This window comes from Engystomops pustulosus, chromosome 8, assembly GCF_040894005.1.
Source record: "Engystomops pustulosus chromosome 8, aEngPut4.maternal, whole genome shotgun sequence".
Taxonomy (NCBI): Eukaryota; Metazoa; Chordata; class Amphibia; order Anura; family Leptodactylidae; genus Engystomops; species Engystomops pustulosus.
In genome coordinates, this window is record NC_092418.1 from 35794567 (window position 1) to 35866655 (window position 72089).

The 72089-nt window shown below is 41.9% G+C and overlaps 2 protein-coding genes across 4 annotated transcripts; both read right to left on the reverse strand.

Annotated features, from left to right (window-relative positions):
- Positions 1 to 3060: 3060 nt before the first annotated feature.
- On the reverse strand, positions 3061 to 34851 carry LOC140075129 (BOS complex subunit NOMO3-like). Its single transcript, XM_072120642.1, has 31 exons — positions 34569 to 34851; positions 29378 to 29467; positions 25013 to 25058; positions 23545 to 23645; positions 23288 to 23394; positions 22632 to 22704; positions 21669 to 21821; positions 20947 to 21084; positions 19815 to 19904; positions 19384 to 19489; positions 18538 to 18688; positions 18278 to 18455; positions 17532 to 17673; positions 16623 to 16754; positions 16384 to 16520; positions 15677 to 15764; positions 14894 to 14957; positions 14614 to 14709; positions 14317 to 14526; positions 14118 to 14200; positions 13866 to 14025; positions 12577 to 12703; positions 12356 to 12469; positions 11536 to 11663; positions 10289 to 10430; positions 10008 to 10091; positions 8965 to 9075; positions 7934 to 8035; positions 7546 to 7665; positions 6064 to 6156; positions 3061 to 3218 (listed from the first exon to the last, which is right to left on the reverse strand). Exons 1-31 carry the CDS (start codon positions 34713 to 34715, stop codon positions 3087 to 3089), a joined length of 3645 nt encoding a protein of 1214 aa, XP_071976743.1. The 5' UTR covers positions 34716 to 34851; the 3' UTR covers positions 3061 to 3086.
- Positions 34852 to 39747: 4896 nt separating this feature from the next.
- Positions 39748 to 64449, reverse strand: LOC140075131 (uromodulin-like). Of its 3 annotated transcripts, none has more exons than XR_011849352.1 (18): positions 64293 to 64449; positions 63129 to 63167; positions 62234 to 62389; positions 61523 to 61761; positions 59702 to 59824; positions 58287 to 58464; positions 56484 to 56621; positions 54477 to 54491; positions 51794 to 52579; positions 51613 to 51717; positions 50015 to 50223; positions 49592 to 49746; positions 47669 to 47914; positions 44967 to 45129; positions 44034 to 44115; positions 43340 to 43397; positions 40721 to 40753; positions 39748 to 40022 (listed from the first exon to the last, which is right to left on the reverse strand). XR_011849352.1 is itself a non-coding variant. In XM_072120645.1 (17 exons), exons 1-17 carry the CDS (start codon positions 64351 to 64353, stop codon positions 39961 to 39963), a joined length of 2790 nt encoding a protein of 929 aa, XP_071976746.1. In that variant the 5' UTR covers positions 64354 to 64449; the 3' UTR covers positions 39748 to 39960. The 3 variants fall into 3 exon arrangements, 1 of the variants encoding a protein (XP_071976746.1); XR_011849351.1 differs by having other exon boundaries at positions 43340 to 43406; XM_072120645.1 differs by lacking the exon at positions 43340 to 43397.
- Between the last annotated feature and the right edge of the window lie 7640 nt (positions 64450 to 72089).

Below are 72089 nucleotides of genomic sequence, written 5' to 3' on the forward strand. Positions count from 1 at the left end.
TTATTTGAGATTTTTATCTGGGGCTTAAACCCCCCATTGCAAAGTGACTTTCAAATTAACTCTTTCATGGCTCCCGGTACCAGGTGGAGAGCAGCAGGTTCAGCAGCAGCTGAAGTGTGTAGCATGAGGTTCAGCAGCAGTTGAGGTGTGTAGCATGAGGTTCAGCAGCAGCTGAGGTGTGTAGTATGAGGTTCTGCAGCAGCTGAGGTGTGTGGCATGAGGTTCAGCAGCAGCTGAAGTTTGCGGCATGAGGTTCAGCAGCAGCTGAAGTTTGCGGCATGAGGTTCAGCAGCAGCTGAAGTGTGTGGCATGAGGTTCAGCAGCAGCTGAAGTGTGTGGCATGAGGTTCAGCAGCAGCTGAAGTGTGTGACATGAGGTTCTCCAGCAGCTGAAGTGTGTGGTATGAGGTCCAGCGGCAGCTGAGGTGTGTGGCATGAGGTCCAGCGGCAGCTGAGGTTTGCGGCATGAGGTCCAGCAGCAGCTGAGGTGTGTGGCATGAGGTCCAGCAGCAGCTGAGGTGTGTGGCATGAGGTTCAGCGGCAGCTGAAGTGTGTGGCATGAGGTTCAGCGGCAGCTGAAGTGTGTGGCATGAGGTTCAGCAGCAGCTGAGGTGTGTGGCATGAGGTTCAGCAGCAGCTGAAGTGTGTGGCATGAGGTCCAGCAGCAGCTGAAGTGTGTGGTATGAGGTCCAGCGGCAGCTGAGGTGTGTGGCATGAGGTTCTGCAGCAGCTGAGGTGTGTGGCATGAGGTTCTGCAGCAGCTGAGGTGTGTGGCATGAGGTTCTGAGGCAGCTGATTTTATGATATCCTGTGTCTGTCCTGCTTCCTGATCTACAATTTGTGGAGGATACACCCCGTTTGTCCTAAATAACTGTAACACCCTCCTGAATATATATATATATACACCGCCAACACGTTCTATTTTTAGACCCCACAGCCTGGCCTGTAAAAAATGCTAATGTGCCGCTTCGCTCCATGAAACTAAATGTTCAGTATGAAATCCTGTTCATGGATGTATTCCGGCTCCCGTCTATTTAACCCTTGACACCATCGGCAGGGGATAAAGACCACGGAACAATCATGGACGCTTGTAGTGCCAAGCCTCCGCCAATCTCCTGCTTATATAAAACAGACTAAAAGCAGTGAATGTGTAATGTAACGGCAGGAGCGCTCGCCCCAGACTCGCTATTAGCAAAGCATGGGCGCCCCACTGCAGCCTGCACAACCATGACCCACTTTATGCCGTCCATTCTAACTGGAAGAGAGACATACACAAACGTACAGTCTGTCCACCAAGACATTATACGACAGAAATATGACAAGTATATGAGGGGAAAGAGAATCACTAATGAGAAATAAAGATAAGAAATCTCCCCCAAATTCTAAGTGTCTGAGGTAAAACTGTTCTAGTTTCCCATGGAAACCAATCAGAGCTCAGTTTTCATTTTATAAACAGCTGTAGGAAAATGAAAGCTGAGCCCTGATTGGTTGCAATGGGCAGTTCTGCTCTCAGACACTTCTGATAAATCTCCCCCTATGCGTTTATGTTGTGACAGATTTTTGAGATTGTGATATGATTATTTAATAAATTGTATACAGAATAGATTCTACAATAGTGACTGCTCTGTCCGACGCAGACTACCGTCGAGAAAGTGATAAATATGGGGGAAAAAATTGAAATTGGCAAACCGCACTGATCAAGTTCTCAATCACTTTCATCTTATTGAACTGACGGATTTAAAGAACCCGTTTTGGTTTATCATGCCCGCTGTTATGTGCCCATGGACTATTCTAGAAAAACGGACGTAGAAAGGTTGTATGGACAGCCTTGTAAGATGTTGGGAGCAGGGCAGGTGTTATAATATGCTCCAGGGACACAACTGGGGTCAGGAAGGAATATCACCCCAACTCTTTGGGGGTTTTCTTCACCTTTATCTGGCTCTTCAATCAGATCAATAGTGAGCGCATAGAGTACTGAGGTCTCCACCTGGTCTGACCCAAGTGGCATTATTGGGCCAGTACTACTTTCATTATAATGTTTCTTACTGCTATTCCAGTTAAAACAGTTCTGAAAAAAATATATTTGAGGGACATTTATCAGCTTTCTGGAGTACAAACCCTAAAATAATTCATCCCTTATGGCGTAATGGGGCTGTGGGCAGTGGCAGAGTGGACCGGCACCACACCCTCCCAGTGACAATCATGAGAGTGATTGCTGTTAGAACTAGACTACAGGCAGTCCCCAACTTAAAGGTATCAAACTCCTAGATGGTTGGATTATTCAATGGCCCGTTGTGCGTCACTGTCTGGAATGAAACTGGCTAAATATATGTGGAGGTGGCGCCAGACAATTCTACGCCGGGTCCGCTAAAGTTCCTGTTGAAGGCTATAATTAGTAGGCAGATGCAGGGTACTTTGCTGTCCACGCCCAATTGTCGTGGAGGTGAGGTGGAGGGGGGAAATGGACACCTGATAAGGCTGGTTCTATGGCTGGTTTACAAACCAGACCTCTTCTATTGAAGGATTATGGTTGGTGCTGCATCGCAAGGAAGAAGGGACTCCATATATCATATCCTGTCCTCGACACCCTGGTCTATCCGTGAAACCGGACAATCCACACGGACCGAACATGTACATCAGAAGCTGCCCTAATATATATAACCATGACCCAGGAATAAAAAACACAAAAATACAGAAATGTAGAAAGGGAAACCATGTTACTCTTTATTTAAGCTTCCTTGGGGAATCAGCTGAGAAGATAAATTATTCTGCATTATTGAGAAGTCTCCGGCCATCAAGTATTACAGTGACAATAAAAAATAAGTTATCTCCAGAGGAAAAAAAAAAATTACAAAAAGTGGTCAAATTACTTTTTTTTTTTTCAAATAAAATCATGCTCCAGGATCTGTTTATATACACCCACAATGTACAAAACAAGTTTTATTAAAAAGGGGGAGGGAATCATGTAGTGCAGAGAAACTGTATCTGTATCTGAATTTCTTTCAAACCAAGGAGAAAGTTTCCAGAACATGTCCCTAGGGTCTGGAGCATGGCATGGATGACACTTCACACCATGATAGCTCTTCTTCACGTCCTCCGCGTCTTTTGTCTTTTTTGAAGTCTTTTTGCATCCTCTGGGTTGGCAGCCTCAGCTCCTGTCTGTCCAAGAGCACGAACTCCTTGCAGACGACTTGTCAGCTGCAGCAGCAGGGGAATCAACTGGCAAAGGGGAGACAAGGGAATCATGAGTGCATAAGACAAGTGACATATATATGCATATACAACAAGAGCACTGACCTCCGCTATACACAAGTCCACAAACATTACTGAGGGCTCTAAATACAGAGTAAAAGGTGAGGACTCATCACTTGTGACAACCTGAAGCCACGCACTGCTTTTCTTAGCGAGATAATGAATGAAAAATCTGCTTTGTGTTTTCCAGGTGCAACAATAAACAGGTCACATGAAGTCAAACTATGGCGTTAAAGGCGAAAATTATTGATGACCTACCCAAGGATAGGCCAACAATCTCATATTGGTGAGGGTCCAACGTCCTGCACCCCCACAGAAACAGACAGCTTCACACTGTTTGTGGTGACAAAGCTTTGCTGCTCTGCACTGCCCCGATATGACCACTACACTGAGGATGGAGCAGTTTGCTTCCTCTTCCTCTGGCCTCATGCATACAACCGTGTATGGTGGCCATGAGCTAGCCGCAAAAACAGCAGCAACTCACGGCCGCCCTTGAAGCCTATTGTGCATGATCACGTCACGGTGAGAAACACAGCAACTGATCCGGCCAGCCGCACAAGACAGATCAGGTCCTATTCCTGCCAAATATAGGACATGGCTCCTATGGAGATGGGAGGTTTGAGGAGCGCTCACTGCTCCCAATTCCACCCGGCCGGAAAGGGCCCGCAAACTTCTCCCTGTTTGAGGCCCATTTCTGCACAGGTCCTGTGTATAAGATACATATCGGATGTATTGTATGGATAAGTAATGTCCAGTTTATCAACCATTCACCTCCGCAGCACTGCTACTGTAGATCACAGTGGGATATCTAAGGGTACTATCTTCTTTCTTCACTTGTCTGGTCCCTTTCTTCCTCTACCTTCCTCTTTCCTAACCTTACATTCACTATAAAATATCTCCCGAATCCGTCAGTCTCCCAATGAGGACCGCAGCTCAGTAATGTATCAAATGACAGTGTCCATACGAGTCCCTGAAGAGGTGGAGTTGACATTGACAACAGCAAGTTTTGAGTTGCACCAATGTGTTTTATTTCCACATTGATCCGACAAGATTCAGATGGAGGTGCAGGATCTCCCCCCTTTCTATGTGCAGTGTATAGGAGACTTCCTAGCGGGTCGTCTCCCTCCATAAGCTTGGAAATAAACGTATAGGACATGCATAGGGTAAAACTGCTAAAAGTGCAGACTGCAAGTGTTACTCTTCATTCACACAAGTAGGACCCCAATTCTGCAAATGAATCTTACAAATGAAATGCCTTTAGAGCTTAGCAGATCCATAGACACGGCGAAGCTCAGTGAAGCAGGACATTGCACTTCTGGCGGCAGGGTGCATGTAGCACATCACTACCACCATCTTCTAGGCTTATACACTAAAGCAGAAACATGTAATAACACTGGAATCAGCGACTACTGTGATTCTAATTGAGCGGCCTAATACGTGTAAGCAAATTATAGCATGACCCATACACAGACGCTGGCATTTGCCTCGGAGTTTCCTAATTATACCCAAGGTTTTACCTAATGCACTTGGCTGTAGAAATGCTTAAACAGGGGGAATGGAAAATGTTCCAATCCAGCCGGCTACAGTAAAGCGGGCGCAGGCACATGGCGCTCATGGAGCTGGATCTCTCCTGTGCAATTAATGACACAGTCTGACCTATTCTCCAGCCAAAAACTATTTACACGTGTCAGCTTAACAAAGTGTGACGGATGGTTCCACACATCTCACCGGCATCTTATGTGATGGGAAACCACAGACACACAGTGGTCATTATTCAGGCTCTTAAGCCATTACTATCAATACACTAAAGGTCATCCTCCTAATGAGACGCTCAGGCTATAGGGTACTGCCTGAGGAGAAGGTGGAGAGTTCTGGAATAGTTAGTAGACGCAAGACAAATTATCCAAATTCAACAGTATTAAAATGCAAAAGGTTTAATTAGAGTCAAAATCCATTTTGTTGCTGGAAACTAAGTCACAATCACATGACTGGTGATAAGTCAACATTGTTGGAGCTGGACGGAACCCGTCAGTTGACATAACCTACACTTACTAAGCTGTTATACAATACAGCAGTACAACTATCCCTATATTGTTCCTCTCCATGCCCATTAAGATCCACAGTGTGTTCCTAAAGTTGACTCACCACTTATGCATATTCATGTTCTTCCAGCTCCCCAACTACCCACCCACCCACCCACCCACTCTGAAGATACATTGGTGGTTATACTTATGTCATTGGGATGTCATCTTTCATATCTAATACTGAAATGAAAAAGGAAAAGGATGTCTTCTCCGTGCTCCAGCCACATATTCCACCCCAATTCTCACTGCTTGGATGCAAGACTAATGGCGCAGCAGGAGCCTCTCTGCTATACACATTATAGTATACTATAAGATCCTATGGAGGACACCAGCACTAGTCACTGCCTCTACAAACCTTATACTCAAGGCCCTTTCGTGAAACCTTCCCTTCAGTAGAACTGGCCCTGAAGTAGTTAATAACAGACTATCAAGCAGTAATGTCACCAGTCCCAGAACAATTTAAGTGTTTTTGTCTACAAATGGATTCAACATTTGTAGTGGAGAATTATCCAGACATTAGTGGGGATTTTATAGGAAGGTTTTCCTAAAGCTGCTCTAATCCTTATAAGCGGAGAGCGGATGGATTCCTGCTACATTGTGACTTGTTACATCAGATGAAAGCCTGGAAGTGATCAATGTATTATGGATGGAAATATTCCAGAGGGTCACCCTGTGGATGGAGTGGGTACCAAAGTGTTTCCCATTTAACCCTTATTGGTGGCTATTACCTTGTCATACCTATACCCGGCCAGCAGCAGCAGTAAGGTGAGCGGCAGGGCCAGGTAGGAGCCCTGCACAACATCCTGCTCCGGTAACTTTCTCTGCAAAATCAAACAAAATTAGGTTATTTGTTCATATTTTTACATTTGTGATGTTATTATGGGGTTTTCCCATATTAGATCAAGGCTCATCTCTCTGCATCTCCCTCCCTATTCCTACAGTCTAATCACAGTCTCTGCTTCTAGAAGACTGACGGTCTCCATGACACTTGCCCGATTTTCCCTGCCGTCAAACCCCTTTAACCTCTTATGTTCCAGACCACTCGATGTATCAGTGCTGATGCTGCAGTAATTCCATTTGTCATTTCTTATTTAACCCCTTAACAACTAGGCCTCTTTTTTTTTTGTTTCCGCGTTTCCATTCTTTACTCCCACTTTCAAAAATCCATAACTTTTTTTTTTTTTCCGTGTACAAAGCAGTGTGAGGGCTTGTTTTTTGTGTGACAGATTGTACTTTGTAGTCACATTGTTTATTATTCCATGCCGTGTACTGGAAGCGGGGGGTTCCAAATCAGGTCTCCTTTATTCTTTGGGTCTGTATGATAATTTTTATTGTGTGCGTTTTAAAAAAAAAAAGTCCACATTTATATAGGTTTTATAATGTTTTCAAACATTTACAAAAATGAAGGCCTTCTGTACAAAAAAAAAAAAAAAAATTTCTTAATTTCGCCATGTTCTTACGCTAATAACTTTTTCATACTTCAGTGTACAGAGCTGTATGAGGACTCTCTTTTTTTGCAAAATGAGCCGACGTGTTCATTGCTACCATTTGAAAAATGTATTAAATTTGTTACATAATGGCGAAAAAGTGTAGTTTTGAACATTTGGGCACCATTTCCCATTATAGGATTCAACATCGGGAATAACCATTTTCATATTTTGATAGACACTTTTGGGACTTGGCGATATTTAACATGTTTACGTTTTTATTTATTCCTGTATCAGATCTAGGGAAAAGGGGATGATTTGAGCTTTCAGGGTTTTTTCTTTAACCCTAGAGAGTCGGATTGCTCTTACCATATACTGCAGTTCTACTGTATTGCAGTATATGGAGGATTTACTATAGATTGTCATACACGTGCCACTGGCACACGGTTACAGATTTTCAGCAATAATAATAATCTTCAGTCATGGAAACTGATCGCCGCTCCCCGTGGAAGTCATCAAAACAAAAGTATATTGACCCCACGTGTGCAATGGGCGTTTTTGCTACAGTATGCAGCAAACACCCTATTTGTAAGGATCTATACTTCCTTTACAGACTTGTTATATATGAATATGTCACAACTCATTAGCATGATACAAGTATTGTTGCTCTCTCCAGCTGTTCTAAAACTATTTTTGGCCGTGTAACTTCAGAGTAGTTTACATACTGCTGCATGTTATAAATTCAACTTAATGCATACAATGTAATAAAAATACTAGACTGACCGTAGGACTGAAGGTGAAAGTGAGATGCTTATGGTATCCATGTGTGCCGAAAGAAAACTGTGGCAGAGTGTAGTCGTACTGAGACTTGGGGAGTGTGGAGTCCAGCTGTACAACATAGGTCTGAAAGAAAAGGCAATGTACACGTATACATTAAACATCTGTATTCTACTTAATGTTAGCAAAACATTTCTAAACTTTTAACAAACTTTGTACTACAGGGGTACAGGGGCATCTTTTGCAAAGATGATACTTCTATAACCCGATTGCAAGTGTTAAAGTTGCAGTAAGGTGCACACGGTAATAAAATGGGTGGATCCAATTTCACTACTGCATTCAGTAATAGTTATCCACGTGTATTCCTAAAAATGAGATAAAATATGTAAATTACCTCTCCGTCTCTGAGTAGAGGTGGGAAGTGGAAGAACAGGGATTGCCCCAGGGATACAGACTGTATTGGGTTGTCCAAATTTTCACTTTTATACAGTTTTACCTAAATTTAAAAAAAAAAAAAAAACACAAATAAGTCGCATAATACCATTTTTTTTCTTATTTTCGTTCTACAACTAATTATTTCCCTCGCTGATTGCCTCGTCCCATGAGGATCAAACAAGGTCTTTGACTTGACCCCACTCTGAACCAGCCATGAAATACATCCATAAGTGTAACTTTATGGTTTGGGCTCTGACATTCGAGCAAAGTACAAATAGCCGAGGCTGTAAGATCTTAGGCTCTTACTGTGCCGTAGAGTAAGTGCAGGGCACGGCTTCAAGGCGCAATATCAAAAGAAATATGGAAAGCAATATTGCAGGGGGTGATGGAATGAGTGAGCAGATAATGGATGCCTATGGAAGGTGAAGCAGGGGGAATCTAGGGAGAGCGCTCATGATGGGCAGCTCACATCTGCTCACACAACAATCACATTATTCCTTCAGTGAATATTACTTTCATGTGCTTTTAGCAATAGCTGACCTTACTTTCTTGCACAGAATAATGACTGAAGGCATCGTTGTGGGTTTTTTAAGGCCCTGGAACCTTTAGCAACCAGCTGTTAATGTGGGAGGGGGTGGGGGGGGGCACATATTTGACCTGCAACACCCTCCAGGGGACAAGTGTATTACTACACCTAAACCATAGATTCTCTTCATAAAGAGGGCAGGAGCTCCCCCTGCTGGTCCCACCTATAATTAAGCATTAGAAAACATAATTCCACTCCAATAATAATAATCTTTATTTATACAGCGCCATCAAATTCTGTAGCGCTTTACAAATCAATCTATGGTCAATACATTCCCAGAATAAATAACATTTTAAAAAAGGCTACTCCTACTACATTATATTAAAAATGGGCTAGATTGCTCTAAATATCAGCAGGATAATTCCCCACATGTATAGACACATATCTATAGATACAAGTCTTACCAACAGGGTAGAGAGGTATTCGGGGGTTGTTATTACATTTCCACTCAAGTCAAACTGGTTGATTTGACGGAATGCGATGATGTTAACTTCTTCTATATCACGATCGCCAACCTTTGGGGGAAAAATGAATTTAGCCATTTTTAACAAAAAAAAATGTGTTACTTTAAATTTTATTTTGATCATTTCTAAATAAATTATAGGCAGAATTGAACACAAGTAGCTCCCTGACCTACCTGCAGGTCAATTTGGGAAGTTAAGTTGAAACAAGATTGTGGTTTTCCTAAAAAGTGTGCTGCGATGGTCTCTAACTTCCAGATGGTCAGAGTTTAGCCACACCTAAAATACTACAATCCCCATAATCTCAGTCTGATCCTACATTACACTCCCATCCCGCCTCCTCCTATTACATTAGCTCTTTACTTGCCTGTAACGTCTTGTTATCAACGCAAGAGGAGAAACAGTCAGAACCGTTTAACCCCGACGCATTGATTCTACACGTAGCTCTCCAAAAAAACCTAAAAAACCCTTGGGTGGCCGGGATGGGGGCAGGTTAAAAAAAAATAAAACATGTACTCTGCAGTCTGTCCTAGGGTCCAGCGCTGCGATCTCTCCGGTCCGTACCCCTGGTGCTTGGAAGTCACGCTGCATTCAGCTCCCGGCCAGCCAAAGCGGCCACACCCACCCATCCCTATTACCAGCGCTATATCATACAGGACGGGTGGGATTGTATTGTTTAAAGGCAAGGGTGCTGCTTACCAATTGCATATGCGACTGGGCTGAGGCCCACCCCCGTGCGCTAGTGTTGCATTAGGAAATGCAATACTAGTGGCACATGTGACCGCACTCTTACAGGGAGTTTGAGGTAGTCTGGGACACGCCTCCTTGTCTTATTACTTATGACAGGCTAAAACTTGCTGCAAACTCTGGCTCTTCGTATTGGCTGTTGTGTCATACACAGACACTCATTGTAAAGTGTAGATTATAAACCACCAGAAAGACACAAATCTCAGATACTGTGCATACACAAAATGTTTAGGACTCGCCTGTATTGCCCGGTATGAAGGCAGAGCACGCTCAATATGGTCATTTCCTTCTGCCTTCAGCTGAACATGGTAGACACATCCAGGCTGCAAAAATAGGAAAATAAATACATAAGAAATGGATATTCATTCCTGGATTTCTACAAAACAGGAATACAAAATAATGCCAAATAAAATACAAATCTACAATATTCCTGAAGTGTTGCATATAATTCCTGTGAGTTGTGGGGGAAAGTGTGATGTATGGAAACTATGTCCCCTACATGTATGAAATCCATACTTACCCTTAGCCCTCGAAGCCTGAATTTGCCTTCTTCATCCGTGATTGTGTCTTCACCATAAATTGAACAATCGTTCTGGCCCATGGCTTCCACCGACACTCCTTGCTCGGGTTCACCATTCAGAGAGGAAATCGTTCCATAACAACTGCAAATAGATGGCAAGTAGAGTTACTAAAAGATTTGTTGCTGTTGACCCCGTTTGGTCTGACAGATTTGCCTACGTATAGTAAATTTTCTGTGCGGCAGGGGGACGTGTCCAGCGACACCCCACCCATTGGCAGACACTACATAAAGTAGTAAAAAGACCTAATATTTACTGCTAAAACTGGTCTGCAAATATATTTCCATATTTCCAAAACAGAAACTTACATTTTTACATACATTTTTCCTACAGGAGGACACACATTCATTATCTACAGCAGTGAATACAAGTGGTGTTATCTATAAAAAGATGGATACAACCAAGCCCTCAGCATCAGAATGGATTCATTATGAAGAAATCTATATTTTTTATTCAATTAGAAAGAACCATGAGCACACAAGACCAGGAGGTAATCACGCACACAGGCCGCCTTCAAGACTCCTCCAGTGAATAGAAACCTGTCCATGGTCTTATAATGGAGATGTAGGTGCACAAACTGTTAGTATCACAGAGAGTAACCAGAGCCTTGTGATATATAACGAGCCGTGCACCTGTGTGACATCACATGACCACGGACAGATTTCTATCCACTGGAAGTAAACAGAATGACAGCAAGCAGAGATCTAGAAAACCCATGAAGAACTGATACAGAAAGTATTTTGGAAATTGTATAACTTTACATAATCCATATCAATTATTTGCTTAAAATGGACAACCCCTTTAAGGTCCTGAGTATTGACAACAATTTACATGATAGATTGGGTTATAAGAAGTTTATTACTCATTACTTTGTAGCTAGTACACTGCCGTACTCTGGGTAGTGTCTATGCTTGGTAGTGAAGCTCAGCTCCAGCTGAATAGGACTGAGCTCCCACCAGATGAATGAATGTGATGTCACTGGTCTGTATAGAAAGAAAGATAGGGGATCAATTTCTAAAACCCAAATACTTTCGGTTTGGCATGAGATCCCAAGTACGTAAGTATCTGATTCAATATTCCTAGAGACAGAAAGTAAAGGGAGTTGCTTAACCTTCAATCTTTAGGAACTGATTGTGGCCAATGAAGCAAAGTGGCAGTGAGACTTGTGTTAGGAGGTAAAGTGACTGACCTGTACGCAGTCCTGTAGCCGGTGATTTTAATCTTCAGGCTCTGTCCTTCCTGTGCCTCTATCATCTGAGAGGAAGGTTCAAAACGAAACTCTTTCATCATGGGCTTAAAATAATACTGACCGGGGCTCTGAAGGAGAGGGGAAAAAAAAACTATTAAAAACACAAAAAACCCACAAAATCACATTTCCTAAATTAAAAAAAAACAAAAAAATTTTCAGTATGGCCGATCATCAGAGTCAACTAAATAACTGGCTTTGGTGATAGGTGATCCTAAAATATCCTTACCACTATATTAAATTTTGCCATTTTCATGTTTAGAATAATAAAGTGACAAGATATCCAAAAGATATAATGTGTAAAAATGTAGATGTAAAAAAAAGAAAAGATTAGCTACTAATCGGGTGCCATCACTTTATGATTGGTACAGGTTGTCCTTTTTATTATTCTTATATCTTATGCATGACATAGGGGATAACAATCTGATTAGTGGGGGCCTGACTGCTGGGATCCCCACTGACCAGGAGAACAGGGTCCCATAGTATTGAAAGGAGAGATAGTATTCAATTGGCGAAAAGTCAGACCCCCACAGATCAGATTGTTAAGGTAATAACAGTAATTGATACAATGCCTTTAAGATCAGAGAGGCCGCATCTCTGGAGGTAACTCCACCTGGCACTATACACAGGGATGTGCTATGGATCCACTCTAAACATGGCCAGAAGGATAGATATCCTTACAAAGACCCAGGTAGAAGTTGGACACGCTAAATGACGAGGATATAACTACATCTAGACTTCAGTAATGGGATCTTTGCATTACCAGGTTGGAGAAGGTTAACATGCCGTTGTCCTGGGTAAGGAGATTGGAGCGGAACGATCCACCACTAAGAGACAAGAGGACGCCGGCAAGGGGCTGGTCATCCTCAGACCGGATCTAAGCCCAAACAAAGAGAAAGTTAGTTTGGAAAACCCTTCATTTTAGTTTATTATGAATTTTGAAGGACCAAAGGAAACTATTGTCAGAGTGATTTATGGCCATACCTCAAATGTAACTCCTGCAAGGGCAAAAGCATTGAAGTCCCCCACGGTTCCATCAATGGCAGTCAACACAAAGCCTTCTTTCTGTGCAGATATTGTGTACTCCAGGTCACTGTGTAAAGGTCCCACACTGTGCACAAAAACAGAACATTCAATAGTCACACATGGGAATAAACAGGCAACACAAAGCCACATAATTCATCAATAAGAAGCCATAAAACCTGCAACCAACATAAAAGGGGAAACTTGTGAGATTACAAAAGCTCATGGCGTTCTATGCTAAGTGTTCATTTTAATCTCAAAAGTCTATTATAGGATTTTAAATTTTCTCCAGGCAGGACTGCTGCTTAAAGGGGTAGACTCATCATAAAGAAAAAGGAAGTTGTATATTGCTAGAACATGCCATTACTTACAATGATCAGGACTCCATCAATAATGGGGGGGGGGGGGGGGGGGGCTGGCACACATTTAGATAATTCTCACTATCAGAGCCCCTGACCTCTAAGGCACATTCACATTGTATTTCCTCCTAAAAATGTTCTCTCCCGTCCGCAGGAACCCCTTCCAGCAGATCCGTGGGGTTATGAACTCATTACCGACTGCATGGTCCCTCCGTGATAAACTATCCCATATCAGTGGTTGGACAGGTGTACCAAAAAAAAACACATCTGCAAACCCCTCAAACCACTAGTAGGGGTAAGAAAACGATGTGTGACCTGCTAGGCCTCTTGCCTACGAGTGAGTGCAGTTGCACCATGTGTTGAAGGTATTTCCAGGCCTGAATCTCTGATGACAGGACAGTTCATACCAATGATCAGAGGTTTGGATGAGAGATCCTTTCAGGGAGCAAGAGACTTTAGGGTCTTGTACTTACACTAGTAAACTTTTTAGTGGCCAACCCCCTTTAAATGAGGTTTTTCAGAATCAGAGAGTTGAATAAGCATTGCATTCTATGTACTCTTTACCAAGAACAGCACTTTACATGCAATAGTGGCTGTACATGGTATTGAATGCTATAAAGAGTTATGTCCTTAGACTATCTGGTTGCTTTATCTTTCAGCGAATACAGGACAGAAATCTGATTTACACAAACACTTTCAATAAGGAAGGAAGGCAGAGGAAAAAAGGACACAGGAACAGATCTCTTACATAAAGTATATTACAAAGTTTACCATTACCAGCTGCACTATTCAATGACCAATTTTGTCCAAAGTTTCGTTACGTTGTAAATTCTCTTACCAATTAAATATATGTATACCGTGTACTTTCAAATAAGAAATACTTGCACCAACCTGTATGACCCTTTATCATCAGTGAAAACAGTAATGAGTGGAGACGCTGCTCCCTTCTCACTGATCACAATTTCCACGCCCTCCAATTCCGGGTTTATCTGTCCCTCCAAGAACAAGCCGGCTCTCCCCTGGATTTCTATCAGCTTTCCCGGGCAGCTTTCTGAAAGAGATGAAACGAGATGAAATGCAGACTGGACTCTGGACAATAATAAGAATAAAGCATAAGCAGCCTGTATTACTAGGGCTTTATACCTCCGCTGACCACAGTCTCCACTGCAGGGGGGTAGAAGAGAAGTTCTTTAGAGGAAGGGGTCACCGTGATCTTCTCACCAGATCTAATCATAGAATGAAATAAATACCATGACACTTTCATTACACACATGATACATTTATAAATAAACGGGCAATGTCATAAAAGCCAACTACAATAATTTCTTCATTTAGACCTCACCTGGCCCAGTAGGAGAATTCATATGTGAATGGCCCCTGCAGCTCCTCTACCACCTCCTGAATTGGTGGTTGTGGCTCTGCCTGTTCCGCACCAGACTTCTCTCTTTCCTGCCTACGTGCGTCAATCTCGGCGAGCTGCTGGTCTCTCCGAGCCTCTTCAACAGATTTTAGAGGTCCTAAGACCAGGGCTGGTTCTGTGTCTATGGAGGATCTGATTGAAGATAAGAAACATTCAGTATACAGTGATCCTGTGGGCTGCGACTGTCATTGTATAACAAATAGAATCAACAGCTCTTACTTAATAGTGACAGTCACATCCTTTAGTTTATCTGCGGATATCGTTCCAAGGACATGATGACGTACTGCAGTCAGAGTGAGGATGCTAGGGGAGGACCTTCAAAACAAAATAGAACAGATCAGGGACTACCTACATATTTCCACTTGTTAGAAGTATCAAGATCATAGCAAGCTCTGAGATCCAAGTATCAGGGTAGGAGATTGTGATAGCATGTGGTTATAATTGCTGACATTGTACATCTAATAAATTAGTACATGTTAAAAAGAAAATTTCTGCTTACGTGTCATAGGTGTAATGTGCATGTTCAAACCGATGGCAGGATCGCGGGGTGACCTTGTAGACGCCTGCAAACAGTTACAGAAATACAGCAGCTGTAATCTGGAGGGAGTCTGGTAAAGCTATAATAGGCATGTCATACGAATCCCAATTGTCTTTAAATTACCATATTGCTTATATCTATAGAACATTAACCATCGGCAGTACTACAGATTGGAAAATACTATACATGGTTGGGGCCACATAGGACATGTTTGTAAGGATATACCCTGCTGGTATAGGGGAAAGCAGTGGACGCGGAAAGCATAGACGCCTCCCTGCCCGCTCTTTTACGACTGAAGAGGAGAAGGAAAAGGAGCACTGGAAGGAGAGTATGTAAATTTATTTTTTGTTTATACAATGAGGGGCTTCTTTAGTCAATTTAATTACAGGGCAGAGGCGCTGCTGATGAAGGGCATTTCATTAATTGGCAGGGGCTACATGTGGCATTTTATTAATGAAGGGGGCTGTGAGCAATGTATTTCCCTTTCATAAGTTTATACTCAATTCAATAAGTATTCCCAGTTATTTGTGGTAAAATTGGGTGCTTCAGATAATACTCTAGTATATACACGGTACTGATAGATAAGTCTTTAATCATTGGACCCCAACTTATGACAAGAACCGGGTCAACAAGTACCCAATGTGAACACGCAGTGGTACACATGCCCAGCCACTGCTGCTTCAAGTTCAGTGGGACTGCTTCAATTCACCATCCCAAAAGAATTGGTAAATCCATTAAAATTACCTGGCTTTGATAGGCAGAACCTATTGACTCCTTTAGTTAGATTATACACGCCGACATGTTCTGGAGCATTTCCATCTTGGTAAAATTCCTGTAAAATTCAACTACACATTTAATTACACAACTTATGAAACTGTAGCTTAAGAATTTTAAACACTTTGAACCACCCAGTTCACATGACCTGTAACATGAAAGCTGTAACTAATCAGTGTTTTCCTCTAGCCTGCCCTTCACCCTTTGCTAAGCGAGTCACAAACCAGGGGAAGTTTGTGGCCTGTTAGAGATGGGAAGAGTGAACGCTACTCATCCCTCCCATTTCCATTGGAGCAGAGAAGCCGCAGCACAGATGGGGACCTGCTCTATAATTTGTGCTCACCCCACTGTGATTGTGCACAATGCAAAGTCAATGGCAGCTCATGGCCAATAAATATGCCATGTACATAAAGCCTTAGTGTTTTTTTTCTCGTCCACCAAGTATAGCTTCACTTCTCCATTACACATCCGCTGTAGCCGTCGCTCCACTGGTAACCGACTAAAGTACCACTGGTATGGAGTCCCAGGGTTAGTAAAGTTGAACCATGGTGCAATGGATGTGAATGTTAACTCAAAGAATACAAAAAAAAATACTGATGTCCTTTCAATCAGGACAACCAATGAGAGGAAGCACAGCAGGTCCCTGTATAATGGGACTGTATGTGTGGTTCACTCACCAGTGTTATGCCATGTGAGAGGGAGCATCTAAGCATGTAGCCAGTCTGTCTGAACTCAATACCAGAAACATCATCGTCCATTACTTCAAACTCCAAGGATTTATTCTTCCAGCACCAATCCTCCTGGATGATACTCGCTTGGAAAACAAACAGAAAAAAAAAATTCATATCAAGTGTTTCAGGGCTATCAAGTATGGAATCCAAAGATCTGCAACATATTGGATCATAGATTTCTCTACCTTTATATTTGCCGGGAAGAACATCTTCAAAAGTAAAAGTTGCTCCTTCTGTTCTGCTGGAGACGTGCACCGAGCGCTTCTCTCTCTGCCGGCTCACGGACTGCAATGTGACAGACAGGTCCCCGCAGGCATCTGGAAAGCATAACATAGCAGGCTTACACATACATATACAGTATACTCATATACATATTATATTACACATATACACAGATGGGCTTTAAAGGGGTTTTCCCACGAAAAAAGTTAGCTAACCTTCTGATCAGGGGGGTGTCAGTGCGGAGACCCCCTCAGATCACGAAAACTATGGGTCCTATGAGGTCCCATGTACCTCCATCACACACCCCTCGTTGCTCAGTCAGACCAATAGAGAAGACAGCCGCACATGACTGTTCTGCTCCATTAATCTCTATGGAGCTGATGGAGATCGGCGAGCGCGGCGCTCGGCAATTTCCATCAGCTCCATAGAGATTAATGGAGCAGAACGGTCATGCGCTGCTGTCTGCTCTATTACTCTGACGGTGGGACGAGGCGTCCGACGGAGGTACATGGGACCCCCCATCGTACCCCTTGTTTTCGTGACCTGTGGGGGTCTCAGCACTGAGAACCCCACTGATCAGCAAGTTAGACCCTATGCCGTGAATAGGGCCTAACTTTTGCCTGTGGGAAAACCCCTTTAAGACTCTAAAGACTACGATACAGTGTATTCATAGAACAGAAATTTAAATTTTTATAAAAAAAGTAAAATACTCAAAAATTTTAAAATAAAATTGATCATGCGCAGGATATCCATGAGATATTATTTGACAATATCACAAATTCCCCCCCACCTGGAGATGAGCAATGTGCAGGACATGTGGCACTGCAGTAGGTGCTGCTTCTTATAGATCTATAAAAAAAAAAAAAACCTACCAAGACAAGAAACTTTCCCAGAAACCGAAGCCATAAATTGGGAGAAGGCTACATCCATAACAGGTGTGTCCGTCACAGTCACCGGGAACATAGATGGTTTTAATGCCAGTCCAGCTTTAGCCTCCACTTCTGGTATGGAGACCTGGAAAAGGGACATCAATATTTTAGACTTCTAGCCTCATTGTAATTTCACTTTTATTTTTTGTTTTGAAAGTTCACCTAAAATTTCAATGACTTTTTAGTTTCAGCGGTCACATGTATAACAACACTTTTTCTGATAATGATATGACTTGTATTCTACATTTTTGCTGGTGAGTGGAGACTGGCAGCAATGAGGTCCCCGTACACTGCACACAAAGTAGAGGGGAATCGGCGCCATAACTTACTCGCCAAAGAGCCGCAGCAGCATCGAGATCAAAGAGAATACAAAGAGTCATACTGAGGGAGAAGTACAAACCCAGGTCTCCCAGAGAGACGAGACTAAGAGCTTCTATCAAATTCTGCAGTTATTGAATGTTACTATAGATTGCCATTCATTTTAGGGAGCTGTATATATAATAGGGGTTATAATCATAATAATACAAAAGGATGAGGATTGGTTTGGGGTTCTTATATATTTCTTCTGTTTATCCCTATATGCATCTTATTGGAAGCTGTTGCCTATTTCTAGTACAGAAGGCAATCACACATAGATACATAGATAAATAGATAGATTGCCACAATTCCTAGCTGATCTATAGCATCACCTGTATATTATAGGATCCTCTTCTAGCCTGGAAGCAGAAGGCTCCGTGAGAGTCTGACTCTGTAGTCAGGACAGATGCCCTCTCCTTGTCTTGTGATGTCAGTGTGACTTTATATTTGCTCATCATCTTAATACTTTCGGGAAAGTGTGTGATGGAAATGTCTCCGCACACACTGAATCTGGAAACAGAGAATAAATCATAATTACAAATTCTCCTTCAACACTGTGCAAACTCTAAGTCTCACCTCTAGGACATCTTACCTAGCGGCTACAATATCCGCAAGCTGCGGAGTGTTTGGAGCAATCTTCACAGTGAGCGTATCAAAGAATATATGTTCCTTCTGTGCATCAATACTGTATGTACCGGCAGTCATGTTCTCCAGGCGGAAGGATCCATCCGCATTTGTCATAACTAAGGAAAGATAGAGACAAGAAAATCGAAGAAGACATTTTTCTTTTCTTCTCTGCACTGCAGCTCTGCCAGTACAGACTAGCTTCTGTATGTAAGCCAAGCCCAGCGCAAAGAGTGGAACAATTTAGATACACTGTATATATTGCACCTACATACCGATATACATGGAGGTACATTAAAAAGGGTTATAAACATTAAAAGGGATTGGCCACTTACAGCAAACTTTAACTGGGTAAGGGTAAACTCACATTGGCATTTATTTTCACATCAGTGATTTTTCACTGAACCCATTTTGGCTTATGGACACATACAGATTGGTTTTATCTTCCTGGCTTCAGCGATTTGAACTGTGAAAAGGCCCATTGGAAAGAATGGGTCAGTAAGGCATCAGTGACAGATAATACTTATAATACTTATCAATGTCTGCAGGTTAGGGAACAAATCAGTGGAGGGGGTGTCTAGAGACTAATGACTGTGCAGCGCCTTCCATCTGTCAGAAGGACACAGGGCGTTACAGAAAGTTGCGAGTCTTGCTGCTCAGAGTTTACATGACTCACAACTCCCACTAACCATAAACAGGGCAAGTATAATATGGAATATTTACTTACCCTGTTAAAAAGTTTGCTGTATGTGGCAAACCCCTTTAAGAGCAATAATTTAGCAACACAAGTCACATTTACAGACTGAAGAACTACCTTTCATCTGATTGTTAAGGGTAACCAAAGCATCAGCAACACCTTCACCATCCGGGCCGTTCAACACACGTCCAGTGACAGAAAATCCCATGACGTGAAAGATCGGCTGCGAGCAAAGGAATGCAAGAGGAATTTATTTAAACACAAAGCTGAAAAGGGGAGTTTTGATAAATCAGAATGCTAGGAAATGAAATGTTTAAACCTTTCTGTACACGAGAAAAAAAAAAAGTTCCTGTCTTGCTCCGTGACCAGGGGACAACAAAGGAAGCAATGTCCCGTTGTCCCAGGGGGGCACTGATTAGACACAACAACCACATTCAATTCTCACAATAGAAGTAAATGAGTGGACGGTTACACTTGCTTTATTACCAGGTTTCAGATTTCACATAAAATAAAATATAACTGAGACACAAATTAAATTACAATCCTACCTCTAATCTCAGACTGTCGTGTTCTACAGTGAAATCCAGTCTGGACGGAGCCACATCAAAGGTTATCCTCTCTCCCCTGTAAAATGGGATCTAGAAACAAGATACATAAAAGTCAATACAGTAACAACACTGATAATTCAGTCTTGTCTGGATCGAAAGATTATAAGCTCCTATTCATTTTACACATCTAAAAAGTGTTAAGAAGATGGCAACATCTTATGTAAGCTTATACGGTCCAACGAGGTGTTAAGAGGGACACAGAGCCCACTATGGCGCATGTCAGTATTTAGGTTATGTTGGTTTCCTATGTAAATGCTTTAGTTTTTCTCCAAATTTCAGATATAAAGTGACCCTCATGTTCATAGGCTCAAATTATTGTGTGCGTATATATATATATATAAAAATCAAGATTATGATGGCGCTATAAAAGAATATTATTATTTATTATTACAGGCGGTCCCCTACATAAGAACACCTGACTTTCAGACGGCCCCTAGTTACAGAAGGAGCCCTAGATTACAATAAACAACTGTAATAGTTATTAAATATGTCTGCAATTAATATTTACTGTTAATCCTGGTTCTTATGACAATCCAACATTTTTTAAAATTCAATTGTCACAGAGACCAAAAAATTCTGGCTGGGTTTACAATTATAAAATATATAGTTCCGACTCATATACAAATTCAACTTAAGAACAAACCTACAGAACCTATCTTGTACGTAACCCGGGGACCGCCTGTATATGAATTGCAGACAAATCCAGGGCCTTACATTTTCTACAGCTGCAGATTTTTTCAGCCACCACTAGAGGGAGGCAGATATATAATAGTATGAAATATGAACTCCCATACTGCCTCTAGTGGTAGCTGCAGGAATCACACTTATCATATTTGCATATTTTTCTCAGAAGAAAAATAATTAACACATTGCACCTTTATATGAATGCAGTGATAGAGCTTATAGATGAGCACCGCACAGATGTGATTGATCTATAAGGTGCATAACTGTATCTGCACTAAATGAGAAGAGATTCTTTTAACAAGCGCAGGCCTTTGTTGGGAGGCTTAGCTAATAAAGCTTCCCTGGATTCCACCACTAAGAGGAGATTAAGTGTCTGCTCCGCACTTACCACATTGTAATCCCCACTTGGCAGTGACTGGAAAGTAAAGGATCCGTCTTCCTGAGACGTGGCATGGCACAGGTATGAAACAGATTCCTCTTTTCCCTGGAAGCCCTCCACTGGTGACAGATCACAGCCCAAAATATCCTGCAATGAGAAGTAAAACATGTCAAGGAATTACAGTTACTTCTATCACTGGATAAAGAAGAGACCTGCCAAACGCCATGTGCGGAGGAGGATCACCGACAGGACAATCCCAGGAAATCCAGCTACAAACAGGGCACATCCGCTGTCCTGACATCCCGGCTTACTGAATTATTTATACACTTTGAAATATTAATGCTTCATAATCATTTCTTAAAAACCCTCATCCAGCTTCTCTGTTATTCATCCTGGAAACCTATACATAATTGGGGATTCTTGTACTGACAGCGCTATACTGTGTAGCATCACATCCAGTGACTTGTCCATTTCTAAAGGGATAACAGTGATTACCCACATTCCTTACATTATTAGGAGTACAGCCATTTACTAAAGCTGACATATAAGGAGGGGTCTGAGGTGTACATTCCTCTCCCACAAACAGAGGACTGTGCACCACGAACAACTGTGTTTTAGAGGACAGAGGGGTTGGTTTTTTTTTTAAACCCCCTTATTTATATGCGAATATAAAAAAATTCTTGAAATACCTTTTTGTTTTTAATATAATGCATTTAAAATCCTGACTTTACCTCACGGCTGGTGGAGGAGGAGAACAATAGGAACATGACGCCTTTCATCGGCTCGCCATCACTGCGCACATAACCCGTCACGTCATAGCCGGCCACAAGAAGGGGGCTGGATATCTGGGCGTTAGAGTTTTTCACTTGCACCACTGCTGTAGCCTGCAATATGGAAATAAATGACAAAGTGTATAAGGTAAAGCAAAGATTAGATGTTCACTCATGAACACGGCAGCAATGTGGAAACATAGGACCAGATGTATGAGAACTGGTGCATCTGAAATCTGGGGTACAAGTCCAGAAAAGCCTCTTCCCCCTAACGCCAACTTGAGGACAAGCAGGTGTGTAGGGGGCGCTGCTGGCATGTAGTGGGCCGACACGGGGCATCCTGCCTCATACCTACACACAAGTTATACCCGGCTCCCAGGGTCGGTTCAAGGTTGCAGTAGAACCCTGGGTGACAGAGCCTCAGTGGACCCCTTTGCACGCCTTTAAAATTCAGAAACTAAAACAGTCTCCTGTTCCCTAAAATATTATCATATCAAACAGCCCCCTCACGGTTATTTTATATAAAGCCCCCCTTACTCCATATGGATTATTAGATACAGCCTCCCTCAGCCCCATGGATTCCTTATGTACAGACTTATGTGGGCCCCCCTCAGCAGCCTTGGGCTCCAGCACTTGCCCAGGAACCCAGCACTTGCCCAGGAATGCCCAGTGCTGGCACCAGCCCTGCCAGAGCCCGTTTAGGCACAGGCGATGGCACAATTCTGGCATAAAACTGCCCCATTTGCAGCATCACACTAAGCACCAGTGTATGATGTGGTCCATGGTGTTCATATACATATATAATGCAAAGACATACAGGTCCACACGAGAAGGAGCTGCTTTTAGGCAAGTTGGGAACACAGATGGGAGTGGTCCCGGGATAAGACCCCTTTATTACTTGTTGGTAATCATGGAAGAACTTACCTCTTTTAGGGTCCAAGAGGGATGAGATGCAACGATTTCATATTCTCCAGGAAGAACTTTATTGAACGAAAACCTTAGAAAATAAGAAGAGATGGCTTGTAAGACCGACATTTGCTAAACTGAAATACAACTAGACATAATAGAGAAAGAAAGCTCAGAACTATCACATTAGAAGATTAGTATCTGACCTGTATGAATATGTCTACATAGAAGACTGGCAATCGCTGCATGTATGTGGCGGGAGGGAGTGGAGATAAAGGGACTTCATTGGGGAATGACAATAGATGCCAAAATGGCGCTTTGCCAGCGACTGCAATGAACACCCACCTTGTATGGAGAGGGCTCAGCCCGTGAGCCCCATCCATACACCGGCAGCCGGCGGGTGACGTACTAATACGTACATCACATGTCGGTAAGGGGTTAATAGTCATAGAAACCCCCTTGTAGAAATCCAATAGCGTAACATTGAGCCCCCTCCATTAGCGTTCCGTTACTTGAGACATAATAATTGGCATTGTAGGTCCTGTCAGAAGAGTCCATTGACATCAATGGAAATGTTAACATATGTTATTATTTTTATAATGTAATTGTTTTAACGATGGAAGATAATAACTGAGTTCTGAACAAAAGGTGTGAACTGGGCCTTCACCACTTACTTCCCACCAGGTTGAGTCGCAGTTGTCTGTAAGTTGGTTCCACTTCCGCCTCTTTTCAATGCAATTTGAACTCCGGCTGGACCCAAATTCTGGTTCCTGCTGAGCACCTGGAAACAATTTGATTACATTTTAATGTATTATCCATCTATTAGTAAATACACTCAAGAATTATTATAATGCCAAAGCTAAGACCCAACATCACACGTACATTCACTGTTAAAACGAGAAATTTGACCACACCCAATAATATTCTGTACCTTTCCACTGACGGAAAACCCAGTAAAAACAAAATTGACGTCTTCCCCTTTTGTACAGATGTCGTTCACTCCATCCACATGAAGGGGAACACTTGTTGGCTCTGCATTTAGAGGGGGGAAAAAAAAAACACAACATATTTTTTAAAAAATGAATTAAATTCTTCTTCCACAGTCACAAAAGGCACATAATGGACTGAAAGTCTTATTTAGGCCCAGTTCACACTTGTGACTGGAATTTTCGTAGCTGTACATTCTGTAGTTCTGTACATTCAAATCTTCGATAAGAAACATAGCAGAAAAAAGCAGAATGTTGCACCACGTTCTCCACTGTTCAATACGGAAATCTTTACAGAGGTGTGAACGAAGCCTTAGACCGATATCAATTTGTCAAACACAATTCACTCTAATCTGACAATAATCTGCGGTTGCCTTATGGTAATCTTCACTTTGTGGATTTCGTTTTGAATTTTATGGTGGAAAATCCACCTAGAAACTGCATTGGAGGTGGGCCTCATATATACCCAGACAGCCAGAGGCGTGCCAGTTTTCACCAAAATCATTGCTCAATTCCAGACATTACAGCTGCATATGAGCTCCGCCCACTGGGCACCAGCAATGCTTCATTGTCACAAAGGTATGTTCCTGCTTCTATGATTTATTCTGGCAGCATTTTGGATCTTCAAGAGATTAAGGGATCCCTATCAATGATATTATAACAAGACTCCAAAGTTGTGGATGATTACTAAGTTTAATAAATTAAAGAAAATCTGCCATCAAAATTCAGCATGATAAAGCAGGGACCCTACCTCATAGAGCCAAGTATCATAGCGGTGTTAATCTTCTAAAATAAATTTTAAAAAGCATGCTAATAAGCGAAATTGGCTCGGGGGGGGGGGGGGGGGCTTTCCAGAGCTCCTCTGTGCAGCAGCTTTACAGGCTGTTACACTGTCTCACCCTCCCCCTGCCTATTGTAATCTCACACAGGAGGGGAAAGGGGATGCTCCTGCATTCTGCCTGTGAAGTAGCACCATGGAGGGGCTCTGGTAATGCCCCCAGAACCCTCCTGGCTCATTAGCATAACCGTAAAAGTTGATTTTAGAAGTAAGGAGGCCATGGATAACAAATATAAGAAGATACCACAGTCACAGTGCCTGCATTTATGAGGAAGTTCCCCTGGTTTATCATGATGGATTTTGATGGTAGATTTTCTTTAAGGAAATGCAGGAGTAACAGGATTTTCACTACATTTCACACATATGAGAATATACAGTCATCCCATAAAGTACTAACACTGGATCTGCATCAGGTGACACATGCAGAGATTTCTGGAGGATTATGTGCAGCTTTTCTGGTGTCGGGGGATTTACTGATTACATCTAACTAATGCAAATAGCTGAAACCAGGGAACACAAACTACAAACACACACAATACCACAGGGACATGAACATGGTTATTAGCGCAACTTACCAAAACTCCACCCTAGGGGAGGCTCAATCTTCAGAACAAAATCCCCCTGCAAGATCATAAGAAGACGGTGATAATCAGCACTACATGGCGGGTGTACAAATAACACAGACCCCCATAGATTATGGGATGTGGTTCTTATTAGTACATACACAATACAGGAAGAACATGAGGGCGGCAGAACCAGTTTTTCCAGATCAATACATCTCGTATGGTAATGTACGATTAAACGTTATAGTTAGACACATGATCACACACAGCTACTAACCACAATCCCAAAATACTTCAATCCAAAACGGAAACCCATTTCATTACACAATAGATATGCTGAAAATCCATATGAAGGAGCAGCTGCCACTCGCCAGGTGGATTGTGTAATGTGAGGTTACACAACGAGGGAAGTGAGCGCAGGGAGAGTGTCGTCAGCTAATATGGCAGATAATACACCACATCCCTTGTACTCCAGAAACTCCTTATATTTATATCTGGATGTATCTGACTACCCCAGCAAGTAACGGGTGTGACTTTAATGCCATGTCTGTAACGTGGCCGCCATCTTGGATCAAGGGTAGGTTTCATCCAATGGCGAGGTGGTCAGGGAGCAAATCAAAGGACAGCAGAATTATCCCAAAAATCAATCATATTTACAATAACCGTTGTGGTTCCTTAGTTATCAGCACAGAGATAATGATTGGATCAGTTCTGTGTCCAGCAGGATACACACGTCCCACAGCCGTGCTTCACAGGAAACGTTCCCGGTTGTTGTTGCAACTTTCTGTGGTGATCTTTTTGAACTTGGTTCTTTCCATCCTGCAAGTTGCTTTGTGACATGTCACCAATGGTCGCTGTGCACTTCCTGCTTATGTATTGTGGTATAATGCCGCTGCCAACACTTCTTTTAGGATTTGAATGATTCCAATTTATTATATTGATATAGTTCCTCATAGATCGTGATATTTGTACATTACTTTACCCGATACTATTTTATGATTTACTTTTTGGCATTGTAGAAGAATCCAGGACGTGCGGTGCACAGTCGTGGTCTGTCACCGCACTGTGCCCGAGCCAAGTGGCAGCGTCACAAGATATAGATCAGGCGCTATTCCTCAATTTGAAGCACGGACGCTCATTTCCTATGGACATGGGCGGGGAAAGCGGTTATCACCCACCAATGTCCACCCAGCAACAAACTGGGGATCTGTTTTGCATAGACGGTCATGTGCATGTAGCCAAAGATTATGTATAAGAGATCGTCTTGGATGTTATTAACTGTAATGGCATTGTATACATCCTAATATATACTATTGTTGTGTATACACCATTTAGTATTCTTATATAAATGGAAGCTACAATGCCCCTTTTCCCCCTTCAACCTCCTACAAACAGATCTGTGGGAGCACTAAGAGTTTCACCATCACCGATAGGCCCATATGATCACACAGACCCCCTCATTATTCAGTTTGTGCTTCTCTCCCCACATGTCTGTTTTAGTAAATTTGTTCCTAATATATAATACTCTAAATATATTACATATAATTCCAGATCATCACTGATAACAGTGTTCTACATCTCAGGTCATTTCATTTAGTAATTTGTGAATAAATCCACAACCGGGTAGAGAAGTGGTAAACTCATACACAGTCCGATCCGGTCCAGACTGTGTAGACAAGACCCAAGAGGTCAGTTCTGGGAGGAATAACTGTACTGTGTAGAGTCCATAGTTATTCGATTGAAAATACTATTGATAATGTATTTACTAGGATACATTATGATGTAGTATATATTTTGGGCATTGGTTCTTTATAATTTGACAGCAATGTAAACAAAAACATTTCACAACATGTGACAGATACACACAGTCTTGCTGTATTTATTTTTTTTAATAACAGGAAATAATGGAAGGAAAATCTTCCAGCTATTGTCCAGCAATTTCCCCTATGGTAGGAGAGAGGACAGCAGAGATGGTGAATGGGTCAAACTATGCATGTTCACAGTCCTGCTGCTACTAACAGCACACACATGGTTACACAGACCTCTGCAGCTTTACTGCCTGGATGTGTTGCTCCATACACAGGTACTGACCCCACCAAGTAGCCAATAGCTATATACTGCACTGACCCTCCCTGTAGCCTATATCTATATACAGCACTGGCCCTCCATGTAGCCTATAGCTATATACAGCACTGAGCCTCCTTGTAGCCTATAGCTATATACAGCACTGAGCCTCCTTGTAGCCTATAGCTATATACAGCACTGAGCCTCCTTGTAGCCTATAGCTATATACAGCACTGAGCCTCCTTGTAGCCTATAGCTATATACAGCACTGAGCCTCCTTGTAGCCTATAGCTATATACAGCACTGAGCCTCCTTGTAGCCTATAGCTATATACAGCACTGGCCCTCCATGTAGCCTATAGCTATATACAGCACTGGCCCTCCATGTAGCCTATAGCTATATACAGCACTGGCCCTCCATGTAGCCTATAGTTGTATACAGCACTGGCCCTCCATGTAGCCTATAGCTATATACAGCACTGGCCCTCCATGTAGCCTATAGCTATATACAGCACTGAGCCTCCTTGTAGCCTATAGCTATATACAGCACTGAGCCTCCTTGTAGCCTATAGCTATATACAGCACTGGCCCTCCATGTAGCCTATAGCTATATACAGCACTGGCCCTCCATGTAGCCTATAGCTATATACAGCACTGGCCCTCCATGTAGCCTATAGCTATATACAGCACTGGCCCTCCATGTAGCCTATAGCTATATACAGCACTGGCCCTCCATGTAGCCTATAGCTATATACAGCACTGGCCCTCCATGTAGCCTATAGCTATACACAGCACTGGCCCTGCATGTAGCCTATAGCTGTATACAGCACTGATCTTCCATGTAGCCTATAGCTATATACAGCACTGGCCCTGCATGTAGCCTATAGCTGTATACAGCACTGATCTTCCATGTAGCCTATAGCTATATACAGCACTGGCCCTCCATGTAGCCGATAGCTATATACAGAACTGATCCTCCATGTAGCCTATAGCTATAAACAGCACTGATCCTCCATGTAGCCTATAGCTATATACAGCGCTGGCCCTCCATGTAGTCTATAGCTATATACAGCACTGGCCCTCCATGTAGCCTATAGCTATATACAGCACTGGACCTGCATGTAGCCTATAGCTATATACAGCACTGATCCTCCATGTAGCCTATAGCTATATACAGCACTGACCCTCCTTGTAGCCTATAGCTATATACAGCGCTGGCCCTCCATGTAGTCTATAGCTATATACAGCGCTGGCCCTCCATGTAGCCTATAGCTATATACAGCACTGGACCTGCATGTAGCCTATAGCTATATACAGCACTGACCCTCCATGTAGCCTATAGCTATATACAGCAGTGACCCTCCATGTAGCCTATAGCTATATACAGCACTGGCCCTCCATGTAGCCTATAGCTATATACAGCACTGGCCCTCCATGTAGCCTATAGCTATATACAGCACTGACCCTCCATGTAGCCTATAGCTATATACAACACTGACCCTCCATGTAGCCTATAGCTATATACAGCACTGACCCTCCATGTAGCCTATAGTTGTATACAGCACTGGCCCTCCATGTAGCCTATAGCTATATACAGCACTGATCCTCCATGTAGCCTATAGCTATATACAGCACTGACCCTCCATGTAGCCTATAGTTGTATACAGCACTGGCCCTCCATGTAGCCTATAGCTATATACAGCACTGGCCCTCCATGTAGCCTATAGCTATATACAGCACTAGCCCTCCATGTAGCCTATAGCTATATACAGCACTGACCCTCCATGTAGCCTATAGCTATATACAACACTGACCCTCCATGTAGCCTATAGCTATATACAGCACTGACCCTCCATGTAGCCTATAGCTATATACAGCACTGGCCCTCCATGTAGCCTATAGCTATATACAGCACTGACCCTCCATGTAGCCTATAGCTATATACAGCACTGGCCCTCCATGTAGCCTATAGCTATATACAGCACTGACCTTCCATGTAGCCTATAGCTATATACAACACTGACCCTCCATGTAGCCTATAGCTATATACAGCACTGACCCTCCATGTAGCCTATAGTTGTATACAGCACTGGCCCTCCATGTAGCCTATAGCTATATACAGTACTGACCCTCCATGTAGCCTATAGCTATATACAGCACTGACCCTCCATGTAGCCTATAGTTGTATACAGCACTGGCCCTCCATGTAGCCTATAGCTATATACAGCACTGACCCTCAATGTAGCCTATAGTTGTATACAGCACTGACCCTGCATGTAGCCAATAGCTATATACAGCACTATAGTGTCCTCACCTTGTCGTAAAGAGGAATCATGAAGTATCCATTGTTCGGGGCGCAGTCAGTCTGGTATTTCAGGGTGCCTTGCTTGGTATATAACTTTATCTGTAAGTGAAGGAAGATTATTATATTATTCATATTTGATGTCATTACTGCTATTATTACTTTATAAAAACAGACACTAGACCAATAAAGGCGCCCGTCCATGGCGCGCAGTGCTCAGAAATCACACACAATTACCACTCCTTTCTAGGCTGCACAAGTACTGGGCTTATCACGTAGCACTGCAGATACATGTGACCCATATGAAGTACTGGTGCAGCCCCGCACATAAGACTGGTAAAATATCCTGTATACTGCTTCTCACTGGACATGGAGTCTTGTAGTAAATCTGTTAAGTCCTCCCCACCATAACAGATGTACAGGAATAGGGGGAGGTCACACTGTTGGAATCCAACATGCCCAATCCTATTATTCTCAGCAGAGGCTGTGCACCCCTTTCCCTTCTGGGAACATGCATGCTCAGGGTGTACACAGTCGTGGGCAGAACCCCCAAAGAGAGACCAGATCTACAGCTACTTTATAGCACAGGAGCTCTAAGTTATATGATGCAAACAATACCAAGAGTTCATAAATAATGGTGACCCCTGTACACAGAGAGGGCAACCCTGTACACAGAGAGGGCACCCCTGTACACAGAGAGGGCACCCCTGTACACAGAGAGGGCACCCCTGTACACAGAGAGGGCACCCCTGTACACAGAGAGGGCACCCCTGTACACAGAGAGGGCACCCCTGTACACAGAGAGGGCACCCCTATACACAGAGAGGGCACCCCTATACACAGAGAGGGCACCCCTGTACACAGAGAGGGCACCCCTGTACACAGAGAGGGCACCCCTGTACACAGAGAGGGCACCCCTGTACACAGAGAGGGCACCCCTGTACACAGAGAGGGCACCCCTGTACACAGAGAGGGCACCCCTGTACACGAGGGGATGAGATACTACTGGATATGAGGAAGGTGTTATCTTTAAGAGAAGGGGTCTTACTATATATGATGCAAGTGGGGCATTGCTATAACTGTACTGTCTGGGGTATTACTGTAGAGGAAGGGGGTATTATTATAGGTGGAAGGTATTACGTTAGAGGAAGGGGGTATTATATGAAGGAGGGTATTACAGCATAGAAAGGGGTAGTAGAACAGGGGTATTGTAGCAGAGCGGAAATCTCTGTATCGGGAATTACAGCTTCAGCTATTAGTAGGGGAGTATTACTGTACATCAGGGGGGTATTTTTATATATGGAGGGTATAAATATACAGCAGGGGGTATTATTATTATATGTGAAGGGTATTACTATAATATAATACTATAATATAGTATAATTATATGTGGGAGGTATTACTATACAGCAGGGTGTATTATTATATCTGGGGGGTATTACTGTACAGGAGGGGGTATTATTATATCTGGGGGGTATTACTGTACAGGAGGGGGTATTATTATATCTGGGGGGTATTACTGTACAGGAGGGGGTATTATTATATCTGGGGGGTATAACTGTACAGGAGGGGGTATTATTATATCTGGGAGGTATTACTGTACAGGAGGGGGTATTATTATATCTGGGGGGTATTACTGTACAGGAAGGGGTATTATTATATCTGGGGGGTATAACTGTACAGGAGGGGGCATTATATGTGGGGGTATTATTATATGTGGGGGTATTACTGTACAGGAGGGGGTATTATTATATGTGGGGGTATTATTATATGTGGGGGTATTACTGTACAGGAGGGGGTAGTATTATATGTGGGGGTATTACTGTACAGGAGGGAGTATTATATCTGGGAGGTATTACTGTACAGGAGGGGGTATTATTATATCTGGGAGGTATTACTGTACAGGAGGGAGTATTATTATATCTGGGAGGTATTACTGTACAGGAGGGGGTATTATTATATGTGGGGGGTATTACTGTACAGGAGGGGGTATTATTATATGTGGGGGGTATTACTGTACAGGAGGGGGTATTATTATATGTGGGGGTATTACTGTACAGGAGGGGGTATTATTATATGTGGGGGGTATTACTGTACAGGAGGGGGTATTATTATATGTGGGGGTATTACTGTACAGGAGGGGGTATTATTATATGTGGGGGTATTACTGTACAGGAGGGGGTAGTATTATATGTGGGAGGTATTATTGTACAGGAGGGGGTATTATTATATGTGGGAGGTATTACTGTACAGGAGGGGGTATTATTATATGTGGGGGGTATTACTGTACAGGAGGGGGTATTATTATATGTGGGGGTATTACTGTACAGGAGGGGGTATTATTATATGTGGGGGTATTACTGTACAGGAGGGGGTAGTATTATATGTGGGAGGTATTACTGTACAGGAGGGGGTATTATTATATGTGGGAGGTATTACTGTACAGGAGGGGGTATTATTATATGTGGGAGGTATTACTGTACAGGAGGGGGTATTATTATATGTGGGAGGTATTACTGTACAGGAGGGGGTATTATTATATGTGGGAGGTATTACTGTACAGGAGGGGGTATTATTATATGTGGGAGGTATTACTGTACAGGAGGGGGTATTATTATATGTGGGGGGTATTACTGTACAGGAGGGGTATTATTATATGTGGGGGGTATTACTGTACAGGAGGGGTATTATTATATGTGGGGGGTATTACTGTACAGGAGGGGGTATTACTATATGTGGGGGGTATTACTGTACAGGAGGGGGTATTACTATATGTGGGGGGTATTACTGTACAGGAGGGGGTATTACTATATGTGGGGGGTATTACTGTAAAGGAGGGGGTATTATATGTGGGAGGTATTACTGTACAGGAGGGGGTATTATTATATGTGGGGGGTATTACTGTACAGGAGGGGGTATTATTATATGTGGGGGTATTACTGTACAGGAGGGAGTATTATTATATCTGGGAGGTATTACTGTACAGGAGGGAGTATTATTATATCTGGGAGGTATTACTGTACAGGAGGGGGTATTATTATATGTGGGGGGTATTACTGTACAGGAGGGGGTATTATTATATGTGGGGGGTATTACTGTACAGGAGGGGGTATTATTATATGTGGGGGTATTACTGTACAGGAGGGGGTAGTATTATATGTGGGAGGTATTACTGTACAGGAGGGGGTAGTATTATATGTGGGAGGTATTACTGTACAGGAGGGGGTATTATTATATGTGGGAGGTATTACTGTACAGGAGGGGGTATTATTATATGTGGGGGGTATTACTGTACAGGAGGGGGTATTATTATATGTGGGGGTATTACTGTACAGGAGGGGGTATTATTATATGTGGGGGTATTACTGTACAGGAGGGGGTAGTATTATATGTGGGAGGTATTACTGTACAGGAGGGGTATTATTATATGTGGGAGGTATTACTGTACAGGAGGGGGTATTATTATATGTGGGAGGTATTACTGTACAGGAGGGGGTATTATTATATGTGGGAGGTATTACTGTACAGGAGGGGGTATTATTATATGTGGGAGGTATTACTGTACAGGAGGGGGTATTATTATATGTGGGGGGTATTACTGTACAGGAGGGGTATTATTATATGTGGGGGGTATTACTGTACAGGAGGGGTATTATTATATGTGGGGGGTATTACTGTACAGGAGGGGGTATTACTATATGTGGGGGGTATTACTGTACAGGAGGGGGTATTACTATATGTGGGGGGTATTACTGTAAAGGAGGGGGTATTATTATATGTGGGAGGTATTATTATATGTGTGGGGTATTACTGTAAAGGAGGGGGTATTATTATATGTGTGGGGTATTCCTGTACAGGAGGGGGTATTATTATATGTGTGGGGTATTACTGTACAGGAGGGGGCATTATTATATGTGTGGGATATTACTGTAAAGGAGGGGGTATTATTATATGTGGGAGGTATTACTGTACAGGAGGGGGTATTATTATATGTGTGGGGTATTACTGTACAGGAGGGGGTAGTATTATAAGTGGGAGGTATTACTGTACAGGAGGGGGTATTATTATATGTGTGGGATATTACTGTACAGGAGGGGGTATTATTATATGTGTGGGGTATTACTGTACAGGAGGGGGCATTATTATATGTGTGGGGTATTACTGTACAGGAGGGGGCATTATTATATGTGTGGGGTATTACTGTACATGAGGGGGTAGTATTATATATGGGAGGTATTACTGTACAGGAGGGGGTATTATTATATGTGGGGGTATTACTGTACAGGAGGGGGTATTATTATATGTGGGGGCATTACTGTACAGGAGGGGGTAGTATTATATGTGGGGGTATTACTGTACAGGAGGGGGTATTATTATATGTGTGGGGTATTACTGTACAGGAGGGGGCATTATTATATGTGTGGGGTATTACTGTACAGGAGGGGGTAGTATTATATATGGGAGGTATTACTGTACAGGAGGGGGTATTATTATATGTGGGGGTATTACTGTACAGGAGGGGGTATTATTATATATGGGAGGTATTACTGTACAGGAGGGGGTATTATTATATGTGGGGGTATTACTGTACAGGAGGGGGTATTATTATATGTGGGGGTATTACTGTACAGGAGGGGGTAGTATTATATATGGGAGGTATTACTGTACAGGAGGGGGTAGTATTATATATGGGAGGTATTACTGTACAGGAGGGGGTAGTATTATATATGGGAGGTATTACTGTACAGGAGGGGGTATTATATCTGGGAGGTTATTATTGTACATGAGGGGGTATTATTATATGTGGGGGTATTACTGTACAGGAGGGGGTAGTATTATATGTGTGGGGTATTACTGTACATGAGGGGGTAGTATATCTGGGAGGTATTACTGTACAGGAGGGGGTATTGTTATATCTGGGGGGGTATTACTGTACAGGAGGGTGTATTATTATATCTGGGAGGTTATTATTGTACATGAGGGGGGTTATTTATAACATAAGAGCAATAGTAGTCTGCTGACTGGTGACTAATGGCCACCCCCCTGTGTAGAGATCCGTGTGTGACCCCGGGGCAGGCTCCATGTCCTCAGGGTTCAGAGGTCAGATGACAAGGAGAGGGCAGGGAATGAATGGAGGCCGCTCCTGACATCCGGGCGCCCCGGCACCACAGTGCGGTGTGTCCCCCTCAAGCCTCGCACCCACCTCGATCAGCGAATAGTTGATGTCCACGTCAGACTTGACGAAGCCCCCGCAGCCCACCACGATGTCGTCGGCTCCCCGGCCGCAGTGCAGGCACAGGGCGCACAGCACCGTCCACAGCAGGGCCGCGCCATGCCGCCCCCCGTACATGTCCCCGTCGGTTGGTTCCCCTCTCCCGGCCCGCGCAGCACGTTGTTACGATCCGCCTGCTTTCCGCTGACACAGGCGAGAGGTGTCACCTGCCGGCCACCGGACTCTTCCGCGCATGCGCGCACCAATCCGGCTCAGGCCGAAGGCTGAAGCTTAGGTTGTTACTATAGCCACGATTCTATAGAGAGCAGCGCTGCTGCTATGAAGTGCTGCCATCTATCCGCACGGAGGAATTACTGCATGGAGTTTTTCTTTTTTCCTTTCTTTTTTTCTTTTATTATGCATTAACGCAGGGTTTTTCGGCTCATTTCTCGCTTTCCAACTTCAAAAATCCATAACTTTTTCATTTTTCCGTGTACAGAGCTGTGTGAGGGCTTATTTTGTGCGTAACAAATTTTACTTTCCCGTAATGTTATTTATTTTAACATGCCGTCTACTGCGAAGCTGAAAAAAAATTCCAAATGTGGAAAAAGTGAAAAAAAAACGCACGTGCGTCACGTTCTTGTGGGCTCAGTTTTTACGACTTTCACTCTTCGCTCCAAATAATATATAGGTTTTATTGTGTTTTAATACATTTTCAAAAATTAAACGAATGTGTACAAAAAAAGAAAATTTTTTTTGCCATCTTCTGACGCTAATAACTTTTTCATACTTTGGCGCACGGAGATGTGTGAGGGGTCATTTTTTGCGAAATGAGGCAACGTTTTCATTGCTACCATTTTGAGGTCTGTGCGACATTTTGATCATTTTTAATTTCATTTTTTATGTTATGTAAAAAGGTGTAAAAGTCGGAGATCGGCCATTTTGGGACGCGGCGATACCTAATATGTTTGTGATTTTTACTGTTTCTTTATGTTTTATATCCATTCTAGGGAAAGGGGGGTGATTTGAACTTTTAATATTTTATACATTTTTTTTATTTTTTAAACTTTTTTTTTTATTTTTTTTCACTATTTCTTAGAACATCTAGGGTACATTAACCCTAGATGGTCAGATCGCTCCTACCATATACTGCAATACTACAGTATTGCAATATATGGCATTTTTGCACACTATACATTACAATGAGCCACAGGCTCATTGTAATGCATATGCAGAAGCCATGTATCCTCGGGTCAAACGAAGACCCGAGGCTACCATGGCAACCGATCGCCGCCCCCCGATGACGTTTGGGGGCGCGGCGATCAAAACAAAGATGGCGGCGCCCGCCGTCTTTTAAATGGCGCCGGCGACTTTGCCGGCGGCAGCGGAGGGGTTAATAGCCGCGATCGGTACAAGCACCGACCGCAGTTATTAGCGGTGAGGGTTTTATGCAATATGCAAAAACCCCCACCTTTGTATGAAGAGGACTCAGCCCGTGAGCCCTCTTCATACATCCCTTATACCTCTGTGCCGTAGAGCTACGGCGCAGAGCGTTAAGGGGTGAAATTAATGTTGTTAAAAATACGTATGTTCTTCACAATATTGCTATATGTTCACAATTTCTGCTCCAATGCATGTAAATGGGTTAAAATATGAGGAACATTGAGGAAATGTTCACACTAGTATTCTCTCATAGGTCTACCCAGCTACAAGATAAAGAGACTAGCACCACAGCGGTCATAATAGAGGTCTATCATAAGTATCTGAGAGTAGAATTGTTCTACCAATCACAGCTCAGCTTTCAGTTTCCTGCAGCAGTTTATAAAATTAAAGCTGAGCTCTGATTGGTTACCATGGTCAACTACAACCGTTCTTTTCTCAGACTTTCAGATAAACTCCCCCATTGTGTGTTACCGTGACTTGACGCCGCAATAGATAGGATATGGCCTATCTTTTTTTCGGATTACCATCCCAGCCACCTCCCCTCCCCTCTTCTTGCCCTGGCCAGCACACAGTTGTGTGCATGTCGCCTAAGACAACTAATAAGGCAGACGGGCTGGAGAAAGGGTGGGCACAAATTGGAGGACATTTTAAGTGGGCAGCCAAAATAAAGGGGTTTTCAAATGAAGAGAACCAGAAAAGAATCATTATAGGTGCTGTTGATGGGTGGAGAGCATTAAAGGGGTATTCTCGCCTGGGCATTCACATTCAGTTTGATAAATCTGCCATATATAAACATTTCTTCAATTAGATGTTATTAAAAAAAATGTTCCTGTGTGAAGATAATTTCTCAGAAACATAGTCATTTTGTCCCTTAGAAACGAGATCAGCTTCCTCGGATACGGCCACGTCTGCTGCAGGGATTGCTCAAAGAAACAAATTGTTTTTGTATATGAAATGTCCGGGATTTACTACATGTCCCACAGGCGTCCTGTGGTAATGATTGCTGAATCCAGGAGGTCAGACAAGACTCAATAGCTCATGTCTGGCCACCGCTGCCAGAGTGTGACGTGGTCGTAACCGAGGAAGCTATCTGGTTTCTAAGGGACAGAATGACTACATTTATGAGAAATTATCTTCACACGGGAAATTTTTTTTTAATAACATCCAATTGAAGAAATGTTTATAAATGGAAGATTAGTGAAACTGAATGTGAATGCCCAGGCGAGAATACCCCTTTAACAGTGGGGATTAATGGTTGGGAATCAACATACTGGGGCAGATTTATTAAGCTGTCTGAAAGTCAGAATATTTCTAGTTGCCCATGGCAACCAATCGGAGCTCCCCTTTATAATATTCATGAGCACTGGTAAAATGAAAGCTGACCTGTGATTGGTGGCCATGGGCAACTAGAAATATTCTGACTTTCAGACAGCTTGATAAATCTGCCCCACTATGTGGTGTATGCATCTAAGGCTACATTCACACAACCGTTTTTTTGGGGGGGGGCCATGTGCTGACTGCACAAATTACGGCGGCCAGCTCACTGCACTCATGTCGCCGAGCCAGGTGCCCGTGCAGCAAATTATGGATCAGGTCCATTCCTTTGGAGATGGACCCATTTCCATCACAGAAGTGTGCATAAGAGGGCTAAAAATATTATTATACCCTGTGCAAAAACAAGGTATTGCAATTAGCACATTTAATTAATTCTAATTAAGGAGAAGGTCATCCCAAAAATACAGTACCAGGGGTTGGTTTTAAGAGATCCCAGATACCAAAGGTTACAACATTAGTTCACAGTCAGAGGACTGCAGAAAGTAATTTGTTTCTTCTTGCTTTAGGGTTTCACTCCTTTAATCCACACAGTACAGTCTTTTGTCATCCACAGTTTACAGATTCTGCACATTTGGGCCTGCAAATGTGTAAATGAAAATCTACATTGTGTTCCCATTTATCATATAAATTGTTGCTTTGTGTATTTGCTGCAGATTTTGTCAGCTTTCCATGGTGAAAATCCGCAGATATGAGTGATTTAAAGGAAACCTACCATTTCAAATGGTAGATTTAAGCTGTAAACACCGAGCACCAGCTCAGGGTGAGCTGGTGCCGGTGCTTAGTTTCGTTAGTGTTAAAACCGCGGTACCGCGGTTTTAACACTTTTTAAACTTTATAGCAGAAGCCGCTTCGGCGGTGCGCGCGACCGTGCGCGCGCAACGCCTGCGGCATTTCCTTTGTAGGCGCGCGCACGATCGTGCGCACGCAGCGCCGAAGCAGTTTATGCTATAAAGTTTAAAAAGTGTTAAAACCGCGATACCGCGGTTTTAACACTAACGAAACTAAGCACCGGCACCAGCTCACCCTGAGCTGGTGCTCGGTGTTTACAGCTTAAACCTACCATTTGAAATGGTAGGTTTCCTTTAAAATCCATGCTGTACAGATACTGTGCAGATTTTTACTGTGGGGACACAGCATTTTTTTAATTCTCCTCTACTTTGTTGCTAAAATACTGCAGGTTTTCTGCCCAGAAATACTGCAGCATTGGGAACAAATTGTTCTTCGGCCCCTCATTGGAAATATATTCCAAAATACAGGCGGTCCCCTACTTAAGAACACTCGACTTACATACAACCCCTAGTTACAAATGGACCGCTGGATATTGGTAATTTATTGTACTTTAGTCCTGGGCTACAAGAAGCAGCTATAACAGTTATCAAAGGCGTCTGTAATGAAGCTTTAGTGTTAATCCTGATTCTTATGACAACCCAGCATTTTTAAAATCCAATTGTCACAGAGACAAAAAAAGTTCTGGCTGGGGTTACAATGATAAAATATACAGTTCTGACTTACATACAAATTCAACTTAAGAATATATAAGTTCCCCTTAAGAATATATAATATTTCCCAAATGGTCAGCACCATTACATTCACATTCAGTACCGATTCTGGCAACTGTGGATTGGAAAAAAGTTACTTTAAAGCGACAAAGTCTACAAAGGAAATCTACCATTTGATTTCATGCAAACATGCAAACCAAACATATCTTGATAATGCTGTAGCTACACTTATGCAGAAACATGTCTTGTTTAATCCCTGAGATGAGTACTTTTGCTGAAAAAAGAATTATAACATTTAGGAACTTGGGATTGCTGGATTGCATATTGGCTAACACATTAAACGGAGCATCCTAAACTTTCCAAACAGGACTAATCAACCTGAGCTGGATGACTCATACAGCGATTGATTACTTCTGCCTGTCAGGCAGAACACAGTGATAACCTCATTCTCTGAAGTAGTGCAAGAGGAGAAGCCCTGAGCCCCAGCACAGAAGCGACAGAGCTTCATTATCATAATTTTAGAATTGTTTTTCAGCAAAACCACCAAGCCCAGACATTAAAGAAGATTTCTGCATCAGTGTAGCTACAGTATTCTCAAGATTTTTTTAGTTCATAATGCATGAAATCAAATGGTTCCTAAAAAAAATTGTGCATTTTCACTGTTAAAGGGGTTGTACTGACCACAGTGTAAACATGATCACAGTTTGGCGCTGCTTTTCCATAAAAGGGACTCCAAGTATCATATATCACTATGCTACACAGAGTCCCATCCTCTGCACTTTAACCGTTCCACTTTTCATGGAGCGACCAGTCATGTGCCGCTGGCCTTAGACCAACTGCAGATGAATACACTGTATCATAGCCATGAAAAACTGCACAAATAAACAAATAAATCCATGAAACAATGTTCACAATATTTTATTGATTTTACCTACAGTAGTATAAAAACAAGCAAATAACAGAATGTAGGTTTAGGTTATACAGATGTGACAATTTAATAATCCTATTATCATACAGCGAAATTGAAAACAGCAGAATAGTGGGCCTCGCGGTACATGGGGAGAATTTAGGTTGATGGGCCTTATTATGTGAACATCACACTGTGGTTAGAAGAAGTTTTTGAAACATAGCAGAGACAGAAGGAGTGTGGTCCACGGTGCGTGAATTCCTGTAAAAAAGTTTAAAAAATTTGTGACAATTGTAATGGATTATGCATATTATTCCCTTTAGATTAGATCTTTGTATATAGAGGAGATGGAGAAGGCAGTGAGCTCTAATTCTGTGCACACAACCCCTTCTGAGTCGACAATCCCTCCCTATGCCAAAGTGCAAAGTAGGCAGTCAAAGACAAATCAATAGAAACAGATAAGAATAGTAACCAGGCGCAGGTCACAACATGGCAAACGCAGTACTGAACCACAAAAAATGGAAGAGTAGTGTGAACTAAGGCCAAGGTCAGGATACCAGGAACATAATGATCAGAGTAAGAAGAAAGACATGGAGCTAGGTAAATATAACTATAACCAGCAGCCTGGGAATGGGTGGGCATGACTCTTATGTGATCTCAGAGCCCGGCCTCAATAGTGACTATGCCAGAACTCATAGATCCAAACAACACAGGGAGCAGGTAAGGAATGAGGAGCGGTCAATCACAATGGGTTCTGTGTCTTTATATTTATTGAAAGGCAGGAGTTGCAGGAAGCAAAAAAAAAACCACCAAAAACATTATATTATGGGGGTTATCCCGCCAAACTAACCAGTTCCAGTGACTTATTAAAAAGCTAGAGCTATTATCCAAGACATATGCCCTCTACCAGTCCCCCATTTACATGTATACAGTATATATAAAGTAGCGTAGGAACCTACCAGTAGCATCTGAGGTTGAGTCATCAGCTGATCCTAAATGATATAAAAATATAATTATGATATATATCATAAAATGCATTTTATGAATATGGTAACGTGAAACCATTATTGCAAGTGAATGTGACAGGCTGCTATACAAAATGTTGCAATGGATTTAAAGGAAATTTACCATCAAAAGCAAGCCTCTTACAGATCCAGGCACCATTACTCTAATAATCTTCTTATATATGTTATGCTAACGAGCCTAAGGGGCTCCTGAAGTGGTTCTCAGAGCCCCTCGTGTTCTTGCTTCCAAGGCTACACTGTCTTAATTTCCTCTCAGCTCCCTCAGCACTCCCCGCTCCATTTTCCTCTCACTGCAGCAGAGGAATTTTCAGCACACGGAGGGGGAAAAATGCTCCAGCACATTGTAACAGCCTTTGACTCTACAGCACGGAGGGGCTCTGGAACTAGTCCAGTAGCTTTTCAGGCTCATTAGTATAATATTCAAAGTTGATATAGAAGATATAGAAGGAGGCCAATGATAACAAATACTAGAAGATTATCACAGTCACAGTGCCTGGATCTATGAGTAAGTGTCCCTGGTTTATCATGATGGATCAGTAACACCATATATTGCCCTTGTCTTTTTTGCAATATTTGTAGTAATTTTTGCTGTGTAGCCTTAGTTGGCCATAAACATTAGATGATGTTTAGACAAATATGCTCTGTTCTGCATTTAATATACAGTGAATTCGCAAAGTATTCAGGCCCCTTTACATTTTTCTGAATGTGTCATTGCAGCCAATTAGTAAGATTAAAAAGGTTCTCTTTTTTGCACTTTTTTTTTGCTCTTTTTTACATTCTGCAAATTCTTGACAGAAAAAAATTGAAATGTAGATTTTTTTTATTCTACAAGAAAAACTGAAATATTGCTGTGACACTCATATTTAATTTGCATGCCGCCCATTTCCTTCTGACCCTTCTTGAGAAGGTTCTAATCCTTCATTGGAGTCCAGGTGTGTTTAATTAAACTGATTGAACTTGATTAGGAAAGGCACACACCTGTCTATATAAGACCTCACAGCGCATGTCAGAGCTTCATGAGGTCTAAAGAACTGCCGAAAGAGCTCAGAGACTCAGAGACAGAATTGTGGCAAGGCACATATCTGGCCAAGGTTACAAAAGAATTTCTGCAGCACTCAAGGTTCTTAAGAGCAGAGTGGCCTTCATAATCCTTCAATGGAAGAAGTATGGACGACCACAACTCTTCCTCAACCTGGCTGTTCAGTCAAACTAAGCAATCTAGGAGACAAGACTTGGGAGATGAGAGAAAGTTCCACAAAGTCAACTATCACTGGAACCCCTTCACCAGTCGGGGCTTTACAGTTTGCAAAAAAAAAAACAAATGAAGGTTCCAAGAGCATGAAAAATAAGATTCTCTGGTCTGATGCGACGAACATTGAACTTTTTGGTATGAATTCCATGTGGTATGTGTAGAGAAAACCAAGCGCTGCTCAGCACCTGCCAAATATAATCCCAACAGTGACACATGGCAGGGACATAATGACTGGTGGCAAGTACAGAGATATCCTGGATGAAAACCTCTTCCAGAGTGTTCTGGACCTCAGATTGGGTCGATGGTTCACATTCCAACAAGACAATGATCCTAAGCACAAAGCTAAGATAACAGCAGAGCCTTCAGAACAACTCTGTGACCATTCCTGACTGGCCCAGCCAGAGGCCGGACCAAAACCCAATTGAGCATCTCTGGAGGAACTTGAACTACTCAATACTGAGCAAAGGGGCTGAATACTTATCCCCATGTGATATTTTATTTTTTTTCTTGTTTAATAAATTACCAAAAATATCTACATTTCATTTTTTTCTGTTGAAATGGGGGCAGAGTGTAGATTTATTTTGATCTTACTAATTGGCTACAATGAAACAAAGAGTGAAACATTTAAAAGGGTCTGAATACTTCCCGTACCGACTGAATATGGGGATGTATTATCGTGGTTGATGCCACATGTGATAAGGATTATGCTGATGGATTTGCAGAAGGTAAAAAATAGTTATTGGGGCACATTTACTTACCCGATGGAAATGCGTCTGACGGACCCTTAGTAAATGTGCCCCATTGTGTCCCCATTCAGAACGTAAGTGGTGAGCGTGCATGTGTATAGAAGGGAGAAAGGAATATCTGTTGGCTAATTTATGAATGTGTATGGCCAACTATACAATCAACAGCATAGACCACTACAACTTACACAGAATTACCCCATCATATTGAAGATGTCCTTTTCTCTACATGGTAGCACACAAAAACAGTTGTAGGTGACATCTTTGATTTAATGCTGTAGTAGCATTTTGTCCCAGTGCTTGGACAATGGTGATAATTTATTTCTAAAGATAATGCATTTTTTTTATTATACCTCTTTTTATTAATATTCATTTTACCAGATTTTAGAATTTTATACATGAAGAATCATTGAGCTCTTTACGGCCAATGCCTTTTATTTTATGGTTCACCATGTGAATTAAAGGAAGCTTAACATGAAATTATTTTTTCATAATTCTTTGCATTTTTTACCCTTGGGTATTTTTTCTATTGACCAACATTGGGCCGCGATGTCTTACCTTGTCCACATGTTCTACTACACTTATGTGGTCCTAAATGAAACCGCACCTTATTCCCCTGCAGCAGCTGGGAGAAGGGAATTTTGGAAGGGATAGAGGTAAGTGAAAAATTAACAAAACAAGCCAAAAACAAAAAATATTTTTAAAAGGTACTGGCTGCATTTTTAAATTAAAAAAATTAAAGAAAATGATAAATTTATTGACTTGTTTATTTATATTTAGCAGAAAATTAGGATGTCATTAGCCCAAACTTGTGAATTTTGATGAAACGTATTATTATGTTTCATAATTAGTTTATAAATACTTTTTATTTGTGTATAGGCATCATTTATATTTTATATGAACACTTCCAGGAATATTAGTTTATCATATGGATAAAGGAAGTAATAGATTCATATATAATGATCTTACAGTAGATGTAAGGTTATTATTGTATGTTGTATTGTATTTCAGTCTATTGATGCTTATCATCTTAGGTCTCACAACAAAATAAATTATTTAAAAAGGAGTTTCACATAAATGACCCAATGTAAAAAATATCTATTTTTTTAATTTTCAAATAATTATTATAATAGCTTTGACGATTAATTTAGCTTTACTTAGATGAAAATTGATTTTCCCTCTATTTTGTTTTACGAGAATATATATATATATTCTGTGGTGAGTGTTCCTTCTCAGTAATTTCAATACTCACTTGACGCCACTATGGGACCATAGCCCAAAACAAATGCATCTTTGTTATTTTGATGGAAACTTGAACGTAAACCGGAACAAGACTGGAAGAGAAAACATGTGGTTTTTTAAAACATATTATTAGTTATATGAGAGAATTGTTAGACAGATATTATGTTATATACTACAGGATTTTATTAAAAGTTGTATTTATTATTCCTATATTCTTACAAAACGACTACCACCTTCCTGGGGTGAACTTTAGGCTACAGGTGCAGTAGAAGAAAACATGGCCTTAACAGTTTAAATGTTGTTCAAGGAAGCTTACAGAGTCAAAATTATACTGTTAAAGATTGTGTAAGAAGATGATTTCATCCACTCTATAGTGGCCGTTCCAGGGTACTGCAGCCAAGATCCTGCTCAGTTTTGCATTCAGTTGTCTCTGCTGTTTAGTTTTGGTTCAGGAGAAAGCCTGGTCAGGGTCTGGGTGTTGCACCTCCCTGGATCTTATAGCGATAGCACTGTGGCTAGGTCACCAGTATCATAAAATTGTACAGTGTCTGCCACCACTAGGGGGAGCCCAGTGCAATACAAATGAATTTATTCTGGTATCTGTATAAATCACTATCTTTCTGGTGGCTGCTGCAGATGGACAAATAAAAAATTATGACTCCATAGGTGCATGAAGTCAACAAAGGAATTGGAGCTCGAATAGGACCAACACTATAAACAGCTGATAACGTGATAATAATCAACTATAATCATTAAATCATCGTTAATCATTTTTAACCATTATCTCAACCTATAACCCATAACTATCCTAGACCACCATGTTTAATGTATATCAACATTAACTCTTTTATTGCCAAAGGTTTACATTTAGATAATAGGATTGTAGGACATAATATAATGGTAGTAAATAAAAAAAAAAGAATAATCATAATAAGTTACTTACAGGTTTACACATTTCCCGTGTGGTATCGCAGATACTGGCTTCACAATGCAAATAAACCGAGTTGTAATCTCCAACGAATTTGAACATCTGAACAGAGAAGCGTCCTTGTTGGGAGACTCCATTTTCCTTGACACTTATAGTCCGATCTCTCCTATTAGGACACCTGTAAAAAAACGATTTATACAGCAATCAAAGAACTCTTAAAACTTGTACTGTTATATCTCAATCTACTTGTCTAGGGACATTGAGCAGGATGGCAGAGGGTCACATGCCCACATGCAAAAAGTCAGTCTCACCATAATAGTCATAGTTAATGTGGTCAATAAATAACCTCATGAGATTGCTAGCCAATAGCGTTACAAAACAATGGCCATTGCAGTGCAGTCGTTGCCTAAGTGGCATATGGTGCCATCCAGGGTCAGCTCCAGGTTTAAGTAGGCCCCTGGGCGACAGTGCCGCAGAAGGCAACTTTGCAGTGAACTCACATGGCGGCATTAAAAATTCATAGTTTATCATCCCAAATGGTTATTTGATATAAAGTCCCTCTTACCCCCTATGGATTCATTAGATACAACCCCTCTCACCCCATGGATTCTTTTTTATGGCCCCCAGCAGCTCTGGACCCCGGCACATGCCCAGGTATGCCCAGTGCTGGCACCGGCCCTGGTGCCATCCACAAATACCACATATAATGCAGATCAAAGAACCTTGATTTAAGCCATTATCAAACCAATAAATAGTCACTGTCATATCATCTCCATATGAGGGCTATAATGGAGTGTAAGCTCTTGCTTATTCTGTTATGTCTTATTTTGTTTGTATCCATCCCCCATGTTCTGTAAAGAGCTATTATTATTATTGTATATAAAAGAGGGAAATCAGATGATCAGCATTTGCCAACGGCAAAGAAAACCTGAGCCACAGCTCTGCCCATAACGAACCCATTTAGTGTCAGTTACAATTAATCTATTCAGTGGAGAGTCCATCTATCTCCAGTCATATAACCCTATACAATGCCAACATAAAAACGGCCCAATCCCACAGGGAGAGTGGTTGTCACCGTGTCAAATAAGGTAGTAATACTGCCAATATGCAAAGCAACGCACTGCTGCCAGATAGGCATTACATGTAATGCTACTGGCCCTTTAATCAGTCCTTTGATTTCTCCACACGGAGCAGACACAGGACAGAAGATGGCCGCTGGTCACATGTCCACATCACATGTCCTGCGCCTGCCTGGACAGGTCATGTCATCACAACTACGTTTGCCTGTAGTGGGTTGGTTGTAGTGCATCCAGTATGGCCAGTGTTGTGGTGAGACGTCATCTCAGTGATGTGCAGTGATGGCAGTTACACATCATTACTATTGTACAGTCTGTTACATCATCACTGGGAGCAGGGCACAAGAGGGAGGAGGGAATACTGAGAAATAAAGGATCATGGGACTTGTAGTTTCCAGTGGCACACATCTTGGTGATAATTCCGCCTACTTTTGAAAGCCCATAACATTTTGTGAATCATAAAATCAAACTGTTTAGGCTTCATTTTATGACATTGAGTTTTGTTATATTCATTTATTTATTGCATTATGGGTTTTTGTATCAGACATTCATATTCCCGGAAAATGCCTTGAAGACCAAGGAACACACCAAGCAGGTCCGTGATACTGTTGTGGAGAAGTTTAAATGGAACCTGGGACCTCATTTTCACAAAAGGCAGGTTACAGAAGCCAATTACAGCTGCATTGCAAATCTGCATTTCTGCTTTCTCTAAGCATTTGCATTACGATATAATTGTGTGTTATAACTTACCTTGCACCCTGACAGAATCCTCTGTGGAGTCCCAGGGGTTGAGCTTTCGTTTGGATGCAAAAAACAACATGTGACTTGTCTGTGCTGCAGACTCCTCAGCTCTCAGCCCCCACCTTTGTGCTCCTATACAGTTCCTCCCTCCTGCTCCTTCACAAAGTTCACAGCCTGGTGACATCAGTGGGAGAGGGAGGAGCTGTACAGGAGCACGGTAGCACGAACAGTAGCACGAATGGTGGCCCCCAAGAGCTGAGCTGTCACGTGTTGTTTTTTTATATGCATCCAAACCAAAGCCCAACCCCTGGGGCTACACAGAGGATTCTGTCAGGGTGCAAGGTAAGTTATAACATCCAATTATATTGTAAAGCAAATGCTTAGAGAAAGAAGAAAGGCAGATTTGCAATGCAAGTGTAATGGGCTTCTGTAACCTGTCTTTAGTGAAAATGAGGTCCCTGATGACAGGTTCCTTTTAAAGACGAATTTGGACACAAGAAGAGGCCTCTGGATGAACTGCAGAGATCTACAGCTGAGGTGGGAGAGTCTGTCCATAAGACAACAAGCAGTCGTACACTGCATAAATCTGGCCTTTATGGAAGAGGGGCACTGTAATTTTGGACCTTACAATTACCTTTACAACCCACATACAATGTCAGTCAAAAAAGTCTTCACCACAAAAAGCTTCCAGACTGTGCCAGTCACAGAGAAACAATTCAGTGCCAGCTATATGGTCTGCATACATGGTGATTCACAGTGAACCCATACAGTGCCCATGTAATCAGTGCACCCATCATCTAAACATATATAGGTATAATGTGCACCCGGGAATTGCAGTGAAGATTTAAGATATATATTCATAATTCATAATCTTTTACATTTATTCATATATAAACTTACTTGTTTTGTATAATATAATATTTCACTGGATCATAAAAATCCTTGCTTGGAGTAGCGAAGCAGTCCTTCATCACCAGAGCATACTGAAAAGAGTTTTCACCTTCCAGGGAGACAGCGACATACAGCGTGGCTTTGGTTGACAGTCCGATTCCACCATCTTCATACTTAGATGTATAACTCTCATCTTTATATAGGACCATTTGTGCCTTGAATTCCCCTTTACCTTCAATTGTCACAATCACTGAACTGTAAATATAAGAAAATAACTGAAAATGATATACTAATCATCAAGTGATACATAGATGGAATCCATGAAAAGCCATCAGTCCAGGACCATGGTAGGTTAAAGGGGTTGTCCACTTTCTGCAAATAATTGATACTGTTTGTGTAATGAACAGTAATACAATTTTCCAATATATTTTCTGTACCAATTCCTTACAGTTTTGTAGATCTCTGCTTGCTGTCATTCTATAGGAAGCTTCTATGTTTACTTCCGGTACATAGAAATCTGACCATGGTCACACAGGTGCACGGCTTGTTATATCGCACAGCTCTGATTACTATCTGTGATATAACGACTTGTGCGTCTGCATGTCTATCACAGACCATGAACAGATTTCTATCCACTGGAAGAAACATGGAAGCTTTCTATAGAAGAACAGCAAGCAGAGATCTAGGAAACTGAGGAACTGATACAGAAAGTATCCTGGAAAATTGTATAATTTTTCCTTACAGAAACAATATAAAATATTTTCTGAAAGTGGACAACCCCTTCAAGCGCCATTTTATTACATACCTCCTCGGGTCCCTGTATATTTCCTTGCCTTACATTGTCTTTGCTTCTGCAGTACATTGGTTAACAGTGGTTCTCTTTGGGCCTGTGCTCTGCTGCCGGGTGAGCCTGGTCTGTTTCAGTCTATTTTTCATATTTCATTTTTCAGTTCTGACCTCATCTCCCTTTGTTAGTTTCCTTTGAAATCTTTGCTTGGTTCTTGTTGTTCTTCTTAACCTCCAAGTTGTTTGTTACTTTGTCTTCTCTCTATGTTGACATTCTGTTGATGACTGCTGAACGGGCTGCATAAATGTTGCTCTTACGCTGCGCTACTGTTTTAAATCCAAAACTAATATTGGCAACATTGTCAAGATCAGAGACTACACCTCTGCACCCCAGTGTGACCAGTGGCAATCCAACTGGGGCTTAGTGGGTCCACTTCAAATGTAAGCATAAAAATAATGTTTACAAATGTTTTTAAAACTTTACAATCATTAAAGTTAGATAATTTAGTCGGTGAAATTTTAGAATAGTAGTTAAGGGGAAGAACATGGATTGAAATTCTGGAGTGTCAGCCTCGTCCATCAGCGTGCCACAGGATCATGTGCTGGGCCTAGCTTCCGATAATAGGCTCCCAAGGTCCTGCAGAAGCCAACTCTGGTTCTGACTCTGGAGCCAGTCACTAGCAGTCACTAACACTAGTTTCAGTGTTGGTGCCTGGATATCAAGTAATTTATTAAAAGGTTTGCACTGCTTTCTTGATATGTAAAGTGAAGCCATACAGAGGACTTTGAAATTGTAAGTAGCCTGTTAGTACAAGTATAGAAACCTACATCTCTATTAGAAGATAGTTTCACAGTCCACCTACTGTTAGCAGTCCCCCTAGAAGCCTATGGTGTCTGGCCATGGAATGTGGAGCACAACGTGCTCTATCTTTTCCCATGTTTACAGCCAGGCACTATGCCTTGCTATGGAGAGGGGAGGGGTGAGCAGCATTCCTCCTTCCTCCTCTCCAGCCAAACTTGTGCTACGCCCGCCATGTAAAAGTTGTTGTAGCTGTAGTTGTTGTCTTTTTTTTCTGGACATACAAAAGTATTGTTACTTTTACATGTTGGGATATAAAAGTACAATAGATTTAAGTATAGTATTACCTTACAATTGGTATTAGAGGATCCAGACTCAGCTGTAAATCCAAGGGATATGAGCAAGAAAATTCCAAGACAACTTCGTAATTTCTTATAATGATCTCATCCGTCTGCATTCTTATATACATTCTATTGCCATAAGTTGCATGTGTTCCATTATTCTAAGTAAAACATAAAATGCTTTGCATTAATATCTTACTTGATAAAGTAATATATACCATATATACCCGAGTATAAGCCGAGATCCCTAATTTTAACACAAAAAAATGGAAACCAATATATTCGGTATTTAATTACAATATATTGGCATCTATATGCACTGTACAGAACTCTACGTACATCCATAGTCCTCAACTTATCTCTATAAGGTTAGGGTGTTCCAAAAAAAGTTAGGGCCACTTTAATTTCCCAATCTGACCCAGTACTCACTACCAGGTAATTGCCACATGCTCCCGCTTGTAGAGAGGTAGTAGCTGAAATGACTCCAGTGTTGTTCATGTCTGGAAAGCCAATGCAGGTGTTGTCTTGGAGGTGGATATTGGAAACATTGAGGTGAAGGTTTCTTAGCTGGCAGGTATGAAAAGAAGCTGTGATTCTCTCTGTTCCACACTGCAGGTCAAGGTTCAAATCTTCAATATCTATCCAAATCATAAATTATTATAAACATTATAATAGGTGGATCACTAATACCTTTACAATTTATTACCGCATCTCACATTTTACTATTTAAAATGTTGTAACATTACCTATGTTATATTTTTATCATTAAGTCCCCACCCATTTAGCTAAATAAAGATCCTCAATAAAGAATTCATAAAAATCTATGAATGTAACGCCCCTGCCACTGCATTGTGTTACAAAATAATGTTCCCAATAGATATATATATGCCACAAAGACTAATCACCTTTGTAAGCCCTCTGGTGTCTATAAATGGTAATGCAGTGTTAATGGTAATGGTTGTTAATTATTGTGACTAATCAGATGTCATGTTTAAACTTATATTGCACAAAGGTGCTGGTGTTTGTACAAAACCTGAGCTGGACACTCCCAAGGGAAGTGTGTAAAAAATCCTTGGGGTGGAAATTTTTGGGTCTTTGGTCTTTCTGCCTTCAGGTCTCTGAGCCCAAACCAGAGCCCATCTTGGAGTACTGCATAGCAGCTCCTCATCTCCAGCCAGAAGCTACCTATACCAGGCTGTGAGCGACCTCTGCCAGCGATCAGCCAGCCACTCAGGTACCAAAGGGAATCCAGCTGTCCCCAAGCCAAAAAGGCAAGGCCCGGTGGGGGATGTTGCATGAACTCATCTGGTACTTCTGTATGCCTTATAAATATAAGAACTGTGGGCAAAAAAATGTTTTATAGACTACTGTGTTGGAAAGGCATTCAGGGAGAATATAATATTTTAGGCTACTACCAAAGGCATAGCTTGAAGCACAAAAAATGTAACATACCCCCTCAATGCCATCTTTCTTTAGTAATACTGTTGTCTTTTATGATGTAGTTGTGACTTTAGGCTCTTCAAATTTCACATATACGGTTGGATTAACACAATCGCGTCTCTGTAGTAAAAATGGGGTTTATGCTAATTAGATTTCATGAACCCACCACACTGCTGAGGATGGGACTTCAAGCATCGTAGTAATACATGATGCAAGGAATCCCTGTTTCCCATAAATAATAATTATGTAGCTATGGTGCTGCTGATTATTCTTTTGTGTTTGTCTGTTTGTCCTATTTTGTGTCCCCACTTTGGCATAGTGGGACCATCTTTGTGGTTGGGCCATTTCGCTTAGGATTCGCAGAGGCAAGCAGGCAGGGCTCAATCTGACTTCCCCTATTACAGGAAGCTAGTTTTTTATTTTATCTTACAGACTCGGACAACACCTATTTTTGCAACCCTTACCTATCAGTGTGCTTGGACGAAGAACATGGAGATCTTTTAGAACTACCAATCCTGTGTATAGGCGTTATCTGTACTAACCAGAATATCCCTTTTTTCAAAAAGTTCTAAAAAATCTGTACATACCATAAATTTCACGTCCGTTTTTACAGACACATTTGTTTTTTCCATCAATTATTCTGCATTCTTCATCTTCTGAGCAGAGACATTCATCTTTTGATATGGCAGGGTCTAAAATATAGTAACTTTATATTAATCAGCTCTACTACAAGAGAAATGATAAAGTATCATAGTAAATGGACTTTACCTGTACAATAGGCTGATTGGCAGAAGGGCACTCCATCTATTTTGTACACGTGGTATCCACCAGGACAGGCCTTGATTTGGACGTTACTTTTCCAATAACAGCAATCTCTATTCCAGTGAGAACAAGCCTTAAGATTGACAATTCCTTCTCCTTCCAGGGGATGTGTTCCATTAATCCATATTGGGGCATCAGTATTGCAATGCATTTCGGGGACGCAGCTTTCTGTCATCCTATTACCGCCTGCGCCTATGAACCTGTACCAACCGGATAACCAGCTATCACAGTTATAGCCATACCCTCTATGAATACTTCTCCAAGGATCATCCAAACTTACATAATTAGAACAAGGCTCAAAACAGTTATAATATCCTTTAGACTTTGCACAGTCCATGTTTTGACCACAAACACCTGTCAAACACTCATTCACTTCACAATTATGGCCGTCACCATAATAGCCGTATGGACAAGTACACAAGTAGCCGCCATGGTTGTTTGTGCAGTTCGCTAGTGGATGACACGAACTAAGGTTTCGATCAGAACATTCATCGATATCGACACAAATATCTGATGGATTTTTGATATATCCAAGTGCACATTCACATCTGTATGACCCGTATGTGTTTACGCAGGTACCAGAGCAGTTGTGGGTCCAAGAATAGGCGCATTCATCAATGTCTTGGCATACAAATCCATCACCGATTAACCCATCGTTGCAATGACATTCCTTTCTGCCGGAGGACTCTACACATGTAGCATTGGGATGACATTTAGAGCAGTCAGTGGTAGCTAGAGGGGAGAAAAGGGTTAAAATAAAAGGATCTGAGTAATTTCAGGGTCTAGTTCTCTAGCTGTGTTGTGGGTCCTCTTAATTTTCTTATGAACCCAGAGCTCTACTAGAAGTTGTAATGGAGGATATTAACACAACCATTGGCACACAGCCAACACTGAACAAGCCTAAAATACTTCACTCCACCCGTTCCAAAATATTAAAGAATGCTTTGATCCAGGATTCTGCTAAATGGCTTAAAGGGAACCTGTCAGTAGAAATTGACCTAATGAAGCACAACCAGTACAAGCATTTCAACACCTTCCAGATCATGTTTCTTTCATGGCTCAGTGCAGTGGTATCACCCAGAAAATCAACTTTAGAGTGAGATGTAATATGGTTGTAAAAAGCTAAGGTGGCGAAGATTTTAACACTGCAGTCAAGCTCTCTCTTCCTCAGAAAGCCCCCTTCACTGTAATTGATGGTCCTGCATCCAGAGACATCACTAATGAGATCTTCTGATGTTAAATGCACAATATCAATCACAGAGGAGGAGGTGTTCAGAGCTCCCAATCTTGACTTTGCTGTTAAACTCTCCTCCTCCTTGACTTTATACAACCAATTTACTTCTCACTTCAAAGTTTATTTTCTGGATGATGCCATCACACTGGGTCATGACAGGATCAAAAACTAGATAGTGTTATGCTGTTTGACAATACACTGGCAGTGGTTTATTAAGCCAATTGCTGATGACAGGTTCCCTTTAAGAGCCATTAAGCTAAAGTACTGGGGGCCAATAGTTGTGCCTTACTGAGATGATACATCTGCTGCTTTACTTTACGAACGGGCACAAATGTTAAATACAACAGGAAATCTACTACATTCTACAATAAAAAAAAAACATAACAATGTAGGCAAAATGTGGAATATAAGCTTTCCTGGCACAGCCACACTCTGTGACTCAGGGAACATCATAGACTAAGTTTTGAGCCAAAATTTTTACTACACGCTTTCCAAAATCCACTTAATAACCCTCCTATACAGGAGCCATTGTCTGTTGCTGCTGCTGTGGCAGTGATTGGTTGCTGTTCTGCCAAAGATCATTATTATGAGCTCTGAGCTTTGATTGGTTTCTAAAGGCAATGAGTATAAGATACTTATGTGTGAGGTAAGATGGATAGAGACAGAGAGAAACAGACTGTGACGGGGACTGACTGACAGAAAGGCTGGGACAGTGACTGACTGACAGACAGGCTGTGACAGGGACTGACTGACAGAAAGGCTGTGACAGGGACTGACTGACAGACAGGCTGTGACAGGGACTGACTGACAGAAAGGCTGTGACAGGGACTGACTGACAGACAGGCTGTGACAAGGACTGACTCTCAGAAAGGCTGTGTCAGGGACTGACTGACAGACAGGCTGTGACAGGGACTGACTGACAGACAGGCTGTGGCAGGGACTGACAGAAAGGCTGTGACAGGGACTGACTGACAGAAAGGCTGTGACAGGGACTGACTGACAGAAAGGCTGTGACAGGGACTCACTCTCAGAAAGGCTGTGACAGGGACTGACAGACAGAAAGGCTGTGACAGGGACTGACTGACAGAAAGGCTGTGACAGGGACTCACTCTCAGAAAGGCAGTGATAGGGACTGACAGAAAGGCTGTGACAGGGACTGACTGACAGACAGGCTGTGACAGGGACTGACTGATGGACAGGCTGTGACAGGGACTGACAGTCAATGACAGATAAAATATTTTTAGTTATTTCTAGTTTGTTATAGCTAAGAGCATTTATTCACTATCCTGGGCAACGCCGGGAGCTACAGCTAGCACTGCATAAATCAGAAAACAGTCAGTGTCCAACATAATAGTTAATCTTAATACATTTACTTTCAGCTTGATGGTTACATACCTGAAGTATTTGTTGCTGAAAGAAAATGGAAACAGAAAAAAATTATAAATCTTGTGTAAATATTACGTGATAACGTGTTAACGTAAAATTGCTAATTGTGTTCATTCTTCTATTTTCTGATTGATTCTGATTATGGGGGCGTCCATCTTACCTGACCTCTGGTTACAGCATTTATTGCTATACTTAAAAACATCCTGGAGTACAATAATGAGTCAGTGATGTTAGCTACATAGTCATTGAGTAGGGAGGAGATAAGCTGTGACATCATCTATTGTCAGTAGTGATGTAATGATTGGTCAGTGTTATCTATATAGAGGTCATTGTACAGGAAGGGGGAGGAGATAAGCTGTGACATCATCTATTGTCAGTAGTGATGTAATGATGGGTCAGTGTTATCTATATAGAGGTTATTGTACAGGGAGAGGGAGGAGATAAGCTGTGACATCATCTATTGTCAGTAGTGATGTAATGATTGGTCAGTGTTATCTTTATAGAGGTCATTGTACAGGAAGGGGGAGGAGATAAGCTGTGACATCATCTATTGTCAGTAGTGGTGTAATGATGGGTCAGTGTTATCTATATAGAGGTCATTGTACAGGGAGGGGGAGGAGATAAGCTGTGACATTGTCTATTGTCAGTAGTGATGTAATAATGTGTATTATATAGAAGAGTTATCTTTTATAGTAATCCTATCTGTCTTGTCTGTAATTTAAATGAGGGGACATTTTTATTGAATACAGGTAATGACATGGAAAATCTTCAGAGAATCAGTCATTAGTTTTGACCATAATAAACTGCAGACAGTGTTAGGTATTGGCCCTAAGGAAAGTTGTATCCATACCTTTAAGTGTGTAGTTAGTAGCAACAGAATTGTGGAAAGTCAGCTTTTAATCCAGGTTTGCAGCTCCTGCAAGTGCTGTGGACAGGTCTTTCAGTCTGAAAAGCTACTTTTTGCAATAAACTGTTCTACAGCCCCTCCCACTGCTTTGAATGTCTGTTGTAAGTATCCAACCCAAATCCTGATACAGCTCCTACACATAGCAGGGGGGTGGGGCTTTGGAGCAGCAGTGCAGAGAGCAGAAAGCACTTCAGACCCACCCAGAGCCCTCTCAAGAGCTGCAGAGCTAAATTATAACTTCACTTTTTACAGTCCTGTTACTACTAACAACAAACACAAAGGTATGATTACACAGATCTCCAGGAACAATACCTACCCTATAGTAACCTTCCAGATAAGCTTTCTTGCTCGTAGCCTCCCTCTGTATTGGGTCCCATACACATGAATGTGTTTTTGGACAGTGCATAAGCTGTGGTTCTTTCCCTGTATTTCACTGGGCCAACCCATATGGCTGCTGTGATTTACACGGCCCAATATGTGAGTCTACTGTTTTTACTCCCCACATTTAAAAATCAATAACTTTTTTATTTTTACAAATAAATAACTCTGTTATTGCACTTCATAGTGATGGTATTTAATTTATTATGCCATGTACTGGGAAGCAGGAAAAAAATTCCAAATGCAGTGAAAATGACGAAAAACCGCATTTGCGCCGTTTTCTTGTGGGCTTGGATTTTACGGCTTTCACTCTGCCCCCAAATTACATGTCTACTTTATTCTTTGGGTCGGCGCGATCACAGGGATAACAAATTTGTATAGGTTTTATAATGTTTTCATACATTTACAGAAAATAAAACCTCACGTACAATTTTTTTTTATTTTGCCATCTTCTGGCGGAAGAGGTCATGGGGAGCAACAATCTTCACCAATCGCGGGTGTTACTGCTAAGTGTTTGCTGCAATATGCAGCAAAGACTTACCGGCTATGGAGAGGGCTCAGCCTGTGCGCCCTCTCAATGCACCCGCACCCGGGTGCCCATACTATTATGGTGTGCGTCGTTAAGGGGTTAATGCTATTTAAAGGTAAAGTTCTATTATTAGACATCCTGTTCAAGCATAAAGCTAAATATCACAAAATATATAAGATAAGAATATCAGCATGCACTATACCATCTAATCCTTGCACAGTCAAAGCATATCTTCCTGCTCCATCACAATTTATTGTCCATGTTCCGTTTGGAGGATTTTTGACCACATGCACAGATCCCCAGTTTTCAGACACAACTGTTTCCGTTGGAATCAAATTATCTGGAAATAAATTAGATACTATTTTAAACCTATAAAATTAGAAGCCTATTAGAAACCTATTAAAAAACAAGCAGTAGAGACATCTGCAACACGAAAATAATGATATACCAAATATGCGTGAGTATAAGCCGACCAGAGTATAAGGCGAGGCCCCTAATTTTAACACCAAAAAAATGGGAAAACCTATTGACTCGAGTATAAGCCGAGGGTGGGAAAATAGTAAATAGCCAGCCCCTGCCCCCTAGCATAAAACCAGTAGCCCCCTGCCCCCATCAACCCCCTTGTATATAGCTAGTGCCTGCCCCTTTTATATAGCCAGTGCCTGCCCCCTTGTATATAGCCAGAAGCCCCCTGCCCCCAGTATGTAGCCAGCAGCCCCTTGTATATAGCTAGCCAGTGCCCAACAGTATATAGCCAGTGCACCCCCCTTGTATATAGCCAGTGCATGCCCCTTGTATATAGCCAGCAGCCTTCTTGTATATAGCCAGTGCCTGCTCCCTTGTATATAGCCAGAAGCCCCCTGCCCCCAGTATGTAGCCAGCAGCCCCTTGTATATGGCCAGCCAGCACCTCCCAGTATATAGCCAGTGCCTGCCCCCCACTACATAGCCAGTGCTGGCCCCCCGGTATATAGCCAGTGCCTGCCCTCCCCAGTATATAGCCAGTGCCTGCCCATCAGTATATAGCCACAGCCTGCCCCCTGTATATAGCCAGTGCCTGCACTCCCTCATGTATAGCCAGTGCCTGCACTCCCCCGTATATAGCCAGTGCTTGCCGCCCTCCGTATATAGCCAGTGAATCCCCCCACCCCATATATAGCCAGCAGCCCCCGGCCCAGCCTAAAAAACCCCCAAAAAACCTCTGTTTGGACTGCAGGTCTTCTGTCTTCAGCTTTGGCTCCGTCTTCGGCTTCCCTCGCAGTCCCGTCGCATTCACCATGATGTCAGCCGCTTGCTGACATCATAGTGTGTGTCCATGGCGGCGCACACAACATGATATTGGCAAGCGGCTGGCGTCATGGTGTATGCAATGGGACCACAAGTTTTTTTTAGTTTGGAGTATAAGCTGAGTTAGAGGTTTTCAGCACATTTTTATTTATATACGGTAGTTGTAATTTTCCAAAAACCTGTATATATTAGAAAAAAAAGAGGACTGACCTGACTTTTCCCTTAGCTATATTAGGCAATTAGTGTTTGCTTAACTGCTTGACAACACAGGACTACATAGATCGTCCAAATTTGTTGTTTGTTGCTGCGTTTGGACGATCTATTGATCACGGCAGCTTAGGAGAGAGACAGAGGGAACAGTGTTCCAAACTGTCATTAAAATACAGAGGGATCAAGGTGTCCCCAGTGTAAGTTCCCTTGTGGAACACCAAAAAGTTCCCTTGTGGATGTTGAGTGTCGCACGCACACTGATCAACTTGTACCAATTTACTGGACCCCACCTGTAATGTATATTTTATAATTTTGCTCTTCTCATTTGGGATATTGATGTCCGATGGGCCCAATAAAGCTCCTGGGCCTAGATGCAAATGTACCTAAAATTATGACCCTGCAGAAGTTGATCTTGAATAATATTTTATTCTTTATAATAAAGGATATGTTAGAATAAAGGATTGTTAATTATTACAATATATGAATCATATGTATAAATAGCCACTTACTGTCCGGTCCAAGTATAAATATTGCAGAGATCAATCCATCCGTCATTACAATGACTTTACTGAATAACTCAGCAACAATAAACTGGCCAGAATTATAGCCACCGCTGTACTCTACAGAGTAGAGTCTTCTGGAGGTATTGACAGGTCTTGAAAGTATAAAATCCAAATAATAAAATACCTGTGAACAACAAAAGTATATGACGGCAAATACAAAAGAGTTTAAGACTTCCCAGTGGTTGGTTATCCTCCCTGATATATGGCCAAAGAGTCTGGCAAATTCTTTGGTGAACAAACCAATCTAGAGGTTTTTAGGGTTTGACGGAAGATGGGCACCAGAACCAAGAGCCTGGAGGTGCATGTATGGGGTATCATTGCGGCAAGAAGTAAGCAAACAATACTACTAAAAATTCAGTGCTGGAGCAAACAGGAATTGACGAATTATAGTGTCCCCCCCCCCCCGATTCCCTGCCCATATCATCCCCTTTGTTGAAAAATAACAATCATTGTTAGTGAAATTCAATGTGAAATGAATCATAGACGCTCTAGATCTTCTTGCTATATATATATTCATACAATGTCATCTATCCATTGTGCGTTACAAATGACTCACCTCAAATGAACACAATGAATGCAGCAATTTGCTAAAATAAATGATCATTTTTCAGAGATTATAAAGCTATAAATATGTCAGTACACTGGCTTATTACGTATCATTTTGTTTAACTTGGGTTGAATTGCTTCCTTTAAATTGACATGAATATCCTGTAAAATATTTATGATATATAAATAACACCAGGGATTTCCATATCTCCCAATTCTTACCACTTACTCTATTTTGCCTTAAAGGGGTTGTCCAGGATTTTTTATTATTATTAACAGGCAGCCGAGAGCAACACAAAGAAAAATCCCAAATGTACAAGTATTTGTTTAAACAGACAGAAGAGGCCACAGCGCTCTCTTCATATACATGGTGCTGCCAATAATAGCTGAGTGCTCACAGACAATAATAGTCTCACAGAAAAAAAAAGAGTGCTAAATTACGAGCTCAACTTGTTCTTTGAACCTTGAGGGGTTTAAGTAACCCTTCTTGTGCCCAAAGGTGTTTTCCAGAATTTTTTTTTTTTTTTTGGGGGTAGACATGGGCCCAGTTTTGGACAATAAGTGGCCACCTCAGAAAACGGGAAGTCATAATATCAAAAATGATCCAAGGGGGCCACTGATTAGTGGACACCTCAGCACTTCTAGCTTGGTTGTGTCCATGATGCCTAGAAGTACTGAAGGGAGATGGGAAACGGGAGAAGAGTAAGAACATTTGCTGCTTATTGACACCCCTGCCCTGGCCCCCAAACATACTATACTAAAACATACTATAAAATTATTAATAAAGGTATAAGAATGTTAAAGGTCATATTTACATTATTCATTTCTGAAAGGTTGATATGAAACACATGACCAAAGCTCCTTGAGGCCACATCTCTGTAGGCCAAATACCGTGGGTCATCTAAGCCGTCACACAGTCCAGTGATCAGGAAAAAAACCTGGAAATGACAAATAACACAATGGAGGGAATTAGACGAGGCTTGTAGAAACCCCTATTTACTTAATTTGTCTTGGTTTTTAAACCCAAGGTTCGAGGACAGAATGCGCCAAATTTGTCAAAACTGGTGCCCGCTCTTGATGAATCTGGTGCCCCCTGCACGGCTATGGAATTGTGCACCATTTTTTTGTGCACTTTGTTCTGCTGAAGAATTGTGGTGCACGTCAGTAATAAATGTGGCACAAGCTCCAACTAGGCACTAACGTTCCCCTTTGATGCTTGACGATCTGGTTAAGTTTAACTCCTTAAGAACGCAGCCCTTTTTTGTTCATTTTTTTGCTCTCCAGCTTCGAAAATCTATAACTTTTTTATTTTTCATCGTATGCAGAGCTGTGTGAGGGCTTATTTTCTGCATAACAAATTTAACTTCTCAGTGAGGTTATCTATTATTCCAAGCCGGAAAAAAAATCGAAATGTGGTGAAATTGGTGAACAAACGCATTTGCGTCACTTTCTTGTGGGCTTGGATTTTACGACTTTCACTGTGCGCTCCGAATGACATGTCTACTTTATTCTTTGGTTCAGTACGATCACAGTTATACCAAATTTATACAGGTTTTATTGTGTTTTAATACATTTTCAAAAATTAAAACAATGTATACGAAAAATAAAAATTTTTCGCCATCTTCTGACGCTAATACATTTTTCATACTTTGGTGTACGGAGCCGTGTGAGGTGTTATTTTTTTGTCAGATTAGCTGACATTTTCATTGCATCCTTCATTCTACCATTTTGAGGACTATGCGACCTTTTGATCACTTTTTATGTAATTTTTTATGTTATGTAAAATGGTGTAAAAGTTGCGTTTTGGACATTTGGACGCTTTTTTGTGTTATGCGGTTCAATAGCCGATTTTGATAGATCGGGATGAAGCAATACCTGACATGTTTGTCATTTTATACAGTTTATTTAGTTTTATAGGAGTTCTAGGGAAAGGGGGAACGGTTTGAATTTTTGATATTTTATTATTATTATTTTTTTCTCTTTTTTTTTTTTTTTACAAATTTTTAGACCCTCTAGGGTACTTTATCCTTAGATGGTCTGAACATGCGCCACTGGTACATTGTAATGAATCTGCAGAAACCAGACAACCTCAGGTCTGACAAAGACCCAAGGCTGTCATGACAATCGATTGCCATTCCCCAATATCGTCACTGGGAGCGGCGATCTCAACCATGCACTGCCTTCTTTTAAATGCCACTGGCTTCTTTGCCAGCAGCAATCAAGGGGTAAACACCCGTGATTGGTGCTAGCGATGGGTGTTTGCTGTGATATGCAGAAAACTCCATGTCTGTATAAAGAGGGCTCTATCCGTCAGTTAGCATTAAGGAGTTAAGACTGACGAGTAGTGCATTGCACCCTTTATTGGTTAGCTGGGGTTACATCATGAACCCAGCAGCACTTGCTACAGCCTGGAACTACTGCTCTAGCAGACATGCAACTGTGGTTGCCACATCACTGCTGAAATATGTATATTAATAGAGACCCAGCAGCGAAGGGTGGCTACGCAGGTGTATAAAATGTTTATAGTTTATATAGTCCCCCTCAGCCACATATATATGTAACATTTTTTATTCCTATACAACCCATTTAATGTGTAAAGATAAAGTCAATATAGAAGTTTTGTTTGGCCTTATTACCTGGGATCTGGTTGATGCGACCAGTGTATATATGTTATTCATTAAAGTTGTGTCGTTGTAATCTTTGGCAGATGCATCAGTCAGGACCATGATTACTGAGTTGTCAGGTGAACTCTTCAGGCCTAACTCTAGACCTCGCATAGCCAGTTCAGGACAGTCACCTCCTCCATTTGCATACAGATTATTAAAGTAATCTGCAAACTCTGCTCGTGAACCAGTGACTCGGGTAGGACCAATTTCTGAAACAAAAAGAAAATTCAGCTATTGTATAAAGGGAATCGGTTAGCAGTTTATAAATTTATACCATACAAAGCTGTGGACTGTGTTAGGTAGCAGCCCTGGAGATCTGTGTAACCATACCTTTGTGTGTGGTGTTAGTAGCAGCAGGACTGTGAAACATGCCATTATATTCCAGGATTGTAGCTGGGCTTGGAACATTCCGGTGCACCGGTGTGAGATTTTCTGTGTAAATGCCTACAGCAGTTACACATGGAGGAGGGACTGTACACCAAAGTTCTCTAAATCCAGCTACAATCCTGGATTATTTATGCATTTTTCATAGTCCTGCTGCTACTAACAATGCACACAAAGATATGGTTACACAGATCTGCAGGACTAATACCATAGTGTCAGTATGGTCATAATTGCTGACAGATTCCCTTTCATTTCATTTTCAAGCTAATAGAGAATAAATATTACAAGATATATTACCTGGATCATTAAACTCCACCATCGTATATGTGCGAACACCACATGGAAATTGGGCTGAAACTCTGTCAAGAACCCACCTATTCACCAGTTTTAGCTGATAGAGATCATCACTCATAGAGCCACTTACATCCACCACATAGGTCAGAGAAGAGGACACTGTGATAAAAAGAAAGGAGTGGGAATTACATTACTGCCTTATGCCCGCTGCCCAGGAATTTTGTTTTAGATCATGTGGAATCCATTGTTTCAACGGATATCACACGCTCCTATGTATTTCAATGTCATGTATGGGAGCCATCTGCCCGAACCACAGATTATAGAGCAGGTCCTATTCCTGCCCGTGTGTGGGTCAGGCAGTCTATTATATGGTCTATGTATCATGTATCAACACACATCTTCTGGGAATAGAGTCAATGGGGCTCATTTACTAAGGGTCCTGCGGCCGCAGTTTGGTGGGATAGTCCGACGATTTCCAATGTGCGCCACATTTAGCAGAGGATTTTGGCGCATCGGCACCAGCTTTCATGCGACACAAATCAGGGGGCAGGCCGCCGGACGATCCGACTGATATGGACAAAGCGCGGGATTTAACTTTGAAAGTGTGTCGCAAGCCAAGCGCTTACATGCACCAGGAAGAAGAAGGTGAACTCCGGCGGACCTGAGCGGGGAGGCGACACATGCAGGATATCGGGCGCACAATCTTAGTGATTCGCGGCAGAGTTCAACCTCATCGGACATTCCTTATCGGGGATCGCGACAGGACCGGGTAAGTAAATGAGCCCCAATATCTCCTCACCGAAGGGATTCGTTTATAATTTACTTGACTTATATTTGGAATTGTCCAAACTTGATATAGATATAAAATGAATGGTTTATGATGATCTGCATGTCGTACCTGTTTGGGATGTGCATTGCTGATTAAAACCATTTGGACCTACAGAAACAAATCACAATATTTATGTCACACATAATATGAATGTATAACTCACAATATTTAATTTTTTTCTATGATCTACTTGAAAAATGCAGAAGTCTGTTTTGCTCCTCCTGTAATGCTCCTCAGTGTTTACTGTTGAAACCCAGATATTTGAGGGTCTTAAGAATGGAGAACCCACCTTTGAGGAACAGTAGCTCGGATTTTATTTAAGGTAAATTGTTAGAAGGTTCATTCGACATGAAATACAAGCAATATAACTGAAAAAAACTGCCTGTATTCCAAATAGCTATATTTTCCTACAGCATGGGATTAGAGAATACATAGTACAAAGAGTGCTCACCCCTTAATTTCACAAAACGGTTCAATCTCCATTCTTAGGTATTTGATACCGGAATCATAAAGCCATCATGTTCCTAGGAAATTCCTTTGTCAGCATTCTGAATACTGACACTACTTTATAAAACTTTATTTCACATTATCTCTAACAGGATCAAGGTGGGGGGCAAGTGTAGCAGCCTGTGTGTGCCAGTGGCAAACCCACAGAAACATTTTGTATGATGGACCCAAGGTCTATGTTCCCTTAATATACTGCATGATCTAATATCAGTAGAAATAGTCAGGCATGGATTAAGACCACCATGGGCCCTGGGCTGTATGAATATTAGCTCCTACAAGTCTCAAATTCACTTCCTACATATGGTACTAGAATCACGTTTCTTGGGGAATGGAGGAAGCCTCCCTTTTGCCTGCTATGAATCTCCAGTTTCAGGACCTTCAGAGGACCTAAAAGGTCCTGAAATGACTCTTGTGTATATGTGTATTGAGAGCAGGAACAGAGGTAGAGATTTCATGGGTGAAGGTCCTTCAGAGTATAAAATTTGGTGGGTGGTTTGGGTGGCCGTGGGCCCCCTAGTAAGTTTGGGTCTGGGGCTACCGGCCAAACCTCCTATATTATAATCCCCTACTGGAAAGAGTCTTATAGTTTGAAGGTCCAAATAGTTATATGGTTGCTCATAAATATGAAATAAACATTAGATAACTAATGAATACATTTGCATAACAAAAATCTTTTGCAGTTGCAGTTGTCAACTAAAGGCTTCTAGATATTTTAATAATACTTACTAATAGTAGCAGAAAAGCTCAGTTCGCAAAGAAGCAAAATGATGAAACATTGGAGGATCATGTTGTTAGGTCCTGATCCGCAGTGATTTCTGCTCCACAATGATGCTCCGATTGTGTCTGTGTAAGATGTAGATATACTAGGGCACCCCTATATATAGTGCAGATCAAGTATAAGGAAATATTCACCCTGAAAATGTTTCCAATTGGAGCATAAAATTTGGCACGCCTCTGCACATACACTTCCTTGTCATATTGTTTCTAATTACATGCCAAACAATGATTTAGTCAAATACAATAATGATTGGTGAGTAAATTAAGGTGGGAAATCGCTGCTAAGCCCTTAACACTTCTGTGAATAATGCACCTCCAAACATCAACCCTGAAACAGAGTATGGAAAATGTGCAGAAACCTAAGGGAGGGAAAGTTCTGTTTTGTGGAATAAAACCTGGTGTCTGTCGGAAGATGGAAATCAAAGATGTTTTATGGATATTATTGCATCTGTTTAATTAACCATGCCCTCAAAAGTCGCCACTGAAAAAGGGTTGTGTAACAGTAGTAAGAAAAACGAAACAGATTTTTCTATCATCAAAATCAAGGAAATCTACCATCAAAATCCATCATGATAACCCAGGGCACTTTTTTTATACCGTATTTTTCGGATAATAAGGCGCACCATCAATAAATGACTGCTAAAACATCTAGGTTCATATATAAGGCGCACCTGATTATAAGGATGAATGACCAGCAGGTGGCAGACCTGTGCACACTTCAAGGCAGCTGTTGTCTGTAAGTACGGTTCATATATAAGGCGCACTGAACTATAAGGCGCAACTTTGATTTCTGAGAAAAGGATTTTTTGTGCGCCTTATAGTCCAAAAAATAAGGTAGATCCAGGCACCATGACTACAGTTATCCTCTTCTATTTGTTATCCATGGCCTCCTTCCTTTTAAAAATCAACTTTTACAATTATGCTAATGAGCCAGAATGAAGGGGTATTACCAGAGCCACTCTATGCTGCAGATTCAATGGCTTTTACAATGTACAGGAGCACTTCCCTCTCTCACTGTGTAGAGAAACTCCCTCTGCTGCTGTGAGATTACATATGACGGAGGGGAAGGTGAGACAGTATAACAGCTTATAAAGCATCTGCACTGAGGGGCTCTGGTAAAGTCCCCCAGAGTCCGTCTGGCTCATTAGCATATTTTTTACATTAAAAGTGGATTTTAAAAGGAAGGAGGCCATGGATAACAAATATAAGAAGATTATCACAGTCACAGTGCCTGGATCTATCAGTCAGTGCCCCTGGTTTATGATATATTTTGATGGTTGATTTTCTTTAAATGGTTCTACCAAGTTAGCAAATTATCCCCTATCCACAGGGTCCCGAGAGTGAGGATCCCGTTCTCACGACTGTTTACTGTCTATAGCTGTGCTCTGCAATTTCCAACGCTTCCATACTATTGAATGGAGCAGCAGACAGGACACATGCCTGACCTTCGCTCCATACCCTTACCCCCTGATTGCTTGGGGTCTGTTCTTGTGAATGGTGGAGGTCCCATTAGACCCTCAGTGATCAGCTTGTTATCCTGTATCTTGTGCTAACAAATGTCTGCCCACTGAGTTCTAAAAGGGGCTTGTCATGAAGTGAAGACAACTCACTGGGCTGTCCAGCACCCATATACCAAGCACCCATACAGGAATACAAACAGGTACTAAAGTTCAATTTTTACTTGAGTACAGGATGAGGCCTAAACTATTGAAAAGGGCTCCCATTGCTCTGGTGACTTCATGATGGATTTCTTCCTGGACTCTATAATATATCTGTGCAGTAACCTTCTGATTGATCTCCTGGCACACTATACACCATTGATCATGTGCCAGTGTATGTTGGCTGCTCATGTATAGGCTTGTCAGGGAGTGGGGTCAGTGCTGCCAGGATCATTACTATCACTCTACAGGCCGGTTCTTCATGGATGTAATATTTGCAATGCTATTACATTGAATAAAGCTTTGGTACCAAACGTTTTGCTTACAATAATATTTCATATAAATAATAGCACAATACAATGGAGTCCTTCACTGTATTGCGCCATTATTTATATGAAATATTATTGGAAACAAAACATTTGGTACTAAAACTGTATTCACATTTGTCTTAAAGGGGTAGATTTAAAACGGTTTTCAGTACAATATGGGGATCCTATTAGGGGATTGTGGCTAACCCTTTTACTGTTTAATCTAACTTAGCACCCCAAATTAGTTGACCTAATTTTACACCATAAAACTGCATTAAAATTCAGCAAAATCATTGGTGCACGCCACATTTCCCAGGAATTCATGTCCTCTTTTTATAGGGCAGTGATGGTGAACCTTTTAGAGACAGAGTGCCCAAACTGCAGCCAACATCCACTTTTTTACTGTGAAGTGCCAACGTGGCAGTGACTTATTGCTACCTGTTCTTTGACTTGTTTCAATTGTATTGGTCGCCTAGGCCACCAATACAGTTGAAAGAAGGAGGGCAAATTCAGATTATCATTGCAGCTTCTCTCCAGGGTCTCTCTGTACAGAAAGAACTGTGGATCCAGAATGAGGACCCCCAAAGAAGTGTCATTGTAAAATCACGCTGAGAGCAGCATCTAAGTTGCCTTGGACTGCTGGAAGATTCAGTGTTGGGTGAACTCTGTCCTGGGGCGATGGCCTGAGTGCCCACAGAAAGGGCTCCGAGGGCCACCTCTGGCACCCGTGCCATAGGTTCACAACCACTGTTATAGGGCAACCGTCTTTTGTGATGTTCCCAGTAAAAGTGTATAAAAATGGTTTTAAACCCTTGATAAAAGTAGCACTAAATGTAGCATTAAGATGAACTTCACTGAAAGTTCTAAATGATGAGAATACATCATTGTATGAGAAATGAGCTATAGCATTTACATAACTGCAGGATTTTTTCTAATAATATCATACAACGTAATCCCCAATTTCATCTTACCATGTTCATCTACTTATTGTCATAAGGCCAATTTGTTTTACGGATTAAAAGGTAGAAATGCTGCATTCAGTCACTCCCTTGTTTGGAATTTCTCGATAGGATTTCATTGCATTGTATATGAAATATTTCATGCAAGCTGTCATTGACCAGAAGCTGTAGTGGTGCCTTAAAGGGGTTTTCTAGTGACAACAAGTTATTCACAGGGTAGACGCTAACTTGCTTATCAGTGGGCAGTCTCAGTGCGGGGCGGTACAACAGACCACAGATGAATAGAGCAGCCAGTCGCACATGCCCCGTCTGCTCCATTCATCTCTATGGCTCTGGCGGAGATAGCAGTCATTACGAAATATTGCTGCTATGTGTCCATAAAGCCTGATCACCTCGGTACACCATCTACCATATAATAACTGCCTGGGAAAGGAGAGTTTCTATAATGACCAATTAGGAATGTTGTGTTATTTTTATATCAACCCTGATCTGCCTTGAGGTTTGTTATTGGTGGATGCCTGGAAGATCTGCCAGGGAAGATTATTAGTGCGCACTATGGCTAGAGTTCCAGAGAGTTGACAGATTGTTCATAGAGTTTCTCCTGAGGATTACCCTGCTGCTGCTGTCACATCTGAGTGTAATCCAACTCCATTGGGCCTGCTTTCAGCTATGACTACATACAGAACCTGCCTAACATTGCTGCCAAGGCAGCTTCTACCTTCTCCACACCCAAGTTCCTGTATCTGGACTGTGAGTTTTACTGCCAGACTGCATCCAATCAGCTACCCTGGGCATTGGCAGAAAGCAACTCTACCTCAGCCTGTTATCATTGTCGTGTGGAAGTTCTGGAATAAAGATACTGTAAGTTGGTTGATGTTCTACATCTTGTCTCTATGTGTGATCCCTTGCTGCCGCTAACCTCAGGGGCCTACCCTCTGCTATCTACCTGGGAATCCTTCACACATGCATACACCAGGAGTGCACCAGGGAAAACTTCTTCTGTCTTACTGCGGCCACTCCCTTTTTTTTGCAATTCACTTGCTGCACCTGCCTGTTGTGGACAAGGCCTGTTCCTCCTGGACCAAGTGACCCTGACCAGTTCAGCACTAGTCTGTGCTCAAGCCAGCCACTTAGGTACCAGGGGAATCTAGCTGCATCCAAGCTATGAGGTCAGCTCTGGTCACCTTTGCAAAGATACAGCCACACAGCAGAATTTCCCAGCCTGCCAAAAAGCCAGGCTGTTTGCGCCCTGTGTGTTTGATGCGAGAGCACTCTCAAAGGAAGCGTGTGTTGCTGTACTTCAGACAACATGGCGGAATAATGTGGAGACCTTGTGCCTGAGTCTAATCCGAACTCTACGCCGAGGTGGCGCAGCCTCCCTTTATTCCAGAGTTGTCTGCCCGGCTCCCAGCGGCTACCAAAGGCTGATGCTGAAGCTAATACCACCTCCGACCGGCTTGTACTCCAGGATCCCGTCTGTGCCCCTGGTGCCTGATTCACCTGTCTTGCAGGGTTCAATGCAGCTCTCCCAAGCCCTTCTCTTCCTGGAGGCACTCTGTCATAAGATTCAGGAGATGCCTTCGGCAAAGCCAGGGCAGCTCCATTCCTTGGTCATGGCTTTTGTCAATGGGGGAGCCGCTATCACTTTAGCAGTCACCTGCATCCTGGCCCCGTCACGGAGTCTGTGGGATTAGGTACCTCTTCAGCAGCAGCAGAGGTTTCTTTGTGTTCTAGAAGCCTGCAGCCAAGAAGACAATGAGCCCAAGGTTCTTGATCCTGCCATTCAACCAGTCAGAAAAGGACCACCGGGCTACCATTGTTTCTGATGGTAGCGGTAAGCTTTGAATTATCTATGATGGGCTGAGGCCTCTGATTAGGAGCTATTGGCATAAATATGTTGCATTGCTGCTATTCCAAGTTGTGCTGAGCCCATTTTCCTCTGATATTATTTAAAGAGCCAGAGACTTTCCTGAGACTCTCAAATACAGTTATTAAGTCAAAGAGAGCCGTGGGTGTATAATGATTTCACCTAGACATTGCACCCTAGGGTAAGACCACAAGACGACAGTATTGTATTTCATATGTCTTCACTTAGGTGAAGAGCCTACAGGCAAATTTTCAGGCCTTGTTGCAATGAGTGGATAACAGGACATGACACCACACTGTACCTTAAGAAAATGGTTGGTTAAATGGCAATTAGCGACTAACTGTACTTGTGCTTGTCAGGATCGGAGGTAGTGGATCCACTGAACCACCACGGACGATGACACAAGCCATCACCTGGGACCGGAGTCTAAGTGGCACCTGGTCTTCACCAGAGCACGCCGCAAAGCAGGATGGTCTTGCTGCGGTGTGGTACTACCAGGTCGTTCCACAGGCATGACTTGTCCACGGTGGCAGCCAAGGCCGGGGTACAGGAACGCCAGGCAATCTCGTAGTTGGGGGCAGGAAGTCAGGACGGGCAGCACAGGATCATAGTCAGGAATGGAACCGGGGTCACAACTTGTGTAACTTTTCCTTACAGAAACTATATCAATTATTTGTTGAAAGTGGACAACTCCTTTAAGGAATAACAATTGCATTAAAGCTCTCACTTTACTAGAGCAGTGTACGTATTGAGCTCTGATTAGTTGCTATGTAAAACAGTTTTATTATTAAAAACAACCAATCACTGCACTGCTTTTATTTAACTAAGCCATTATCTAATTGGTTGCTTTGTGCAACAAACTATTTTTTACACAGATTCAAAACTACAAGGCTGAGTGTTGAAAACAAACCCGGGCAACGCTAGGCATATAAAGGAGGAGGAAATTTCTGGGCTTCTTGCCATTTACCCATTTGAAAGAAATTACATTGAGCCTTTCTCAAGTTCTAAAGTTGATAACAGAAACCAATAGGTTGTTATCAGCTTCACATCAAATAAATAAATGCAAGAACAAATGATGTTCCCTCTCACTTTACCAGGAAATAAAAAGTTATAAAGTACTTTCCCAAAGCTGCCGCTACTTATTAACTGATGGATGTTCCCGGGTCCTGGCTGCTTCTAGGGGTTTTGCTTATCCCCCTCTGATGATCTAGTCCTCTTCTTCTCTTCCCCTCCTCCAACATTAGTACCTTCAAGAAAATCCAGGAACCTGCTGTGGTCTCCGGCCATTGACAGTTAGGACTAGACATCAGTTTTCTGTGTGCAGGTCACATGGGGCCTAGGGAAGACATATAGTAGTGAAGACCCCAAGAGTAGACCTATAATACAGGAGACCCCTGAGAGCAGACACCCGAGTGATACCGGCCCAAGCACAGCGGCAGAGCAATGGTGTCATGGAGAGGAATTTAATTTGTCTGCTCTTTGTTTCTGGGAAGTTTTTTTGGGAGCTCTTTCATGCTCGGATCATTCTTATCTCTGATATATGTGTCTCCGAGCTGTTATTGGTGGCTGAGGCACTGTGGCAACCTGGCTAACCTTCCCAGTGGCTCCGCTGTAGCCGGTATTTGGTGCCAAAGTGGTAAAAACAGGAGATGGGTTCATTCCTGGAGAAAGAAGCGTTATCATAGTGAACCATCGGACCCGGCTGGATTGGATGTTCTTAAGGAATTGCCAGCTTCATCTTTATTTGCAGGAAATGGGAAGAAGACAAGAGTCACTTTGAAGCCATGCTGGATGATTTCTGTGACATTAAGGAGCCGCTGCAACTTCTGATCTTTCCTGAGGGCACTGACCAAACAGAAAATATCAGAGCAAATACACTTACATTATAACGCCAAAAAACAGCGGGCATGAACAACAAAGATCACAAGAGGACAGGAGTCCATCGGTTACTAATATAACGGACACCTGACACGTGGACATTTATAGGTGTTCATGTCCAATGTTTTTGGTGTGATCCTAGTGTATCTATTGCTATAATGTAAGTGTATTCTGTTTGAGGCCATCTTGGGTGCCCCGTTACTCCATACTTTTATTACATGCTTAAGAAGAATTCTTCCATTTGTTGTCTTTAAAGTGCTACGTTATCCTTGTCTGGCTGTATGAGACATTATAGTTTGACTTCTATTTGCCAAGTAGGTAGCAGCCTGTTGATCAGCGCTGGCACATAAATTTGTATATTTTTATATACATACGACAACAACAATATTGTAACTGTGTACCCACTGGGGAAGGGATACCCAGTTGTGCTCCTAGCAAGGATCCATATACACCATCCGTACCTCACTCTTGGGAGCGCCAGTGAATAGATTCTCATTTTTTTGGCATAGGATGTATATTAGTCTAAATCCAACGCCCCCAGAGTGGATGTCGAATAGTGGAGACCCCCAGAGCAGTCCTTTAATACTGGAGACCCTCCAGAGCAGTCCTATAATAATGGAGACCTCCAGAGCAGTCCTATAATAATGGAGACCTCCAGAGCAGTCCTATAATAATGGAGACCTCCAGGGCAGTCCTATAATAATGGAGACCCCCCCAGAGCAGTGCTATAATAACGGAGATGCCCAGAGCAGTGCTATAATAACGGAGACGCCCAGAGCATCTTTTTCTATGGTTATTTCCACCATTCTGCCTTCCTTTTTCTAACAAATAATACACATATAAAGATGTTGCAAGTCATATGTACCCTACAGGGGCTTCTATAATAATGAAATCAAATGGTTTATTAAAATAATGGCATCATTTGGGTCATTTGTGGGCATCTGTTCAGTGGTTGGACCCCAATGATAAGAAACCTATCTCCTACCCTGTGGATAGTAGATACGGTAAGTATCAGGTCATAAGGGGTTCAAACAATTAATATCTCTATGAAGCACTGACGGCTTATCACATTGCCT

Coding starts and splice junctions, on each gene's coding strand:
- LOC140075129 (XM_072120642.1), bottom strand. CDS start 34,715: ATGTACGGGGGGCGGCATGGCGCGGCCCTGCTGTGGACGGTGCTGTGC. Junction 14,201..14,316: donor GAATTCTCCTACTGGGCCAG/GTGAGGTCTAAA, acceptor TTCTATGATTAG/ATCTGGTGAGAAGATCACGG. Junction 7,666..7,933: donor CTCTACTCAGAGACGGAGAG/GTAATTTACATA, acceptor CTTTTCTTTCAG/ACCTATGTTGTACAGCTGGA.
- LOC140075131 (XM_072120645.1), bottom strand. CDS start 64,353: ATGATCCTCCAATGTTTCATCATTTTGCTTCTTTGCGAACTGAGCTTT. Junction 58,465..59,701: donor ACCTTTCAGAAATGAATAAT/GTAAATATGACC, acceptor TGTTGTTCACAG/GTATTTTATTATTTGGATTT. Junction 56,622..58,286: donor ATTTATACTTGGACCGGACA/GTAAGTGGCTAT, acceptor ATTTATTTCCAG/ATAATTTGATTCCAACGGAA.